General features: G+C 43.2%; 1 protein-coding gene and 1 long non-coding RNA gene across 7 annotated transcripts; one reads left to right on the top strand and one right to left on the bottom strand.

The window, feature by feature from the left end:
• Positions 1 to 12,905: 12,905 nt before the first annotated feature.
• LOC306641609 (toll-like receptor 5) lies at positions 12,906 to 39,439 on the bottom strand. Of its 6 annotated transcripts, XM_079106757.1 has the most exons (4): positions 38,818 to 38,905; positions 30,721 to 30,778; positions 29,824 to 29,856; positions 12,906 to 15,956 (listed from the first exon to the last, which is right to left on the bottom strand). In XM_079106757.1, exons 3-4 carry the CDS (start codon positions 29,829 to 29,831, stop codon positions 13,376 to 13,378), a joined length of 2,589 nt encoding a protein of 862 aa, XP_078962883.1. In that variant the 5' UTR covers positions 29,832 to 29,856; positions 30,721 to 30,778; positions 38,818 to 38,905; the 3' UTR covers positions 12,906 to 13,375. The 6 variants fall into 6 exon arrangements, 5 of the variants coding, with proteins under 5 accessions (XP_078962883.1, XP_078962886.1, XP_078962885.1 ...); XM_079106760.1 differs by lacking the exons at positions 29,824 to 29,856; positions 30,721 to 30,778; positions 38,818 to 38,905 and adding an exon at positions 39,305 to 39,439; XM_079106759.1 differs by lacking the exons at positions 29,824 to 29,856; positions 30,721 to 30,778; positions 38,818 to 38,905 and adding an exon at positions 38,936 to 39,041.
• On the top strand, positions 35,524 to 64,824 carry LOC306641610. The gene is made up of 4 exons (XR_013758212.1): positions 35,524 to 35,719; positions 35,914 to 40,432; positions 41,687 to 41,836; positions 64,412 to 64,824. It is a non-coding gene; the product is annotated as an uncharacterized lncRNA (long non-coding RNA).
• The last annotated feature ends 7,265 nt before the right edge of the window (positions 64,825 to 72,089 follow it).

Genomic DNA, 72,089 nt, shown 5'->3' with positions numbered 1-72,089 from the left:
GGAGGACAAAGGGCCCACAGAGATGGAAGGAAGGTTTGGCAAGATGGGAATCTGGGGCTGGAGCAGGGTCACGTGGTGAGCTGAGGGATGTGGAGGAGAGCTGGGGTCAGCAGGTAGGGCAAGGCACTCAGGGGAACAGTGGAGAGGGGACCTCTTTGAGGCTGTCCTGGGAACCAGGACTTTAGTCTCGGGCTGTGAGAGCAATGGTGCTGCCAGTGGTCCAATAACCAATGACAATGAAGGCTGCTCCTGGCCACATCGGGGCTTGATGCTGCTGAGAGCGATGGCCTCAGAGATCCCATGACTCTGGAGTGCTGGTGAAGAAAAATCACTCTTATTACTTGCTAAAGATGGTAAGAGAGACTCTGTTTAAGGGGGGCTGTTGTGGTAGGTCTTAGAGAGCCCTGCCATGGAGTCTTGCAGTGTGTGTGTGTGGTAGGGGAAAGACTGAAATTAACCACCCCAACAAGAATGAATGGGGATTCATAGCCAAAGAGCAGGGTGAGTATCAGTGGGTGGAAAATTACTAAGAAAAGGGGAGCTTTTGCTAGGCAGATGCAACAGAATTCTTGCTGATGGCGGGCCCGAGTGAGAAGCCATTGAGGATTTGATACCCAGTGGGAGCTTTGGGAAAGATTTTCTCTGAACTAACTTAGCAGGATTGCTCAAACTGGGTTCTACCAGACAAGAGGGAAGCCCAGAGTTAAGCCCACTGAGCAGAGGATTCAGAAGGGCCTAAGAAAAGCCTTACTGACAGGCAAGAGTCTTTGTCAGTGCCCATATTCCAAAATCGTGGTGATGGGGCCCAGCACCTGAAGGGAGAGAACCAGCTGTGCACATTCATGCCATTGGGAATGTAGAAATGCTTATGTAGTGTGTATTTTATGTGTTTTATATAGTGTATATTCATGTAATAATGAAGTGATAATAAAAATAAAAAAATTTTATGGCACTTTTCAATTTACTAACCCTTGTATGTATTTATTAATTGATCCCTAGTCCGATGAGGGGAAGTTCCCCTAACAGCCAGCAGAGAACACATAAAAGAACATGGATGTACTTTAAATAAAGTGGGTATCATCATCATCATCATCATCATCATCATCATCATCAGCCCCATTTTATAGATAAGACAATTGAGGCTTGAAGTTTTGGAGTTTTAAAGAACAAAAATAAATGGAAGAGGCAGACTGTGCAGTTCAGTTGCCTCTACTATCATTACTACTGCATGCAGCTCCTGTTTATTGAACATGTACTTTGGGCCAGGCTCACAACAACCCTGCCAAGAAGAAACAGAGACTTGGTGAGTTAACTTGCTCTGGCAGTGATTACTGGAGCTGGGCTTTGAACCTGGGACCTCTGATTCCAAGCCCCATGCTCGATTGACTTTCTGGCCCTTCCTCTCCTCAGCATATAGGTCACTTCAAACTCTCGCATGTGGGAGATCTTTAATACCATAAATGGGTGGGACAAACATATTCCCTATAGATAAACCAGGTCAAGTCCAACTTTTTCTTGTGAGGTTAGTATCAAAATTTGTCCTTGCCGTTTCCCCCCTATAGGCTTATAGTGAGCCTACAGGTTTCCAAAACCTTTTCTTTTAAGAGGGAGATCAATATTAGCAGTGCCCAGTACAGACAGTATGCAACCCTAGACCAAATAGCCCCTATGAGGATGTTAACAATATTATCATAATAAACAGATGAGTTCAATTATCTTCAGTATAACAAATAGAATTGCAATAAGGTCTGCAGTTTCTAATGGAGGACAAAGAGGATGGGGAGGGGTGTAGGATGTAGCTGTTTATGGGATAAGAGAAGAATCTATAGAAGTTCTAGATCATAGAAAGAGTGAGAGTGTAATCAAAAAAAGTTGGTTGTTAGCATGGAAAAAGGGAGAAAGAGACTCTGAGTGAACAGGTAAACAAAAGGAAAGAGAGCGAGAAAATTAAAGAAATAAAAACTTAAAATTTTTCAATAAGGAGAAAAAAGAAAATCTACACTATAATAGTCATAGAATATTCAAACCTCCCAGTCTTCAGTAGCCTGATGTATGAAAGGTACCTGAAAATGAGCCTCCAGTCTCCAGGAGGTGTTGCAAGATGAGATTTGCCCCACCTAAAGATGGGAGATAAGGCTTCCAGGATTATCCAAGATGGCTGCCCTGGCTTCCAAATGTGTTGGCAAATGGGGAGCTGCAGCACAGGGTGTGGGCGTGGTCGGCTGGAGGTCCTGGAGGTGGGGTGTTGTCGGTCTGGTTGCGGGATCCCAGAGGCAGGGTGCAATCAGACGGTCTGGGGGTCCTGGTGGTGGGGAGCAGTCAGTCGATGTGAGGGCCCCGGAGGCAGGAAGTGATCAGTCAGGCTGAGGGATCCTGGAGATGGGGCTCAGTCAGTTCAGCCAGGGATCCTACAAGTCCTGGCTATTGTCTCAAGATGTTGGCAGCCACGTGTAATCAAACCTGCAGGTACTGTGACAGTGAACTTCCAGACAACAGCTGGTGCTCCACTGGCAGTCTGTGGTCAGTCTGCTGACTGCTGTCAATCGGGAGGTGAACCTTGGGCAGTGGGTGATGGGTAGGGCGAAAGGCAGGCGATGGACCGGCAAGAGGTAGGCAAATGGCAGATGGTATGTGCCAGACAGTGAGCAATCTGCACTCAAAAAGTAGTCGATATTCTGGCAGACTAAAGGTGATTGCAGCCACATCAATGTTCATAGCACTCAATTCACAATAGCTAGATTGTGGAACCAAACCAGATGCCCTCCAATTGACGAATGGATAAAGAAACTGTGGTATATATACACAATGAAATATTACTCAGCCATAAAGAAGAATAAAATTATGGCATTTGCTGGTAAATGGATGAAGTTGGAAAATATCATGCTAAGTGAAATAGGCCAAGCCCAAAAAACCAAAGGCCAAATGTTTTCTCTGATAAGTGCATGACAATATATAATGTGGGGGTGGGGGTGGGGGTGATGAGGGGAAGAGAAAAATGAAGGAACTTTGGATGGTGTAGAGGAAAACAGGGTGGGGATGGAAAAACAGTAGAATGAAACAGTATTACCCTGTATATATGTATGATTACATGAATGGTGTGAATCTACATTGTGTACAACCATAGAAATGAAAAGTTGTACCTCATTTGTGTACAATGAATCAAAATATGTCTGTAAAAATAAAAAAAAATTAATTAAAAAAATTTTGTCCTTGGACACATCTGAGCCATTTGTTAATGAGAGATCTGCTGTGTTTAAATTTTGGGTGCATGTCAGGGAATTGATTCTGCTGGTCTCACTCTTCTCATGGGTTTCCACTGCTCAGGCTTCCAGTGTCTGGGACTCCTTTGTGCCTTCAAATGCAGATTTAAAATACTCACATAGTTCCAGAAAAACTCTTGCAATCAGCTCCAGAATCTGTTAAGGTGTCTATGGGGCTTTGGGTCTTTGAAGTGCAGGCTTAGGAAGCACCCCATCCCCACCCTGCTGCCCGAGGATAAATGTTACTTTGCTTCTTTTTCTTTTTTCCAGAATTGTTTTATAATGAAAAGAAATGGCAGTTGGCAACATCCCTGAAGCTTTTTAATGGGGCTCCTATAATGAGGTTTGCTAAAATTCTGGATAGGAAATGTTTCCCTCCATAGGCTCAGGATGCAGGATTTTAAACTTTTGTGATGTCTGTGGCCTTTTTCTTTCAAGCCAGCTGGGTTTGCCTCTTCAAAGATGTCAGCCCCAGCCGTGCCAAGACTGGAGTTTATAGCTCCACTGTTAGGGACTTACGTGAGTATAAAAATAGGTCAGTGTTTTTTCTTCCTTCTCTCTTAACGAACAGAAAAAGTGATGTGGGTGGGTGTGTGCGTGTGTGCGCGTGTGCATGAGCTCGCTTGAGCTTTCCAACATCCCATCAGTCAAAAACAGTTGAAACAATTTTAGCTCATTTTTTCCCCAGAAGATTCACTCCAAGTCTGACTCAGATGGTGGAACACTTGAAGGAAAAAAAAATTTTTTTTCCATAAAAGTTAAGTGCAATTAATGAGGAGGGAGTTGGTGGGAGAAAGAATTCCTCAGGGTTCGCTGTAATGTCAATTATGCTGCTCCCTGACAAACACGCATAAAACATGTAACAGATCCACTGCGAGCTCCCCTCCACGTCGGATTATTATGAGAAATGAACATTTCTTTCCATTACGAGTCTGCATGGCTCAATTTTCCCAGTTAAAACTTTAAACAAGACGAAATTACACACATGTCCACACACGCATGCACACAGACAACACACTATATCTTTGAAATTACTGATGAAGAAAATTTCCTAAAAAACTAAAAAAACAAGGAGTTAGTTCAGTCATGGATAAATTTGCTGTGTGCCAAAAGGTGGTGGGTTAGAGCCTATATGCAGAACAGTTGAAATGGTTTTTAACTGCAGCAGCTCCAGAAAGACTAGGAGTTTTATCCTATTTGTGTTTGGCCTCTGTTTCTTCCAAGTTCAAAAACGCGCTCATGGCTGTGTTTACAGACAAGGTCATAAGCGTATGCAGAGCTTTGCGAGTTGTCTCCTGCCTCTCCTCCTCCCCTCCCCCACACTCCTTTGCTCCCACAGGTTCCCTGCCAGTTCCCTGGGGAGCTTCCTCATCTTCACCCACTTTCTCACCTGCCCCCAAAGATCTCCTTCTTCATCTGGGTCCTTAGCTATCTCCTTCCACGCACATCTCAACATTCTCAAGACTCCTTCAACTCAGAACAGAGCCTTTTTTCGCCCCATTCCTCCTTCCCAAATTCCCTATGTCTTTTCTGCCCTGCATGGCCAGGTGGCTTGCTAGAGCAGGCTCTACTTGCTGTCTCCTCTCTCTCACTCACTGATCTGTCATTCTCCAAAAACCACATGTTCTGAGTTCATCTGTGACTTCCAACTACCAAAGTCAATGGAGAATTCCTCGGACTTTACCTTATGGGAGTTCCTTGACAACGACCATTTGTTCATCTACCACCTGCCACACAGTTATCTCGATGAATCTTAATCTCAACACCGGGGCTTTCCGGGGTTGCTTTGTCCTCACCTTCTTCTGTTCTTTGCTTCACTTCTCCCACTGTAAGGAGGATTCCCCAAGCTGTCTCTCCAGCTGGGGCCTCTTTACTTAGCTCCAGAAGTCCTCTGGCTTCTCATGGTTGGGGGCCTCTGTGTCCACAGCCCTCCTTCACTCTGCTCAGGAAATGGCTCCAGAATCATGGGGGTCATCCTCAACTCTCCCTCTCCTTTTGGCCAATTCACTCACCCTTTGGGGCAAAAAAAAAAAAACCAAAAACAACAACAACAAAAAAAAACCATGATGCCCTTAATGGTTCTTCCACGCCTTCAGATTAGGAGCCCCATTCTCCCCACCAGAGGTCAAGTTCCTCCAGCCTCATGGACCCCATCCTGCCTGCTCCTGACTGACTCTGACTGTAGCCCCTTCACTTTGAAATAGTAACCACAACTCACTTAATGAGTGTTCCTCTGCACCAGGTGCTAAGATGAGGGCCTCATGTGCGCCATCTCAGTAAACCCTCATGACCCATGAGCTCAGAACTCATATCATCCCAACCTCACAAATGGGGAAACTGAGCCTCAAAGCGGCTTTTGCTGGTCCGTCCTGCAGACGGCTTCTTAGCCTCTCTGGGTTGCTGTGGCACCTTCACAGCTTTTGGCTTCCCTGTGTGCTTCACTCTGCAACCCCAGGACAGCTGCTGCCCATTCCTGTGCTCAGCCTCAGCTCCAGGACCCCTGCCTGGGTCAGAGTCCTGTGGTCCCACTTGATGGAGCCTCAATTTCTCTGTCCTCATTCCTTTCAGGCTGAATTCCTGAGCAGGGGAATCTATAAACCAAAATCCTCTGCTCCTCGGGAGTATCTTTGTAGCCTGTCTCCCTCAGTTGCAGCAGGATTATTTCTTCAAAATGCGAACCGGGTCAAGTCCCTTCAGCTTAAAACCCTTCAATGATATCTCCTTGTTCTAAGGACAAAGCCTAAGAGCTTAGCTTGGAATTGATCATGGCGATGACTCCAACCGCTGCTCAGCCCACTCCTGGCACAGTCCCACGGGCACCTCTGTGCTCCAGCCCAGCCACAGTGCCACCTTCCTGGCTTCCCTCCTTCCTTTACAGTTGTTTGTACATGACAGGCAAGTGCTGGGCTGATCACTGAGAATAGAGATGAAATAGACAAACCAACAAAGAGAAGGATCCCTGCAAACATAGCAGGGGCAACCCCCAGAACAAGGGTGATCAAGCCTGACAAGCAGTACAGTGAAGTCACACCCACCCCTGCTGCTCCGGACTCTGCCTCCAGTGGCCTCCCTCATCTGCCTGCCTCGCTCCTACTCTGCCTTTGCAACTCAGGTGCACTCAGGTGAGCATCTTGCTCTCTGGAACATCTCCCAGGCACCCCCTGCTGAAGGGTGCGCACCACTCAGGACAGTCATAGAAAGCAAGGGACAGATTCAGAATTTTATCCTAAAAGCATTTAGGTCCCATTTAAAGATTTTTTAAGCTGCAGGATGACATGGGTACGTTTGATATTGAATATGTTCTTCTGATTGCTCTGTAGAGGAGGAATTAGAAGACAAGTGTTGTCCTCAAAGAATCCAAGCAAATCCCTGCGACACACTGGAGTCACAAGACAGCTGACAAAACACCCAGGCCTGAGGCACACCCTAGAACCTGGTTGTGGGAGGGCGGGTTGGGTAATGCCTCTAAGGTTTGCACTGACTGACCCTGCAACGTTCCACCCTGCACCTTTCTTATGGGGACACTAACACCATGTCCCAGCTTCCCCAAAGGGACCCTGGATATGCTACTGAGACACAGACACCCCTCCTGGGGCTGGGGTGATTCTTAGAGTGAGTTCTGGGTTGTCTGAGGTCAGCGTGCCTTACCCATCCCCACCCTCAAAGTCTCCTCTGCAGGAAGAAGCAAAACCAGGAGCAAATCCTGGGTCTCCTTCACTCTCTGGCTCCTAGGTAGAGCTGGCACATGAGAAGCACTCCAGGAAGCAGGCAGAGGAAAGGCTGGTATTTTCCAGAGACAGGTGCTGCCAGATGTGGGATTTGATATTTGGGAGGACTCCCTGGAGCACTCCAGAGACATCCCTATGCAGCTTCCTGGCAAGCTCGCAGTGCGCAGCGAACCTCTTGCTACAGAACTGCTTCCAGAGCCTTTGGGGGTGCTGGTTTCCCTGCCCTTTGATTCCCCAGGTCTTACAGCAGGTCAGCTGTAGACCCTTCATCCTCCAAAAGGAAACCTTGGATGCCTGGCTGGACACACAGAGTGTCTTAAAGTCTGCTCTGGGGGCAGGGCCTCTGGTATTTTTTTAGCACAGAGCCACAATGCTTTAGCAGTGAGGAAGGAACCAGGCACATCCCAGCAAGGAGAACAACCTCTCTGGGTGAGTCACAGGAAGAAGGAAGAAAGGGGCACTTCCGTAACTGGGGGTTAGAATGGGAAAGAATCAGAAGAATCAAAGCATCATAAAAATCTCAGATTTGAATCACTTACTAGCTAGGCAAGTTGCTTGACTTTTCTGAGTCTGAGTCTGAGCCTCCTTATCTGCAGGAAGCCTGGCAAACAGAAAGAGCCCAGTAAATGTTAGCCCTTTTCCTTCTTGGCAGAGGCAGCCAGCATGCTTAACAAAGATGCTGTCATCCACCAGCAGGGAGGGTGAGGACGCTTCTCTACTTTCAGGCTAAGACAATGGCTTCTAATTCTTCCCCTTGTTCAGAAGGAGGATGGGCAAGGGAGGAAAACCTGATGGTTTCCTTCAGTGGCACCCAGTCTCGTGCTGGAATAGCTCTTTGTGACCATGAATTGACTCCTCAAACCAGCACAGGGACAACAGGTTTAAATATAAAGGCTGCAACTAGAAAGTCTCTAGAAGAAAGCACAGGAATATCCTCATGATCTTAGGACAGGGGAATATTTCTAGGTAGGACACAAAAAACTAACCATATAATAAACTTATGTATTGGATTTTATCAAAATTAAAAGTTTTTGCTCATTAAAGATATTGTTAATAAAATGGAAGTTCAAGCTACAGATTGTGAGAAAATGACAGTATTACATATATCCAATGAAGATCCGTATCCAATTATATAAAACATGCCAACCTACAAATCAATAATAAAAAGACAACCTAATTAAAGCAGGCAAACCACTTGAACAGACACTTTATGAAAGAAGATATAGAAGTGGCAACTAAGCATGTCAAAAGGTACTAAATGTATTAATCACAAAGGAAATGCAAATGAAAGCCATGATGAGCCATGACTTCAGTTCCAGGAAGATGGCTAAAATTCCAAAGACTGACCACATCAAATGCTGGGGAGGATGTGGAGCAACTGGAACCTCACACATGGTTGATAAAAGTATAAAATGTTACAATCATCTTAGAAAACTGTTTCTTTTGTAAGGAAAACACATGCCCAACAATTTCACTCCTAGATACTGGTCTGCAAAATAATTTGTAAAAGATTGTACATAGTAGCTTTATTGCTAACAGCTAAAAACTGGAAACTAGCCCAATAGGACACTGAATAAATCATGGTACATCCATACCACGTGAAAAAAAGGAAGAGAATCCTGATATATGACAATGAATTGGAAACACCTCAAAAAATTCTTTTAAGTAAAAGAAAACAGATGCAAAAAAAAATTGGCTGAATGGTTCCATTTATGTGAATTTTAAGAACAGGCAAAATTCATCTATGTCGATAGAAATCACAACAGTGGTAGGTGCAGAATTAGCAGGAAAGGGCAAGAAGGAACTTTCTGGAGTGATGAAAATATTCTGTGTCTTGATCAAGGTAGTGATTACATGGTTGTAGACATTGAAGGGTATGTTTAAAATTTGTCCATTTAAGTGGTTTTTTTCTTTAAAAAAACCCAAAAAAAACAGATTATTGATTTCTTTCTTAGATGTCCAGAGGCATTGCTTGAACTCCCACAGAGGTGAGATTTACCCCAGGGACAAAGAAGGGAATGTGAAGACCAGGAGAAACAGAGACAAACCTGTGGCGCCCAGGGAAACCTAGATGGTCCACTTTTCCAGCATGACTTTACCTCTGCAAACCCACGTGTCACTGTGCATTGATTTTATACTAGGAATTATGCTAATTGTTTCTATGGGCCTTTTAATCCTGGGGAAACAAACCACAGTGCAAACCATGCAGCTCCAGGGAGTTACACAATGCAACTGGAACTGCAACGGGGCTCTTCTAATTTCAAGTCCAGAGCACTGTCTAGGGCTGTCTCTGGGGAAGATGCCAGCGAGGGAACCCAAGGCTCATCTTAAGGATGCAGCCTGAGCAAGGAGAGAGGCCATGCCTTCACCAGCCAGTGACTCCCCACAGGTGTCATGCTCCTGCTCCTGTGTTGGGCACCTAAGCCTGAATGTCTTCCTTAGAAGCCAGAGGGAATTCTAATTTCCTCTCCAAAATTCACTTGTTTTAATAGGGACCAGGGCAGCACTGGTGACTTATTTTTGCAAATGCCTCCAGGCCTGGCATGACCAGCAGACTTGGAAGATTGCTGACCCTATAACACAGCTGCAGCTGGAGAAAACCCTGGGATCCAATTAATGGCCCAGGCCATCGGAAAAACCATGGAGGTGGCCTCAAGTGTTAGGCCCTGAGGGCTACCTGTGCAGTGAACCCAGGTCAGTGCAGCAGAAAAGGGCCTCAGCCACCTCTCTTCCACAACACCTGCTTCCTGAAGGGCAGCCAGGCTCCCAAAGAGACATGATGTCATCAATTTTTATCACTTCTCAGAGAGCCGACCTTCCTGGGAAGGAGACAGGGAAACAGGCCTGTGGAGGTGAACGACCTGAGCTGGGAAAAGAAACATGATTTTCAGCCACTTGGATCAGGTCCCCAAGTTTCAGATATAAAGCCACCTTGTCAGACTTGCCTGGACTGTGATGCCTGAGAGGGATCTAGGAGCCTTAGCAAGTTCTTTCCATGGAATTTTCTGTAAAATAAAAAGGTTTGATTTCTTAAAAGTTCAATGTAAATGAAAGCTATTGAGAAATGAAACATTTAATTACTAAGTAAAACAGATTAAAAATTCCTTTAATCTTAAGAAAAATAAAATCAAGCAAAACATTATCTACACACATATATATCTTGTTTGCATGTATACTCATCTGCTGAAGTAATTTTTTTCTTTGTGGTTTAATTTAAAATTTCTGGCTGATACTTTGTATATTCTCTGTCTGCTGCCATGAACAGAAGTCATCATCTCAGTTTTGTGTAAATACATATTTGCTTTTGCCTATTTTAACAGTTGTTAATGAAATGCATGTAAGAGTTAAACATCAACTATTACAAAAGACCCTTAACGAAAGCGTGCAGTCCTCTGCCCCTCGTTGGGTAAGCACGGAAAAACTCATTTTGCAAAAATAAGGCATAAAGGAGAGCAAGTCCCATCAGTTCTATGTGAATCAGTCTACTACATGTCTTCTATTCCTTTAACAACAATGAAAAAAAATCTTCCTTCTTCTTAAAACTTTTATTTTTAAATCGAAGAATAAGACCTTACAGATAAGCGAACAAATTAATGGGTGCAGATATTATGCAACACCACTAAGTGCAGACACCCGATTACCATCACCCGGGTCAAGAAATGGAAAATAACCAGTATCTCACCAGTCCCCACCAGTGCATTTCAAAGGTGACCATTATCTTCATTATCAAAGATGGATTTTGCCTTATGCTTCATTATGACTTAACATTTTTTTGAGGTTCACTTATGTTTTTACTTGTCACCGTAACTGGTTTTCATTTGTCTAGTTTCAATCACACAATTTGTCCATTGTATGGATAATGAACACGTGGGTCGTTTCCAATGCTGGGTATTACATATAATGATTCTGAGATGTTTTTCATGTCTTTTGGTGCACATGTGAATGGTGGTATATACCTGGTGAGCAATATTTACCTATGAGTAAAACTGCAGCATGACAGGGCGTGTGTGGATTCAACTTCCATAGAGAACAGCAAACTTTTTAAAATTATACCAATTCCTGATAACATAGGAGAGTTTCAATTGTTCTTCGTCTTTTCCTCTATTGGATATTGTCAGCTCTCTTAATTTTAGCCAGTCTGGTGGTTTCATAGTGGTATGACAATATGTCATTTTATTTTATCTCGATTACTAGGAATTGAACTCAGGGATGGTCTACTGCTGAGCTACATTTCCAGCTTGTTTTATTTTTATTTTTAAGTCACCCAGGCTGTCCTTTAACGTGCAGTCCTTCCTCAGCCTCCTGAGTTGCTGGGATTGGAGGCCTGGTTACAATGTGATTTCAATTTGCATTTCTCTGATGACTGAAGGAACTTGAATATCTTTTCATTTACATATTGGACATTGGATATCCTTCTGTAAATTCTTCAATCTCTTCCCCATTTTTCTTTTCTGTTGTCTTTTTCTTATTGATCTATAAACATGTTTTCATATTTGCATTGTGAGTCCTTTACAAATAAATGAATTACAAATATATTCTTCCGCGCTATGGTTTGCCCTTTCACTCATTGATGCTCTCTTCTAATTAATGGAGCCATGGCTCTTGATTTCCTTCTCTGGTTCTTGGCCCTAGTTACTATTTTGTAGCTCTCCAATGCCTTTAAATAGATTATAAAAAATAATTTCTCCAGCCTTTCTAAATATTCTGGTGAAGACCTGAAAATACTTGAGATCTGTGATGGCCAGTGAGGGTGAGACATAGACAGTGGTTCATGAGGTCTACAATTCAGAGGGGCAGGTGGCCAGATAGGCTCACCACTCTCAAGAAGGCGGGAAATAGAAAGTACTAGTTTAAATAGAACAGATAACATGCCAAGAGTATTCACAAGACAGAGGACTTTGGGTTGCAGGGATCCCCAGGGGTTTCATGACTTTGATTTTGAAGAACATGTATGGAAAGACCTGGGAAAATAGTCCAGAAAGGAAGAACAGAGTAGGGTGTTCATGGCTTTCATGAGGACAAGTCCATCACTGGGTGTGGGGTGAGCTCAGCCTCATGGATGAGTTGGCCCAAAGAAGCCAGGACGAGAATAGCCTGAGAGTGTGTGTGTGTGTGTGTGTGTGTGTGTGTGTGTGTGTGTGTGTGTGTTAGAGAAGTGAGGGCTGGGGTGCACCATGGGGGGAAGGGAGTGACATTGTGGAGTACTGAGCCCCAGGCCCAGGAATACCCCTTGAGCTGTAGTCATTGACCTGACTACAGTATGTTGGATGTGGGCGAGGTTGAATGTGAAGCGATCAGGTAATTATGACACAAGTTCTTTGGCTAAAAATTTTATTAATGTTTTTGCAGAAACACGCTTATATTAAGAAACACAAAAAATAATTCAAAAGCAAAATATATGTAGATTCTTTTTTGGGTCAAAAAATTACACATTCAAAGAAGTTGTAACTGCCCCCAGAGGGCATACAGTTTATGTAGTCTCTTGTGGCCATTAGGGAAACTAAGGAAAAGATCTGAGAAGTCCTGACATTCTTGACTAATTTAATTTTCCCAGTAACTTTATGAAGGTGATATTATGATGTCCACAGGTGAGAAAACAGGCCCAGCAAAGGTGTAACATACTCAAAGTTACACAACTAACAAGCAGCAGAATCAAAATTTGATCCAGGATCTGTGCATAAATTCCAAGTTCTTCCTATAAGAGCTTGTTGATTTGATAAATGAGGTGGTACTGGTAGATGAAAAGTTCAAGAGGTAGGTTGGTGCTAACGTGGAAGGTCCTGAGTGCCAGGCTGAAAGAAGGGTCACATGCAAAATGGTCATGGCCCACAAGGGTTAGACCCAGAGGAGTCTAACCGGGGCCACCTGTTATTCCCAAGTCTCCTCAGGGCCACCTGTTATCCCCAAGAGAGTGTGACCCGCATCCAGCACTGGCATTGTTCCTAAAGCCAAAGAAGGAAAAAGATCTCCTCTATTTGTTTTCTACTCAGTATTGTTTTGCAGAACACAGAGACCTCAGAATCACAGACCAGCCCATTCTTGAACTGAATGCTGAGAAAGCGTGAAGCCACCTGTAACTTCTTCCAAGGTGTCTTTTCCATGAGGAGGAGACATTCCATAGTCCACACAACAGGAGAGAACATTATTATTGGATCTGAAGGGAAATTAATGGTGAGTGGGAATCTCTTGGGGCAGTTGCAATTTTCTAGATATTATTTTCCACTTGGAGGTCAGTGAGACAAAACGTTGTGTTGACAGGAAAGCCAAGAGATTGATGTTTTCATAATAAGGAAAAGACCTCTGGAAAGAGCCCCCTTGGTAACTTTGTGCAAATACAAAGTTAAGAGGTATTTGTGGCTGGGGATAAATTGCATGCTGCTCTTTTTACTAGGTGATAGTTGCTATCGTTTGCAATTGAATGCGATTGTTTTCTTTCTTTTCTTTTTCTTTCTTTAGGATGTGCTGAGAGAGTTTTTTGAGAAACCAGCCAACATCTTGGACATCCTCAGGCCACCTCAAGTACTGCTGCTTCTGTACAAATCCTCTGATTGACTGGTGTTTCATCAGCTGGTACTGGGACAGTGACCCAATCACCACCATGATGAGGACACTACTGAGGTCAGAGAGGCACCTGCTTTGGGCATAACTGAAGGCTTCCAGGCACCACCCATCCCTAAGGAAGTGTCTGCTCACAAGACAGATGATCTTTCTGCTGTTCCAGATGGCAGCCTGGATGTTGGTGATGTGGTTTTCCCCTGGGAGGAAGTCTCTTTCTTCAAAGCACAGGTGAAATCTATTTTGGTCACTGTACTGAGTGTCCAGGTGTTTTAGCAAAGCATTCTGTACCCACTCAAAGTCTTTGCTACTGAAGCAAAAGTAGGCATCATATCTGTACCTGTCAGGTTCTATTCCCTGTGGATGGTCATTGCACAGCAGTCTCTGGGCTGCCTTATAACAGATGAAACAAAATCCCCGGAACTTTGTGACTATGAGAATGGTCATGAGGAACATAGTCAAAGTGACAGTGAATAAGATAAAAAGGGAAAACTTTAGGGACTTTAAGACTTCCTCTTCATCACAGTCCTCCATGGAAATGGAGTAGAGGGAAACCCCCAAGAGTGAGTTAGGATACATGCAGTTTATATCTGCAGGAGATCCCAGTAGAGTGACATTGGTTTGATTGAGCCATCTTATAAAAGTGCTGAGTTCACACTCACAAATGAATTCATTATGGGTTATGTCCAAGAAGTTAAGTGATGCAAATACGCCAGGATCAGGAGATAGGAGATGGTTTCTGGATATATCCAGGACCTCTAAACTAGCAGGCAAACTACCAGGAGAAAGAACCGTGAGCCTGTTGGAGTTGAGGCTCAGTCCCCTCAATGCAGTCAGATCGCTAAATAATCCAGGGGGAAGGAAATTAAGATAGTTATTATTCAGATACAGAACCTGGAGATGGGAGAGCCCCTTAAAAACATCCCAGCAGAACCCAGTTTCCCAGGCAAGTTGCAACATGTTTTCTCCAAGGAGAAGGTGTTTTAAGTTGTGATTACCCGGAGGGGTGTGATTTGGGTTACAAGAGGAAAGACGATTTTGATTTAAAATGAGAGTTTGAAGCTGAGATACCTGGAGAAGGCGGTAGAGGTCAGCCAGATTTTCGAGCCTATTCTCTGATAAGTGAATGTAGTTGGCTTTAAAGTTAACATTTGGCAAAGTCACCAGTTTATTGCCACCTAAGAAGATAGTAAGTAAGTTTGGAATAAAAGAAATGGTTTTAAGAGCATTATCCCGGAGATCTAAGGTATGTAATTCTTTCAGGAATCTGAATGTCTGGTCCTGAATTATTCCAATGTGATTCTTTTGGAGATCAATGTAGGCTACACTACGTAGCCCATCGAAATTGGAATTATAAAGTTCCCCAAGAAGGTTACATGATATATTGAGTATTTGGAGGCTCTCAAGTCCATAAAATGCTTTGTCTGCAATCCTGTTTATCTTGTTGTAGGCAAGGTTCAGAAGTTTCAACTCCTTGAGTGTCTTAAAGAGTCGGGGGTTCAAGGAGAAGATATACCCATGTGAAAGATCCAGGCGTACCACTGAGCTTCTGTCCAGGCCAGAGAATGTGTTCTCGTCAGGATCTTTGATGTTTTGGAAGCCAAACCCAGAACCCATAATATGGTAGGTGAGAATCAAAGAGGAAGTCTGGCTTCCCCTGATGGCATTGCTGAAGTTTCCTGTGATAGCCACGGTCCAGCCGTTTTCAGAAACATCAAGGGTTTCCAGCCACATATTTCTGAATGGATTCATGCATTTCTCCCAGTCCACCGAGACTCCCTTGTACAGGTTAGTAGCTTTAAGTCTGAAAAGAGAGAGCATTTTTCCTTGAAGTGGCTTGAGCTCACCTTCACATAAGATGGATATTTGGTTGAAGGAAAAATCTAGGGACTTCAAGGAATTCAGTTCCTGAAATGAAGAATGAAGGTAAAGGCTACCAATTTGATTGTAGGATAGGTCTAAGTGAATTAAAGAAATCAAATTTCTGAAATAACCATCTCTTAATACAGCATCAGAGAGCCCACAGGCAAACAGTCTCAGTTCAAGCAGATGGAACAGTCCCTGGAAAGCATCCGGATGCAAGAAGTCTATCTGATTTTTACCCAGATCCAAGATCCTAAGATTGGGCAGGTTTCTGAAGGCCTCTTTGTCCACTGTCAAGGGAGTAAACTGGCCCCCGATCTCTAGCAGTTGGAGCTGCTCCAGGCGGGGGAATGAGGTGGTCGTGATGGCTCTGATGTAGTTGAAGCTTAGCAGGAGCTTCTCTGTGGTGTTGAGGACCTGGGGAATCTTGGTGAGATTGCAGAAATGAAAAAAGCCCATGTGACCATCAAAGGAGCAGGAAGAAATTCCAAACACAGGACCGGCCATGAGCACCACTCCTAAGAGAAGGTCAAGGCGATCTGCCATGGTCCTGTGGGGGAAAGGGAATGAAAACACAGCATCTCAGCTTGAGGCACTGTACATGATCCTCAGAACTTGGGGGTCTCCTCCAGGATGTCCCTGCTCTGGTGGACCCCCTTTGCTCACGTGACTCCAGAATGTGGCTGTGGTTGGTACTGCCTGCTGTGGATGAAGCTGTTCTGTCTGTCTTTCTGTCAGACACTTTGTACTGCATTTTCTCCATACGAGGCAGTGTTCTAGGTATTGACCTGGGCTGGGATGTAGCTGAGAGGTGCTGCACTTGCCTAGGAGATGCAAAGCCCTGAGTAAGATCCTCAACGTTACAAAACAAATGAACAGAAACAAATTTCACCTGGTCTTTTTAATAACTGTCTGTTCATTCATGTGTCCATTCATTCACTCATTCATTCAAGATTTGCTGAGGGAAGTTGGAAAAAAGTTGTTTCACTTCAGCCAGAGAGCAGTCCATTTCTACCCCACAAAAGGTTCAGCTGATGGGTGGAAAATAAATCCTTTTACCTTTCCACCCTCACCTGTCTTGTCTTCTAGCGCATCTCATGATCCGAGCTGATTCCATACACAGCACATCTCATCATACAGACATTGGGTATTTATGATTTGGATATGAGGTGTCCTCCCAAAGCTCCTGGATTCATATTCAGAGGTGAAATGATTAGATTTTGAGAACTATGATGAAATAGGTCCATCCTAATGTGAATGGGCTGATTGGGTAGCAGCTGTAGGCAGGTGGGGTGTGGCTGGAGGAGGTGGGTTACTGGTGGCATGCCCTGGAAGGGTTCATCTCTTCTGTGGCCCAGTCCTCTTTTTCTCTTCTCCTCTCTCTGCTTCCCAGTCACCATATTCTGAGCAGCTTCCCTCCATCACACCCTTCTGCCATGATGTGCTTGGACCCAGAGCAATGGAGTCGGTTCACCATGGATGAAACCTCTGAAACCATGAACCACAATAAGACTTTCCCTCCTCTAAGTTGCTCTTGTCAGGTGTTTTGATCACAGAGATGAAAAGCTGACTAACAGAGTTACTTTACATCATCTCCACAAAGAGTCAGATCTGGTCAGTTTAATAAAGATTATAAAGCATCTACTGCATGCTTAGCATTTGTGTGACTCTGTGAGCATCCAACAATAAATAAAACCCAGTTACAGTTGCTGAAGTCCACGGGGTGAGTTCTACATCTGTCTGGGTTGAGTGTTTGCTTAGCCCATGCAGCAACGGCAAAAGGTGCTCAGTCATGTCTGGCTTAAGTTCCCTCTATCATGCTGGGTGCTATGAGAAGCACAGAGAAACTTCATAAGGCTCCTCCATCTTTGGTGCCTGAAACACATTCAATTCACTTCAGTGTAACAAAAGCCCTGTGATGGAGGCTACTATGGTTTGGAAGTGTTAAAAGCTTGGTTATCAGCCTGCGGTGCAACTGGGAGGTAGTGGAACCTTTAAGAGGTGGAGTCTAGCAGGAGGAAGTTAGGTCAGGGGGGCATGCCCTTGAAAGGGAAATTGGGACCCTGGCCCCTTCTTCTGCCTCCCTTTTGCTTCCTGATCACCAGGAGGTGAGTAGCCTTCTCTGCCATGTGTTCCCTACCATTTCGTACTGTGCTACCACATGCCCGAGAGACAGGGCCAAGAGATCATGGACTAAATTCTCTGAAACTGAGTCAAAACAAACCTTTCCTCTCTGTAAGTTGTTTACTCAGGTGTTTTGTCATCATGATGAAAAGTTGACTAATACATCAGCAAAGAGTTATGCCTTCAGAGGGCACGAGAATGAAGGGGAATGAAAATAAAGAAATAGAAAGGAAGGAAAGTTTGTAAAGAGCAGAAATTCCACAAAATACCATCAAGGGCAATAGTTTTGACTGTAGAATAGATTAAACCCAGAACAGTCATGGAGCTGGAGTTGGGCACTGGACCCAGCTCTGATGAGGTTTTGCTTCCTGTTGAGGATGATTTCAAAGCATCTGTGAAGCTGTGGCACAAAAAATACAGTAGAGCAGAATTAGGTCTTTGAGGCATTTAATGGTTATTAGGAGAAATTTGGTGAGAATGTTTATCATCACTCTTAATTTTTCTGCCATCTCAGTAAGTAGCTAGATTATTTTCACCCAGAGGCTCAAGATGACAACAGAGAATCACCCTCATTCTCTTGAATATCACCCCACATTCAATTCATCTGCAAATTCTGTGGGTTCCTCCTCCTAAGCCTATCCACTGCTCTATTCCAAGCCACTGCCATCTCTCGTCTGGGCCATGCTGGTGACTAAAACCAGGAATTTGTTGAAACCTTTGAAACCTACTTATTCTTTCCACCTACACAGTTTGTGATTTTTTCTTTTGCAGGTGATCAGATTGGGTAATAGAAATAAACTAGTCCTTCCTTCCTTCCTTCCTTCCTTCCTTCCTTCCTTCCTTCCTTCCTTCCTTCCTTCCTTCCTTCCTCCCTCCCTCCCTCCCTCCCTCCCTCCCTCCTTATCTCCCTCCCCCCTCTCTGTTTTTCTTTCTTTTTGCCAGGGATTGAACCCTGAAGAGTTTAACCACTGAGGTTCCAGCTCTTTTTATTTTTTATTCTGAGATAGGGTCTTGCTAAGTTGCATAGGGCCTTGCTAAGTTGCTAAGGCTGCATTTGAACTTGTGATCCTCCTGTCTCAGCCTCCCAAGCTACTGGGATTAAAGGGGTGAGCCACCATGCCTGACTACCTTAGTCATTTCTCAAAGAGTTTCCTGTGGCTTTGAGTGGGAGCTAATGATCTTGTATTTTATAGATAATCACAAAATGGAAAATGGAATAAAATTTCCAAGTGATATTAATAGTCAATATGATGAATTAATGCAAGAAAATAGAAAGCTATCAGAGCAGATAATGGTGCAGCAGAACCTCCAAAGGCAGACACCATCCTGTCTCCCTTAATGGTTTGGGACCATTCTTCTCAGGCATAATGGGAGGTTCCATTGTCTTTCTACTGTACCTGACATCTTCAATTATATACTTATCATTTATATCCTATATATTTTCCAAAAGCATCAATAATATCAAATATAAATCATGATTATTAAAGCATGACTAAAAAGTGCAGACCAGCATCTACAGAAAAAGAGATGGGTGTGCCAAGGGACAAGATGAAAGGCAGGTACTTCAAGGGACCCCAAATCCAGCTCCAAGTGTCCTGGTGTGCACTTGTTGGGGCTCTGATTCTAGAAGCTGATAGAATCTTAGAAGGCAGATAAAGGCATGTGGTAGGAAGCATGATCCCTTATGCAGTGGTACCCAGGGTGAAGATTCTGATGATGCATTTCAGAGGAGACAAAAATAAGGGGAAATCAGGCTTCATGACCCAAGGACAAAAATAAATGATCATGGAAAAATCATATTTAGGTGGAGTTTTATGTAAGCTTTTTCACATCCTCTGGTATGAAGTGGATTCTAGCAGGACCTTCAAGACACATAAGATTGTCAGTCTCATTGCCCACATCTAGATGCTGTGGTCAGCTACGGCACTCAGGCACACTGTCCAGCAGGAGACGATAGGTCGTAATTCTCAATGTTTTGAGGTCACGGACCCCTCTGTGAATCTTCTGACAGCTTTGAGTCTTTAGCCTCCAAACTTGCGCATTTGCATCACAAACCAAATTTTGCACCCAGGTTTAGATAATTCACCGATCTCCAAGGCCTGACCATTCCAATGTTACACTGATAACCTTTAGTATATATACAAATAACCACCATGGATTATTTTCCAGAACAGGTTGGGAAAAGTTTCCTGGAAAGGGACAGATGGTAAATATTTTAGGCTTTGCAGTCCAAACACAGACCACGGTTTGCTGACCTCTCTTCCAGAAGAAAAGAGGACAGAACCTTTGATTTCACAAATGAGGATTTTAAGTGACTTCAGATAAACATGTTCTGATGTTGAACTACCGGTATTTGCAGACATGAACCAGAATAGTCCCCAAGTTGCTGAAAGTTTTTAGCTGCTGCTTTATCCAAACATCAGAATGAATTCTCATCTTATGTCACCAGACAAGAAATCCCTGCAGAGACACAGCAATGGGAACACCAGCTCAGGATGAGAGAGTCAAACTTTTAGTTTTTCTTTATGGATGACTCAATACATATAAACATATGAACCAAACTAGGTGAATGACCTTGAATCTGTGGTGATAATGAGTGAAAGAAAACATATATTTCAAGACACCAAATTTTCAAAGCCATACTAGGACAGCTAAAAATTAAAGTTATTAAGTAAGGTTGATAAAACCAGCCAAACAAGTATTTTAAAGAAAATTGTTTGAGCTTATGTTGTATTGTAAAAATTTCATGCATTCTTATGTCCTTATGAAGTACAGAAAGGCATGAAATAACTACATATTTGCCTCTGAAGCAGATCTCTCTGGGTCCAATGGCCAAACAGTGGCAGAAGAGTCAGGTGAACTGAACTGAGGTGTCTGGAGAGGTAGTTTGTGCAGACAAAAGTAGGAAGAAAGGTCACACAGCAGATGTCCTGGAATGGGAGCCAGAAGCTAAAATGTGTGGAAGCAAATTTCAACTGAGCACTGATACAGGGCAGTTGTAATCTGAAGTGAGAACAAGACAGTGAAGTTGGTTAAGATCCAGTCAGACTTCAGATGAGAGTTCAAGAATAGAATCCACACAGCAAGAGAGAGAGAGCCAGGGTGGGGGACTGACTCAGCCAGAGAGGCTTGACCAATGTGGACATAACAGAATCCAAAAGGTACCAAGAAACCTGAAACCCAAAACTCTAAGTGAGTTGAATCTGGAAGGGAGCAAGATGGGTGGGAGCAGGTGGAGCAGGGCCCAGAAGAAGCCTGGGAGCTGTGGCCACTTGCTTCTCCCCAGTTCATGTGGTGGGTACCATAGAGCAGGAAGAGCTTTCTACCCATCAGAGTAGTGTGCCATCTAGTGGTTCTCCTGAGTAGAGGGAGGAAAAGGAGGGAGGGGGACTAACATTCTGGAGGACACAGGGTGCCTCCTACATCATTATTAGTAGGCTGATCAAAAGCAGCTGTAGAAATCAGTATGGAGGTTCCTCAAAAGACTAGGAATGGAAGCACCAGATAATCCAGCTATCTCACTCCTCAATATTTATCTGAAAGTATGAAAGTCATCATACATTTAGAGATATGTATTTATAGCTGCACAATTCACAATAACCAAATTGTGGAACAGCCTAGGTGTCTATCAACAGATGAATGGATAAAGAAAATGTGGTACATGTACGCAAAGGAGTATTACTCAGCCATAAAAGGAATGACTTTATGACATTTGCAAATAAATGGATGGATCTGGAGACTGTCATGCTAAGTGAAATAAGCCAACTCCCCCTAAACCAAAGGTTGAATGTTTTCTCTGATATATGGAAGCTAACCCCCAATGGAGCAGGGAGGGAGAATAGAACTTCTGTAGAGTAGAAAAGTGGGAATGAAGGGAAGGGAGGGGAATGGGAAAAGGAAAGACAGTGGATTGAATCTGACATAACTTTCCTATATTCATATATGAATATACCATAGAGAATCTCACCATTGTGTACCTTCACAAGAAATCAATTTAAAAAAATAACCATGGGTAAATGGCAGAAAGATCAATAGAGGGAAGAAAGCAGGGGTGGGGGGAAGGGAGGAGAAGGAGAAGTACTGGGGACTGAATTAAAACAAGATATATTCCATGCTTTTATAATTCTGTAAAATGAATTCTACTATCATGTATAGCTAAAAAGAACTAATAAAGAAGAAAATGTGGTGTACACACACACACACACACACACACACAGATGCAATGGTGTTTTACTCAGCCATAAAGAAGAACAAAATTATATCATTTTTAGGAAAATGTATGGTACTGGAGAGCATCATGTCAAATGAAATAAGCCAGACTCAAAGTGAAGGGTTGTATATTTCCTCTTATAGGTGGAAGCTGAAGGGAAAAAGTGATTGTATGAAAACAGAAGGGAAACCATTAGGGCATAGAAAGGGGGCCAGGAGAGGGAGGAATGGAGGTATGGGAGGTACCGGGGAATGAAATTGAACAAATTATGGTTGTGCATTTATGAAGATGCCACAACGAATCCCACTACCATGTATAACTATTATGCATCAATACATTTTTTTTAAAGCAACATGTAAAATTTACTTCTGTGGTTACTTCTATCAAGTAGCAGATACTTTTCTTCTTAGAAGTCACTGTGCTATGTAAAATCACACAATAAAAACCACAAGGCTTAAGGGGGAAATGGGACTATGGCACAACACTGAAATCTTCATTAGTGGCACATTAAAAAAAAAAAAAGAGGAACCAAACAAAACAGTAACACCATGTTAGCTAAGTTAAATGTTTAAGAAATACATCAAAACTAGAGTAGACATGGCACTTGACTTTGAAAAAGCTCTAAGTTTGCTTGTGGAAGTGGGTGTCAGAAGGATTGTGATTTATTTTGTTATTACGAGGTGGTGGAAAGAAGAGGGATATTTGGTATCAGAGGGAAACACTGGATATGGACGCCAGCGACACAAAACACACATGAAGAACTCACGTAACTGACAGACCGTGGAGTGTACTTTGTGTATTCTTAGGTGGCTTGGATGGGCTGGGTTGTTTTCTGCTGTAACGTGTGAAATGAGCAAATGCGAAATTCACATTCCTTAGTAACAGGTGGCTTTTACTGTTTTTCGTTTTGGTGCGGGGGATAGAACCTAGGACCTTGTGCATGCTAGGCAAGTGCTCTATCATAGATTATTGATACATTAGGGACCAAGTACAGTAGGGTACTGCTCCCTCAGGTACCAAAGATCTTCTCTAACACTTCAGTATTATTCCTCAACATCAGTTGTGTCAGGAACAAATTCATATTTCAATACAAGCTTTACAGCAGATCTGACTTTACTCTCATTCAAGGCTGACCATTCAATGAAGAGCAGGAAAGATGCAGATCCTGTAAGTAATCCCACCCCTGCACTGGGTGGTAGAGTTGGGGGAATGCATGGGATTGGTTTGGGGATTAGCCCAGGAACCAGTGCAGACTTAGCCCTTCAGGGCTCAGGGGCTTAGACAGAGCGTGTCCTTTCTTGCAGCCTGAAAATTCTCACGTTTCACTGACACTGAACAAGATTAGTGGTTCTCAGCCCCAGCTACATATTAGAATTACTTGCAGAGTCTTGAGACCTGTGAAGCTGTAAAGTACTGGTGTAAAGCAATGATTCTTCAATGTGTCTATGCCATGGAATCACCAGGGGACTTTAAAAAAATACAGGCGCCTGAATCCCATCCGAGGAAGGCTGGTTTCCTGGGTCTGGGTTGGGGTGTGGGCATCTGGAGCTGTGCAATTTCCCCAGGTAACTCTCATTTTAGGAAGTCTGATCACCCTGTCCTCTGGCTGTGACCCCACAACTGTGTTTCAAAACCCTACCAGTTCAAAAAGTAAACAGAATTTCCACATGACTCAGCAATTCCACTCCTGGGTAAAGACCCAAAGGAATTGAAAGCTGAAACCCAAACAGATATTTATACATCATGTTCAAGCAGTATGACTCACAATCGCCCTGAGGTGGAAACAATGCAGAGGTCCATCCCAGATAAACCAACAAAATTTGGGGTTTATACAAGCAAATATGATACAGCCTCAAGAAGGACTAAAACTCTGACAAATGCTATAACATGGACGAACTTTGGAAGATGTTATGCTAAGTATAATGAATCAGAACAAGAAAAAAAATTTTGTACAATTACAGTTGGAATTCTCTTTTTTTCCCTTTCATTAAAAAAATTTTTTTTTGAAGCTACTCAATTCACAATAGCTAGATTGTAGAACCAACCTAGATGCCCTTCAACAGATGAATGGATAAGGAAACTGTGGTATATATATACAGTGGAATATTATTCAGCCATAAAGAAGAATAATATTATGGCATTTGCAGATAAATGGATGGAATTAGAGAATATCATGCTAAGTGAAATAAGCCAATCTCAAAAACCAAAGGCTGAATGTTTTCCCTGATAAGTGGATGGTGATATATAATGGGGTTAGGGGGTGAGAGAAGAATAGAGGAACTTTAGATTACATAGAGGGGAATGAGAGGGAGTGGGTATTAAAAATAGTGGAATGAGACAGACATCATTATCCTATGTACATATATGATTACACGAATGGTATGAATCTATATTGTGCATATTGTGCACAATCATAGAAATGAAAAGATGAACCCTATTTATTACAATGAATCAAAATGCAGTCTTTAAAAATAAAAAAATTATTTAAAAAATTTTTTTGAACCTGGGGATCAAATTTGGAGTTTAAGCATGTTAAACATGTGCTGTACCACAGAGCTACACCACTTAACCTGTAGGAGGTTTCTAGAATGGACAAATTCAGACATACAGAAAGTGGAGTAGGTTTCCAGGGGCTGGCAGGAGGGGAGAATGGGCTGTGATTGTTTAATAGGCACAGAGTTTTAATTTGGGACCATGAACAAGTTGAAAGATGGTGGTGGGTGTACTTAGTGCCACTGAACACTTCAAAATGATTAAAATGATAACGTCTAGGTTATACATATTTCCCACAATTAAAAAAAATTAAGCCAAACCCACTACTGATGCCAAGCCTGATGCCAAGCCTGCCTCCTGGGTATTTAGGTTCCTTGGGCCTGGTGAGGCCTGAAAGTTGCACTTCACAGCCATATCCCAGGTACTCAGAGCCAAGCAGTTCTCAGGCCACACATTGAGAAGGCACTATCTGAAGGGTCCCCTTCATCTCAGAAACCCCATGATTCTTGAGAGAAAGAAGGGCTGATAGGAAATTCAGAGGGTTGTTGTGCATTGGATTTAGATGACTAAGGGTGGGTTAATGCATATCTAGGGCTTTGAGGGGAGAAAACAGGAACAGCACAATCAATGCAGGTCTCAAGGTTCCTGCAAGCCACTGTTAGTTAAGATGATAAGACCAGGGAAGGGTCAGTATCTCTTTCAATTGAAGCCAGTCCATTTCTCTTTCATCCCAGCCATTGGTGGAGCAGGTTCCCTTTCTTGACTTCATTGCCTGAACAACAGAGCTGCTCGCCTAAGCTTCCTGAGTTATGGCCCATGGTGCACAAGCAGCAAATACACAAGCCTACATTTTGGGGGTGCCCTGCTCTCTGGACACCACAGTTGGCCTGAGGATGCCTTGGTCCGAGCCAGAGCCGTTCCTATGCTCATTTAATCCTCGATCCCTAACAAGTAATACCAGGAATAGGATCCCTGGCAGGGCCCGTGTTCTGAATGGATTCCAGGCTGGCCGCAATCATGTGGCAAGCTGCAGAGAAATGTTTCTCCTGGCAGGTGCCAGGTCAACCTGGGGCCCCATTGGAGCACCAAGCCTGGTGGACTCACTATCTGAGAAAGACACTTCATGGTGGATTTCCAAATGGGGACCTGAGAGAGTTTCTGCAAAGTTCGCAGAGTAATAAAAATACTGGACTAATTCCTAAGGTGGGTATGGAATGTAGGTTTAGCCTTGAGAAACCTGAAGGGCAGGGGACCAGGGGAAGTCTCCCAGGACAAATACATTCTCTAGATGCATCCTAATAAAGCATCCCACTGAACAACAGCAGATAGGTTGGAACAAGTCCAAAACCTCATTAGGGTCGCAGTCCCTCCAGCTCAGCATTCTGCCTCTGACCATAGTTCCATTAAAACAGATGGGGACTGCGTGCTCTCAGCCTCAGAATTTGCTCCCCAGGTACAATGCTAGCTCCTGTCACCATGGTTTTAAGGCTACGGAAGTGATTTCATTTTCATTCAGCTCCACCTCTGTTTATTCCACAGGGACTCTTCCGAGGCTGAGTTATGTCAGTCACTGGATACTGAGGATCCTTGCCCACTGGGAGCTTGTAGGCTCTACACACTGTAGGATACTGATGCCCACAGTGTGGTCCCCCCACCAGCAGCAAGAGCATCTAGAGAGCAGCATGAACTCTTGGGGTCCACCTGAATCAGAAGCCTTGGGATTGGGGCCTGGCAGTGTGTTTTATGGAACCCTTCTTGTGATTTTGATGCATGCTCATGTCTGTGAACCACTGGGCTAGAGTCTGGAGGGAAGACAGAATTGTCAGTCATCGCTCTGTATCCTCCAGCTTCACGTCAGTGGATTCCACCAACTGTAGACCAAAAATATTTGGGAAAAAAATGGCACCTGTGCTGAACACATACAGATGTTTTTCTTAATGTCATCTCCTAAGTAATACAGTAAAGCAACAATTTACACAGCACTTGCAATACATTAGGCATGATAATTAATCTGAGATTATTTAAAGTGTATGGGAGGTGTGAGTAGGTTATACAAATACTACACCATTTTGTATAAGACACTTGGATCTGATATGTTTGGCATCTGTGGTGGTCCTGGAACCAATTTCCTGGGGATACTGAGTGAAGACTGAATGCTAATCACTGTAATATCATACAGTGGGATACTGTAGATTCCTCCACTATTGTAGACAACATTTTACAAATAAGGAAATTGAGGCCCTGAGAAATTAAGTAACTTACTTAAGACCACACAGCTCTGTCTGCTGTGCATCCCCTTCTATGTCAAACACCTTCCTTGTGGCAGTGCAAGCTGTTTTGTGCAGTGGTCCTGCTTCAGCCCACCTCACAGTCATCATCTGCTAATCTTATGGTCACTTCCCTTTAATCACAAAACACTCTGGCCCTGGCTCCCAGCAGGTCACCCTCTCTGGTCCTCTTCAATGTCCATATGAAGGTCCATTTTATCTCTGTGTAATTTATTGCTGGCATGGTTCCCACTTTGAAATATCGAGTTCTCTCAACACAAGTTTCTCCTCTCAGCTCTCTCATGCCCTTATCTGAACCATGGCACCTTCCTGATGGCCTCAGAACTTCCCTGCATCTGGGTTCGATAGTGCATGCCTGTAATCCCAGCAACTCAGGAGGCTGAGGCAGGAGGATCATGAGTTCAAGCCAGCCTCAGCAATTTAGTGAGGCCCTAAGCAACTCAGTGAGACCCTGTCTCAAAAAATAAAAAGGGTTGGGAATGTGGCTCAGTGGTTAAGCCTGGGTCCAATCCTGAGTACAAAAACAAGAACAACAATAAAAAAATAACTGCCCTGGAACCTACACCTGGAGGCTGAGCTCTGCCAGTCCATGTCATGTGCGTTGGTGCCCTTACAGAAACGCAGCACTCAAGTGTGCCCTCAACACAACTTCACCAGTCTCTTCTTCCTCTTACTCCTTCAGGAGCACTTCCACCGGTTGCCCCTCCCAGAAGCAGCTGGCCTTTCTTCCTGCTTCTAGCGGCCTAGGAAGGCCCAGCTCCTGCTCCTGATTGGGAGCGTACTGCTGCCCTCTAGTGGCCACCCGAGTGGGTGACTGTGTTGGGACAGCAACGCCCGCTAGAGGGCTCTGTACCCGTGCTGGGGCAGCACCCTGCTGCGCCACTGGGAGGGAAACTCAGTCAAGCAGGGGAGGCTGGGCCTCGGCACTTTACATTAAGGTTAATGTGGTGAGAGAGGGCAGCTCACTCGTGCAAACAACATTCCATGGCTGGGGACAGGCGACTTCACACAAGCAAAATGCAAGCATGCTCCACATCGTCACTTAGACACATCACACGCCTGAGCAGAGGCAGTCCTCAGCATCTTCTGTGAACACCAAGGACGAACACAGCAGGGTGAAAGTCTGCGAATGCCTACAGTTCTATAAACAGGACTCTGAGATCAGCACATTAGGTTTCTGGGCACTGGTGCACGCTCAGGAGAAGGGCTGATTTATTTACTGACGCTCGCTGGTCTCATTAGGCTCTGTTTGCATCTCTAAGTGTTTACGATGATTCTATAACACCAAGCATGACTATTAGGTCTAGCCCAGTGAGAAATGCCCCTTTCATGTTCAGTCTTTGTTCCATGCACACTGGGTGGGGTTGGGAGATATGGTGAGAATCTCTGTCCATGCCGAATTCCCGGAGTTGCAGAAACTGAAAACCCTGTCAGGACGGACGTGACCATGCTGCAGGGAACGTATGCAGTGCAGGGGTTCCCTGAGCTGCAGACCATTCACTACATTTCTTCTAGAAATTCATCTACAACTGCCGTCAAGCTCCTCGGCTGGTATTTAAAGTCCCACCTGCGTCCCTGTTTGTAAAGTAGAATTCCATTGCTTGTTCTGTTTGGTTTACTGCTGTCACTAGCACCCAGAAGGAACCCTGTTGGCAAACATCTGCTGAATGAATGAATTTGCTTATGTCCTGCCCTGGGGCCTCCCTTCCTCTTCCTGGACCTGCAGAAATGGCGCCCAGGAGCTGAGAGCTGTGTGCTGGTTCTCTGGGTCCCCTGGATGGACTGATCTGGGGTCATGCACAGCAGCCCCATCTCGCTTGCTCTCTTCTCTCCTTTCTGGGCCATCACTCCCGTCCGACCAGTGAGTATTACATGTTAGTACTATATTATCTGCTTTGGAGAGTGAGCTCCTTCCTTCCTTCCTCCCCTGAACACACCCTGAAATGTCCTTTTCTGCATCTGTAGCATTTCCCCTAATGGATAGCATGTAGACTCCGATGTTTCCGAATCCCTTTGCACTGGTCAAAATCATCATTGGTCACAGACCCTTGCTTCTGTCTTCAGTACATATATCCTCAAAATCTAATAAGGTGGCTTCCCTAAGTCCCCACAGGAAGAAGCTTCAAGGATGGCATCAATGCAGTTGGCAACTCATTCTATGAATTTCACCTCTGAGTATCTCCAGCAGTGATTCCCCTGCCTTCCTATTCTGCTGCCTCTTCCTTGCTTCAAGGCTCCACTGTCTCCTCCTGGATTCCTAAAGCAACCACCTCCCAGAGTGGGCAATAGGGTTTGGATCTCGAATGTTCCCCAAAGGCCCATATGGTGAAGGGTTGGCTCCCAGCCTGTGGCACTGTTGGGAGGCGGTGGAATCTTTAGCAGATGGGGCCTAATAGGAAAAAGTTAGGTTACTGAAGGGGATATTGAGATCCCAGTCACTTCCTCTTTCTCTCTTTGCTTCCCAGGCACTGAGTTGAAAACTTCTCCATTACCATGCACTCTTGCAATGATATGCTGCCTTACCACAAGCCCAAAGCATTTAGACCAATCAATCATGGACTGGACTCTCTAAAACTGTATGCCAAAGGAATCTTTTCCTTTATTAAGTTGATTGTCTCAGGTGTTTTGTCACCGTAATAGAACTAACAGTGTGCGTAACTCTGACAAATGCATCCCTCACTCTGCTACCTGAGGGAGCTTCCCAGAGCACAACTCCTACCAGAAAAGTCTCCCTGGCTCCTTATGCCCACAACATCAGAACTCTTCAGAATTACTCTGGGGCCCTCCACCTGGGACCATATCCTAATTCTGGAATGGCCCCTTAGGACCTGCACTCTCACTTTACAAAGGGGAAACAACCCAGCCAACCTTCCTTGCTGTGTCTAGACTTACTTCCTCTTGCTTCTTTGTTTCCCAGATATAATCAGCCATTCTCAGAATTTGGCCTCCACCCTGATTTCTCTGCTTGGGCTACTTCCTGGGCTTGGGATGCATATGCACATCTCCTCAGCTCATCCCATTCCACGCCCCTTGCCAGGGCTGCTCTGAGGCCGGCTCTTCCATGAAACGGTCCTCGCATCTCTCCAGGCATGCTTTGCCTCTCTCCCTTGATATTCTGGGGATGGCTCCAGGACAGCATTTTTATTACATTATGCCTCTCTCACTAGATTGTAAATCTAGAGGGCAAGAACTCAATTTTATTCATGTGGGAGCCCCTGAAGTACTTGGCACAACTTAAGCACCCCAGCAATTTTTCCCCATTAATATTTTGAAGAAGATATATATTCATCAGAAGCACTTACCTCCTCATCCTAGCATGAGGGACTTCTAAGTTATTTTCATTCTAGGGGCAGAGGGTGTGTGTGTGTGTGTGTGTGTGAGAGAGAGAGAGAGAGAGAGAGAGAGAGAGAGAGAATACATTAGGAGGTAGAGCTTTTGCTTTCTTAAGAGAGAATAGGAAGCTAACTAAGAGAAAGAAATAGAAAACATTACATAGGTGGATAGGTGGTTTTCTGTGCCATATGGTAATTTTCTTTTTAGGTGTGTTTCTATTAAATGGAATTTTAATCAGAAAAGATCAAGACCATTTTGTAAGTTGAGGCACATAGAACATCAGGGTTGAAGAGATTTTGAACCATCTCTGGCCCAACCTCTGGTTCAGAAGGTGGCTGTCTAAGTCATTCAGCTTGATGGGCAACTTTCTTTCTTATAACTCCAGGGAGAGGAAAAAATTCACTGTGGTGGTGAGGAAGTTGCCCCCCAGGACTCAGAAGTCTCTTTCATGACATTTCCATGGTCATTTGGTTTCTGAGGCTCAAACACAAGGACAAGACAAGTCCACTGTCTCTACTCTCCAGTGAGCAGAGAACGAGCTGACTCAAGGATCTTGTGAGTTTCTGGGGGAAAATAGAGCTAAGGTCACCACCAGAGTTTGACATTTCTAAGCAGTAGGACTAGGTAAATCATGGTGATGTTAGGAGACACCAAGCAATTATTGGGTCTCAGATTTAGGATGAGAGTGTCCTGAGAGTTGAAGATTTGAACAGTTTTGCTTTTCATCATTTTATAGATGATTTAATGGATGCTCACCAAGGTTAAGCTCTTGCCTAAGGTCTTACACCTATTAAATCGTGGAGTTAGGATTTGAATCCAGTTGAAAACTTGTCGTTGTGATTTTTAAACAAAATCAATATTGAATACACTGCAAAACACATACAGAGCTTCAGTGGGTGCTTTGCACTAGAATCACTTAGAGATCTTGTTGGAAAAAAGAGAGAGAGAGAGAGAGAGAGAGAGAGAGAGAGAGAGAGAGAGAGAGAAAGAAATGTCCATCCGTCAGCTCTGGGTGGGGTCATAGAACCTGCATTTCTAACGAACTCCCAGGAGGTACTCATGCTGCTGCTCCACTGAACACACCCAGTGGACAGGGCCTAGAGATGTGCTCTTTGCCTGGCTGCTCACTGATCCTCTGCTCATCTGGGCTGCCTCATGCTGCACGATCAGTTCTGAGAGGAACTGAATTCACTCCCCAGTTCTTCTTAGCCCTGAAACATCAGGTAGTACCTCAGAGAGGACTCATTTGTGGTTTCAGAAGATGGGGAGCTAGAAGGGACCCACCGTTTTACTAGGAGCTAAGAAAACAGGAGGGCTTGGGGTCATTTCCTCTGGTTCAGAAGCACTTCTCCTGGAGATCAGCAGGGGGCGCACAGAGGGCAGAATTGGGGTGGGAGAGGCTGTGCTGGGCTCCACTGGGAGGCTTGTATTGCTTGCATAATGGGGTGAGGTTAGAGATGGAAATGACAACTAAGCTGCTCATAGTTGGATTCAAATCCTAGCTCCCCAATGTAACAGATGTGTGAGATTGGGCAGTGCTGAAGCCCTCCGTGCATAAGTCTAAATCATCTGTAAAACAGCAACAATTATAGTTTCTACTTCCTCCAGCAACACAAAGAGCAGCTACTGAGGACCCTCCAGTGTCCAAACTGGAGAACCAGTTAGCCACATAATCCTCTCATATTTCTTGCTTGCTTAAGTAGAAAGCCATCATTTATGCAACTATGCCTCACCAGAAAGGCATTCCTTTTAAAACCACTGAAGGGGGACAGTGAGAGAAGGAAGTGGGTTTCTTGACACGCTGGGGTGATTTGGTGTTTCTCTTTAAGTACTCATGGGAAATTATGTACTAGCTTCCTCTGTTTTCTTTAATATTGTCTGGTGGTAGTCCCCAGCATCATAAAACAACAAAAACAGCAGCAACCAAGGGAGTGATAATCTGAAAACAGTATGTTGAGAACTGAAATGGGTTAGGCACAGAGTGGCTTCTCTTTTGTCTGCTTATTATAAACTCATTAGCACAGTGTTAAAGCATCTGATTAAAATAAATAATTTCATCTGAGTGATTATGAAAGGTGAACAACTAGCATAACACATTCACAATCCTCAGGGAAAGATAGTTCACCTTAGAATTGAACATCTCTACCTGTCTTCAGGTTCAGTCTGTGCTCGTCTTCTCAATTAGAAAATTAACATTGCAGGCTCTGACAGCTTCCCAAATGCACCTCAGCTAAACCTGGTGTGTTGATGGGCAAAGTGAATTCAGGAGAGCTGGGCAACTGCAAGGTCAGGGAGCTGGGAAGTCCAGTGTAGCACCCCTGAAAGTAACGACACAGACAATCTGCTAGGAGCAGCAGAAATAATCTGGACTGTGCTGTAAATGGAAAGAGGTTGGGGCAGGGTGGGGAGTGTGAACAGAGAATAGAATCTCTTTTCAACTGTGCTCAGTGATATGCAGAGAATGGAAGTGGGAAGGGAAATTATAAAGCACTTGAGAAGCGTCCTGGGAAGGATCTGCAGTCTGTGTTTCTCTTAAGCTCCTTAGGCACATGAAATCATGTTGGCTTTGCAGCTGACGCAGATGCCTCAGTTGCAAGGTGAGCCTCAAAGAGGTTAAGGAGGAAGAGGATCTCTGAGAGCCTCCAGGTGCAGAAGAGGAAAGATGATTTCAGAGTTTGTGCCTGAGTGACTGTGAGCAGGAGCAGGCGAAGGCCCCTGAGGAAGCACAGGTCCCTATCATGTGCCCAGGGCACTGTTCTCCCTAGCAGGTTTATCATGTGTGAAACCTGCCTGGGCAGGTTGTCCTGCGGCTGTGCTGCACTCTGACTGAGGGTAGGGAGTCAGCGAGTGACTTGGCTGCAACTTGCTGGTGGTGTTTACTCCCAAGATACACATGATCCTGGCAGAAGCGCCTGGCTGGGTAATAGTAAATCCAGGTCCTCCTCTGGGCACCGTCAGGGCCTCTCAGACAAATTTAACTTTTCTTATCCTCAGGTTCTGCATATGTATAATGGCAAATCTGAATTGGCAGCATTTTCACATCCTTGTGAACTCTAAAATTACCTAAGGAGACTTGCTACGTATCATGACAGAAATCATAGACCAGTCAATCCTCCCTGGAGCACAACATTCATCTCCATGTTGGCAAATTTGCAAGCCTGTTACCAAGGATCTTGAAAAATATAGTGGAAAATAGCATTATCAATGTACCTATAACATATACCCTAGCCTTAAATAGCAACTTCTTCCTTCCTTAAGAATTTACTTGAAAGGGGACTACATCTGTGGCTAGAAAATATTTTGAGATTAGAAAACTTGTTTTTCCTCTTCTTGTATTTTCACCTTCAGGCAAGTGGCAGCACCGTACCCAGAAATACCTTGCAGATTCTTCTGGCTTGATTTCCTAAACAAAGCTGTAGGGAGAGGACACACAGCCCTTGCCAGGAGGTACAGGAAGAAGGGAAGTTGTTGGACAGAAGCAGAGAGACAAGGGAGAAACAGGAGGACACAGTAGGTCTATAGGTACCAGGAGGATAGGACTGTGGCTTGATCTCAGAAAGTTAGACTTGTGGTCTTGGAGCAACAGACCTGCTGGAACTGAAGGGGCGAGGGCAAGAGCGCCCTCTTGTGTGGACTGGGGAACAGGGCAGGAAACACCTCCCAGCCCTGCCCCTGAGATCTTGGCAATATGTGAGAACCAGCAATTGTGATACAAACTGAGGTAGTTCTATGGATCCCAGTCCAGTGAGATGAAGACTCCAAACAAATATTAAGTTAGTATCTAGGATCAGTTTTTGTTTTTTTTGCACATCTGAGCATGTTCATGTTAGAGATGAATACTCACCATCTATTGGTCTAACATGTTGGCAATGGAAGTAAAAGGTAGCCTTGAAACTACGTGGACTCACCTCTGAGCAAGATGAGGAGGAATCTCAGATCACAAAACACTCAGGGATGAAAGTGGCATTAGATTTGGCCTTGATTTGTGGCTGTTTGAGTTCAAATCCTGGCAGGGTTTTCCTGTCTCCAAATTGGAGTGATTAGGAAGAGCAAATGAGATGGAGGACACAGCTCAGATTCCCAGGTCTCTCGCAATACCTTGCACCTGATAGATTACTAGTTAGTTGTTAAATTACTTATTGACTACTAAAGCTGGTCCAACCATGAAAATGGGTCTGGAGAGTTAATGGTTTGGCAACTCTGGACAAGTCGTGTTGTCGGTAGCGTTGGGATTATGAATCTTGTAGAAGTGTCAGGAGCATGAATGTGAATTTACAGTAAAATACCAGCTTACTTATTTTGAATTTATAGTAGTGATTTAAGTGCATGGGCCTGAAGACAGACATGTTCATTCTGAAGAACACTGATTTACCATTGGATCCCCACAGGTACTTGGGACAGTGTCCAGCTGAGAGTAAATGCTATGTGTGTATTTGCTGCTATTACTGGTGTTATTAATTTGTGTACAGTAAAGGAAAAAATGACCACCACAAGGATGAGAGAAAGCCAAGCATGGGACATCTGAGAGAAGTTTAACACAGGTCAGGAATATTTTCATTTTGGCATCACAACATCCAATGGTTAGATTTAGTGATACCATGACTTTGGAAATATACCAGAAAGTTCTATGGGATACTTGCAAGGGAAACAAAAGAAATTAACTGAAATATAATCGATATGAAAAGGAGAATTTACCCACATTCCTTCAGAATAAACATGCATGCAAACTTAGACATTCCTTCGGCATGCAAACTTAGACATCAGTCCCTGATAAAATGAACAGAAAGTCTTCTCTTGACCCAGCTACTTCCCCTCCGTTCTGAGAAATAATCTATCCTTTCTTTCATGGCCAGATTCCTCAGATATGAAGCCCAAAACCTCTTCTCAGTGTCTCCACTTCCTACTAACTAGCCTCTTTTTAACCCCTGAGCTCTGGCTTCTTACAGGGGTGCTCTCTTGAAATTTGTTTCTGTCTTTTCTTTTGTTCATTCCCTTTCTTTCTTTCTTTCTTTCTTTCTTTCTTTCTTTCTTTCTTTCTTTCTTTCTTTCTTTCTTTCTTTCTTCCTTTCTTTCTTTCTTCCTTTCTTTCCTTCTTTCTTTCTTTCTTCCTTTCTTTCCTTCTTTCTTCCTATATTTCTTTCTTTCTTTCTTTTTTTTTTTTTTTTTAGCATCAGACAGCTTTGGCCAACTATTCTCAGAATATCTTCTCTTGGCTTCCATGATTTCCCTTTTATCGTTCCACCATTCTATTTCTCACGAGTTATTTTCCCATCTCCTGCTCCCTCTAGCCTGGGCATTTTTCATCTCCAAGGGTTTCTCAGCTGTAGGCTTCTTCCCTCAGTCACCACATATGCTCTCCAAGTTGGACCATGCCCACTCCTTCCCCAAGATCTCTCTCAGCCTTTACCTCTCCTGGTCTCAAAGGACATCCCTTTGGATGTCTTGTTGTACAGTCAAACTCACTATGTCTCAAAGTGATAAGACATTTTGCATTCTGAAAATCCTACAGGAAATAAAAACTTTTTTTGCATGGAACTCAGAGACAGATAAGTGGATTTCTCCCAGACCAGGGATCTGATCCCTGTGGGATTCGGCCTCTACCTGCCATGTCCTTTAACCTTTTTAGAATTAATTAATTAATTAATTAATCACCAAATCCTACTCCCCTGCCCTGCCCCTTTCATATGTCTCTACACTTGTCCTTCCTTTAGTATTTTGTCACCCCAGGGTGATACATGTTTATTGGAAACCATCTCTTGGGACTGAAGCTAGCTTATGGTGCAACACCCAGGATAAACCCTTAGCTGCCTTCAAGGAGCCCACAGTCACCAGCAGGGAGACAGCATGTCACTGCAGCACAAGAGGGTGTGATAATTACTGTTGGAAGATGTGCCTGGGGTACTCTGGAGCACAGAGGATGCACAAGCCCTCTACACACAGGGGATGTAGACCAGGAGTTCCAAGGATCCAGTGTTGGGTAGGAAGAGCAGTGTGCAGTCCTGGCAAAGACTTCTAAGCAGCATGGTCTGGTCAAAGGGGAAGAGCGAATCCAGGTTCAGGTGTTGCTTGGTGCTGGGGTAGCTCAGAAGGCCAATGTGTGTGTTCAAGGTGGGAGTTGAGGCTGGACAGGATATGCTGAGGCCAGATCAAAAACAGTCTAGAATTCCATTCTGAGGGTGGTAGGGGGTTTGAGTACTGCTACTGCATTAAACTCACACTCCTCAAGGGCTCTGGGAATGGGCTCCACCTAATTTATCCAGTCTTAGCTCTTCAATAACACATCTCACACCTTCTGCTCCAAGGAAGTGGGAGCTTTGATCTTCCCTTTATGTGGCTGGAGTTCAATCAAGGCTCATTTACCAAATGCCTCCTATGTGTCAGACACTACCTTAGGCTCAGGGGTTCCCCAGATGTGACACAGCCCTGCCTTATAAAAGGGACTTGCAGAGGCTGATTTTGCTAAAAGCAGTGGCTTTTTACTTCCTTCAGATACTCTATGGGTAACTAAAAACAGGATAAAGCTTGGCATCCCTGGCTTCATTTTGTATCTGTCTCCTTTATTACCTTCAACTTTATGATCTGCTCAGGTCTGCGCACTGGCAAAATAATCATTTAAGGAGTGTTCATCTTAAAAAAAAAAAAAAAAAAAAACAGTAATATAAGGTTTATTGACCCTAAATTTACCTAACTCATTCTCCTTCAAGACTGGGGCAAGATTTGCAGCATCCTGTTTCAGACCCCTGGTGTAGTGCCTACGAGTCTTCAGGAGTTGCCTTACATCTTCCAGCTCACCCCAGAATGAGGCTGTCCTCTCCCCAAGCAGAGACAATCAGCTCATGGAAACTGAATTCCTCCTTCCAAGATCACAGGACTATAGACATCCTGAGCGGCAAGTGGCAATTGCCCTATCACGCGATAACGACTTCTCTGGAGCCACTTCACAGACTAAGAACCGACAGAATAATCAACCAGACCACAATTTGGCCAAGACTGCTTATTTCTGCATACCTCTCACCCACGGCCCCAGTTCATCTGTTTAAACCTAAAGCTCCTGTCAATACACCAAAGTCAGGGCTGAGATGCTGAATCTCACTTTGCCTTCTGAATATGGTCATATTGGTTAGAGATCTCCCCCAGTTTTTCATTATTACCTTTTCTGTTTATTTTTTGGGGCAAGTGTCTGGATCTGTTTGTTGTTGGGACCCTCAAAGTCAGACCTCTAGCCTAGACTCCGGTAACAGCCTGAGTGGGGCAAAGACCCCTCAACTCTGATGGGCAGTACAGGGTGACAAGAAATTCAACAGGATGATAAGAATGCAAGGAGCAATGAAGGACGAGGGAGACACTGTCCAGCTCTGCATGAAATCCGGAGTAGGGGCCAGCCAGGGAAGTCTTCACTACGGAAGTTAGTATCTGACGTGCTTTAAAACTCTAGAGGCTCCCGCAGCACAGCATCCTGAACACAGGAGAGCAAGCATAAACGAAAAAAAAGGGGGGCAGGAAAATGGTGTCATCAGAATCCTACAGGAAGGTCAGTACAGCAGGATGGATACCTGAAAAGAGTGACCGGAGATGGAGTTGGAAAGGGAGCCATGGAGAGTTTCGAATGTATCTTGTGGACAGCAAGTGACTTTGCTTTTCCCGAGTTTCCTGTTACTCTGGGGTTTCCATGCTTCTCTGTGGACCAGTCTTTGGCTGTGGTTTCTACACTGAGCTCAAGACCAACTAACTCCTAGAAGTCTTCTCTGCATTTTCTAGCCTACACCGACTTTATCTTTGAACTAGAAGATGATACCACATAATTTTGTACTTAATTGCTCTCTAATTGTCTCGTGGGTGCTGGTTTTACCTGCCCACCTACACCTGGAGGATTCAGAACAATAGGAACCATAATTCAAACTTGTGTTTGCCCACAGAGCTGAGCACATTATAGATTGTGGTTTACACATTAGGGGACTATAAAACCAGAACTTCAAATCGCCAAATATTCAGAGACCTGACTGAAGAGTCAGAGATTCAGGCGGATTCAGAGATCTGCTTTCTGCATTCTTTTCCACAATTAAGTATGAAACAAACACATCTGGAATCAGTTACTAGACATTCCAGGGTATCTTGCTATCCAAGTACGTGAGCAAACAGAACTACTCTGATTTAACACTGAGCACATTCACATTTCCAGATGTGTGGAAATCAATGAAGAAGGCTCTGTGCTGCACATGCCTTCCCTGGGAGGTGTCTTCCCTCCTCAAACAAAACTCAAGACCTGACAGGATTGGTTTTGCATTCAGAAAATGGAATCAGAAAGCTTGCTTTGCTCAAAGATTAAATGTCTCAAGGGGTGATCCTGGCCATTGTTTAGGATGGAAGTAAGTGCCTATCAGGATGATAATTAAGCCTGTGGGCATGATCACTGCATTGTTTAAAATATGAACTGGTTTCGTACTGCTTGGTAATTAGCATTGGCCTGGGCCCTTCCTCTGGGACCCCCCCTGGATCCTCTCCAAAATGTGGCAAGTGAAAGATTAGCATCTAGCCCCACAGAACTTTTTCCAGGGCTCTGCTCCAGGGCTTTCCTTCTGACTGGCTGTGCATGGTGCTCTGGGAAATTCCTGGTCATTGTTTTCTTTCCCAGAGAATAAGGTGAAGTGAGTCAAAGAGTTCAGGAGATCTTGGATGGGCTGTTCAGATCCTGAGTAAATGCAGAGAAAAGTGATCAAACTAAATGCATCTTGCAAGAGCCCGACTGTGCCTGCCCAGCAGGTAATCAACACCCTCTTCCAGGCACTGAGCAGGAGGACAGTGTTACAGACTACAGATGCACTCTATGACCAAACAAGGCATTGCATTGATTGGGTCATTGCTCAGCAACAGTATCTGAAGGTCACTGGGGTTAAGCTGTTTATAGTTAACTATACTGGGCTGATGTGTCTCAAATACTAGGTAACCATAAAGCTAATCCACACCTGGGAGAAAGCCACCGTCATGGATTTCCACTCAACGTGGCCTCAAGCAGTCTTCTTTGGAAGTACCTCACCCACAGGACAGTCAATCAACCAAACCATAATGTGGTCCCAAACCCACCTCAGAAAATGTCTTCTCAATTGTGGTTTTACAGACGCAGAGCCACTGGGCCATTATCTTCACAGGCTGACATTTTTCTTTCTTGCAACATAAAGGCCAACAATTTTTACTGTGGAGTCTTTGCCAGGCTGCTCCACCTGGCACCTTGGGGCTGGGTGTTTAAGGCCTTTTGTTGAACCTCTCAGTGACTTTCTGGGATTTCCATGGCCCTGTTAGCAGTGGCTGTGTGTCTTTCTCTTCCAAGAGGACAGGGAGAAAGCTGCCTCTGGACAAGTCTTTGGGCCCCTTCCACAGGGTGGGGACTAAGGTGAAAATGTGAAAGCTTGCCAAGGAAGAATGGCTCTGTTCCAAGGCAAGCATGGGAATTACCTGCTTGTACTGCCGAGGTTTCTTCGTGTCCTGCCTCTTGGGCACAGGGTATCCACGTGTCACTTTCCCCTCTCCACTTTGGGTCAAGGGACCCCCACTTCCCTCAGTATCGCGGTGCAGAGAGTGACATTCAGGGATGGACGTTCGGCGGAGGGAACAGAGTTGGAAACAGCCAAGGCCAGCTCCAGGAGGAGGCCGGAGGAGGGGCAGAGGCGCCCGACCGCCAAAGGCATCCGTGTCCCAACCCCGCGCGACTCGGCCTCCCGGGTCTCCTGCAGCTGCCGACGCTCACCTCCCTGGACAATCCCTGCGCGAGTCGACCTCGGCTCGCTCCTCCCCGCAGCAAAGACAGGCCACCTCTCAGGGCTCCCGAAGGCCTCGCAGGTCCCGGGAGGCTCCGCCCACCACCAAAGCCACGCCCAGCGACCCAGCCCGCCCTCTGGCCTGGCCTCGCCCCCTCTGCCGGGTACCCTCTGAGCTTTCTCCTTAAATGGGAGACCTCGGCTTTTGCCGCAGTGACCCTTTGGGGACGGGGCAAGGGTCCACGTGTCGAGGGAGAACGCAGAAAGCTCGGAAGTTTGTGGCGCGGGGAGCTGGCGCCCTGCATCCAGGGGAAGGGCCGCGGGAAGCAGGCGGAGGTCCTGCGGCGGCCCCTGTAGACCCCAGATATGCCCACCGAGATCCTCCAGACCAGCACTGCCCCTTTCCTTCCTCTTCCTGTCGTACAGAGGAGCAACCCAACACTTCAGCAGACCCCGAAGTGTTGTCCGAAGACCTGAAGTGTCCAAAGGCACAGCCAAGTGGAGGAGGAACTCCGTCCGTGCTGACTCCCAGGGCAGTGCTCCTTCCACTGCGCCACTTCAGGGTAAAATGTGAAGATCTTCAGAACAGATTCCGTTCAGCAGATGCTACTGTTTGGGAGCTGGGGTGGTTTGAGGAAGGAAGTTCTCATTTTGTTTGCAGAATGCAAGAGAGGACAGACCCTTTGTGTCCTATGAGCCTGGGGTTCCTTCTGTCCTAACTTTTCTTTTCCTACCCTCCCTCTGATGCTGGGATTTGCCTCACTTTCAGGAAAAGGGGCATGTCAAAGGAAAGAAACGACTCCCTGGAGGCTGGTACAACCCAAAGGTTAGAAAGAGGAGATTAATCAGAAAGGGATGGAATGACTTTCTGGGGCACAGTTCAGTTCAAGGGCAGAAATGGTACTGTCTTGAGTAAGACTGGGAAAGCCGGGAAGCCGGGTGGGACACAGATAGGACCCTTCCCTCTACCTGCCTTTAGGAGCTGGGGTGCAATCACAGAGTGACTCCCACTCCCCATTTACTGCCTGGGGGATCTTGGTGATATGATCAGCACGGTGGGAAAGACAGGTGTAAAACAAAGCCTGGCACTTAATTACAGCGCACGGATCTCATTATAGAGTCTTCTCAGCTCCCCTCCTTGGCTGGCAACTTGAAGCTGAGTGACAAATTGCCTCAAGTAGCTCTCAAAGGTCTGTATGCAGAGAGGATGAAACTATCTCCTGCCTCCCCCCAACGGCGTGTGGGGAGCTGTGGGATGAAGAGGGTGCTTACATTCTGGTGTTATGCAGGGTAGAGGGGTGAGGTCTCTAAGGGCACCAGGGGATAGTGAAAGCTGGGAGTCACAGGCTGCCAGGACATGACCTAATGACACCTTGCTGGGCAATCCCAATGTTCCTGTTTTTGTCAGTAGAACCAAAGGTAAGATGGGAGAGAGTTTCATGCAGGCCACCGTTTGCTCCCTTCATAGGAGGACACTGCCAGATCAGCACGGCCAGGCTTATCATAGGAGTGCTGTGGCCTCCCAGGACCACCCAAAGCCCTTGCCAAGTGTGGTTCCTGGCTTTGGATACTGATTCCAGTTACTGGGCTTCCTAGATTCATGTTAGAATTGAAAGGACCCTTAGAGCCTGTCTACCTGGCATGTCTCATGTCATGATGGATGAGATATCAACCCAGGGAGATGACAACTTCCACCTGAATAGCCAGGACAGCTTAAGGTCTTCTCATGTGTGACCCTGGAAGTGAGCTTCCATTATCTTTCTCCTGTGGGTTCAGGGGTAGGAGCTGATGACCAAAGCTTTGCTGATCAGGGATAGAGAAGTTCTTGCTTTTTTTCACCACTAAAATCCAGAGTTGCTCCCACATCTGCAGTGCACAACATGGTGCTCCCAGGAATATCCTTCCCAGAGGTTCATGTCAGTCTCCTGGCTTAAACATTCAGTGGCTTCCTTATACATTGATAAAATCCAGATTCCAGATGAAAGCCCTGAAGTCTGTCCCCTGACAGTTTCTCAATTTTTGTGTCCCCTCCATACCCACCTCCCAGGCTAACCTCACCAGCTGCCTTTCGCTTGCTTAGGGTCTTCCCACATGCTGCTCCCATGGGCTGGAATGCTCTTTCCCCATGATATTGCATGGCTCACGCCTATGCAGTCTTTCACAGCATCTCTAACATCATGTCTTCAAGAGAAGTTCCCTAAAACTTTCTACAGATGGTCCCTGATTTGTGGTAGGTATCCTTGTGTGTTTTTTTCTTTTTTCTTCTTTGCATTCAGAATGGTCTGAAAGTGATTTGCATTCAGTAGAAGCCATACTTTGAGAATTGAGTTTGTATATTTTCCTGGATTATCCATATTTGGTACAATGTTCTTTTGCAATGTTGGTCCATGGCAGGAAGCCACAGCTCCCAGTCAGCCATGTGATCACAAGGGCAGACAACCAATAACCTACAGTGTTCTGTGTTCCTAAGTTCTGATGTTCATTACATTGGATGTATCAAGTGCATTTCCACTCATGATATTTCAGTGAGTGATGGTTTATTGGGACACAACTCCTTTGTAAGTCAGGGAGCATTCATATATAAATTAGATCTCTTCTTGTAACCTGTTCTCTTTACAACTCTCTTTTCTATTTATAACTTTGTATTGATACATTTATGGCTCAAGGTCAGCCTCTTCTTCAAAGTATAGATTTAATAGACTGTAAGCCTTATAAGGGAAGGAGCCATACCTGATTTACCCACCTTAAATCTAGAATCTGATAAGTGTTTCCCAATACATATTTGTTGGGGAATGAATGATACTACCAATCTTCATTTTAAAGGATACAAGTAAAACTCAATGAGTTTGTGACATAAGCATCAATGACTATTTCTATTAAAAAGTGACAAGCAAAACAAGATTCAGGAAAATACAAATATCAAGGTTTATTAGATACTTCCCAGAGCCAATCATTCGTTCAATAATCATATATTAAGCTTCCACTATATACCTTGTGCTTCTTGCCAGGAATACAAATCTGATTAAGATCTGACTTTTGCTATCAAGGAGACTGCAGCCCAGTGGAGGAGTTGACATATAAACAAATGGTTATTCAACAAATGCTACAATACATAGAGATCTACCTCTGCCTGGAAACCCCCACGTTTGGGAGCAGATGCTGCAGATGTTGTAGGCAAAAGATGATGATATGACTCAGGAGGCTGAGGCAGGAAGATTACAAGTTCAAGATCAGCCTCAGCAAATAAACCAGGCCTTCAGTTGTTTTAGGGAGACCCTGTTGCAAAATAAAAAATAAAAAGGGCTGGGGATGTAACTCAGAGATAAGATGCTCCTGGGCTTAATCTCTAGCATCAGAAAAAAAAAAAAAAAAAAAAAAAAAGATGATGACAGTCTCCTCAGCTGGACAGGGCAGAGGAGGGCATTCTGGGCTGGGAAAGAGTAAGAATTGTGACTTGTTCTGGGAACTGCTAGTGGTTTGGAAAATGCATGTAGGTTGTGTAAAGGACTGGAATGGTTCAAGAAGTAGGTAGGCACATGCATTAACTGATTTAATCCTCACCATAACCCTATGAATCAGTATTATTATCACTCTTGTTTTACAAATGTGGAAACTAAAGGAGAAGAGGTTATAGAACCGACACAGACTTATGTGGCTAGTAAATGACAAGGCAGGATTTGAGCTCAAGTACTTAGACTCAAGAATCCATGATCTAAACCACTATCTTATTGTGATATTGTGATAAGGACAAACTGACAAAGTCCCTAGTCTCATGGCACTTGCATTTTGGCATTGGAGATGTAGAGAAGACAGATTTCCATTGTAGAATCAGAAAAAGTCAATCCCTGCAAAGAGCAAGAGATGGTAGGGTGATTTCACAAGATCCTGGGCTTTGTGATTGGGGGACGGTTGTGCCAGTCATGGTGTTAGGAAATACAGGGTGGAGTGGACTTGGATGGATGAGTTCTGTTTGGGGAGACAAGAAGATCACTGTATGAATTTCAAGGTAGTAGTGAGAATCAGTGTCAACAGTTCTAGAAGTCAAGTATGAAAAGAAGTGAAATTTTCTCATTGGATATGATAAATTGCAGATGTGTAGTCAGAATTTTGAGTTGATCCCCAAGATCACATGTTCTGGTTCTGGATACCCTGTACCCTACCCTTCCCTCAACTATCATGGGCTAATTACTCCCTCAGTCAGGCAATGTTCTAGAAGATCTCAGCTCAGCAGACTGTCTAGAAATTCACCTTCAGACTTTAGAGAAGCAGTCATGCTTTGGATGGCACACAGAGGGGCCCAGGTGGGTAGGAGCTTAGGGCAGTCCTAGGTCACCACTTAGCAGGAAAACAGGGACATCAGTTCTACAATTAACAAGGAAAAGCATTTGGTCTTTGTTTTTGTAGGACTGGCTTATTTCACTTAGCATTATATTCTCTAGTTCTATCCATTTACCTTAATGCCATAATTTCATTTCTGCAAATGCCAAAATTTCATTTCTGCAAATGCCATAAATGGATGGAATTGGAGAATATCATGCTAAGTGCAATAAGCCGATCCCAAAAAAACAGAGACCGAATGTTTTCCCTGATAAGTGGATGATGATATATAATGGGGTGGGGGGGGAGAGGGGGTGAGAGAAGAATGGAGGAACTTTAGAGTACATAGAGTACATAGAGGGAAATGAGAGAGAAAGGGGATATGAAAAATGGTGGAATGAGACAGACATCATTGCCCTATGTACGTGTATGATTACACGAATGATATGAATCTACATCATGAACAACCATAGAAACGAAATGATGTACCCCATTTGTGTACGATGAATCAAATTGCAGTCTGTAAAAAATTTTTAAAAAGCAAGGAACTGAATTCTTCCATCTGCAGACTCTGAAAAGAATGAAGCCCAGCTGAAACCTGATTTCTGCCTTATAAGACCCTGAGCAGAGAACCCAGATACCCAAGCCTGGACTTTAGACCCACAGAAATTGTTATGTAAGAGATGGCTATTGTTTTAAGACATTAAATTTCTGGTGTTTGCTGTGCAACAGTGTAAAATAAATACAGTAGGTGGCCAATGACCTAACAGTAGAGAGAGCTGGTCCTTGAGAGAAGCTTGTGCAGGATTAGAACACACTCTCCAGGTCCCTGTGGTCCCTCTGCCTGGACTCTCTCCCTCATGTTGCTGCTTGACAGATTTGGTCAACTCAGTCATTATGTCCACCCTGTGCTGCCCATAGCATGTTATTTCTGCCATTGGTCACACTTTCCACCTGGAGTCCAATTTGATCTTGTGCATTGCACCTGCCAGGCCGTGAGCTCCGAGAAAACAGGACTCTTTCCACAGTTTCCTTGTCTCCACCTTTATGCCCTCAGCCCTTGACTCTGGTGATGACACATGGTGAACACTCAAGAATGTTGGCTGAAGGCGTGAACCAAACAATGGTGAAGCCTCCTGTCCCTTCTTTATGCCCGCTAGAGCCAAGCTTTGTGGGTATAGGGAGTGAACTTCCTCTGTGGCATCTTTGGGCTTACGGAGTTCTGTGCTGCCACTGTCCTTTAAGGTAATTAGAAAGTCCTAGAAGTCCCCATGGGTTTTCCCTTCTCCAGGGCCAGTTGGCTACATACCATTGAAAAGGAGCCTATGAGGAGGGCAGCTGAGATGGCTCTGTCTAGGGACAGTCTCAGAGATCTCAGGAGTAAATGTTTTCAGTAGTCTCTTGGTCTGGGTGTTTTATAGCTCTTCAGAATTGTTGATTCTTTGAGGGCATGAAACAGTTGGAGGACTCAGGGATATGATAAAACCTGTGTAATTCCAGTTTTATTACTGAACTGCAGAGGAAGTTCACCTTCGGCCAACACTTTAGGTTAAGAAGGACAATCACTGCTTGCTCACACTCTGCAAAGGTGAATCAAATTGATCCATTTCATTCAGTGCTAGATTTCAGCTTTCTGTCCTTTTGGAAATGCCTTTCATTGGATCTTAATTGTCTTTTCCTTCTCTCCTCCTCCTCTTCCTCCTCTCCTGCTCCTCCTTCTCGTCCTTTTCTTTTTCTGTTTCTCCACTTCCTTTCTCTTTCTACTGAAACAAAGTTTTTTATTTCCAGGAGATTGGTGCAGGCACACCTGAGTTACCAGAGGCATTCTTTGATCTATGTCCTTCCCTTTGGTTCTAGATACACTCTGGCTGTTTCTTCCTGGACACTTCTGTTTCCATTCTCCCTACCCCACCCGCTCCAAAGTCCCAGTCAACGTGGACCACCTTCTCCTTGTCAAAGAATGCCTAGCAGTTGGAGTAATGGAAGTTCACCCCCAGGGTCCTCCTAGCTGAAGTCAGTTTTGGGCACAGCTGCAAGACTGCTAAGATGGCACTGTAGGGCTGTGCATTCTTTAGACTTCTCAGCTGGCCAAGGTTGTGGACCAGAGGGAGGCACGCGTTAGCAGGGAGTGCAGGCACGCGTTAGCAGGGAGTGCAGGCACTTTTCTTCCAGCAAGGTTTAATTGTGCTTCCTGGTAACTCCAATGAGAAACCGAGATGTTCTCCTTTTCCTTCCTCTTCTGTTCATGCCACGAACATGAATGGTTCTTTTCTTTATCTTGATCTTCAGTAAACTTGCTGCTTTTGTGTCAGACAACGTGCCTCTGAAAATCCGGCGGAAGTCCTGGAGAGATCCTTGAAACACATACCACCAACCGTCATGTTCCCCTCAAGGAGTGGTAATAAGGTTAAAGTATGGCTCCCTGCAGGGCAAAGGCAGAGTTTGGAAAACATGATTGGACTGCAGGTGGGCTCTGGCAGGGTGTTGGAAGGAGCCTCTTCTTTAGATGGGCTATTATCAGACTCAGGGGCCTTGGGTTGTCTGGGTCTTGGGGGTAATCTGCCTCATGGCTGTGCACCATCTCCTTTACTGTGGCTGATGGGGATGTGGTGGGAGAAGGGGGTGGACAGACTTAATGATCCTCACTTCACTCACACTACACTCTCAATAATCAAATTGCAAAATAACCTTAGGAGGTATTGCAATTTGGGTTCCTCAAAGACCACACTGTGGGAATTGCTTTTGTTTGTTTGTTTGTTTTAATCCATTTGGCCTAGAAACAGTCTAACTCTATTGCTGGCCATCTCCACCAAGTCATCTCCTCTCCTGGTTTCTGTGACACAATGGTCACTCCTGACCTTTTCATCACAGCTCCTCATGAGCCCCAGAAATCTTATTTTCTCTCTTCAGGTTTGTGTCGGGGGTGGGTTGGGAATTGAACCCAGCACACTTTGCCACTGAACTACACCCCCCAGCTGTTTTTATTTTTTATTTTGAGACAGGGTCTTGCTAAGTTGCTGGCCTTGAACTTGAAATCCTCCTGACTCAGCCTCCTGAGTCTCTGGGATTCTAGATGTGTGACACTGTGACTGGCTCTCTGGGTCTTAAGCCTCCCTCCCCACCGCCATGACCAGGTGGTCCCTGAGTGCTGCAGTCTTGCAGTTGGGCCTTGTTGAGGCCTCCTGGAGTGAGTGCTGCACCTCCTGCAGGGAGCAGGTGCAGGGGTTGATCTCGCCTTCCTCTGAGATTTCTCTCAGGCCAGTTCTTTATCTCTTGTCTCATCAATGCTGCCCTGTCCAGGTCCTCCTCTCAGGTCCTCCTTTCTTTGCTCAGTCTTTTATCATCTATTTGTTGAATCTCCACTCACTGGCAATGTGAGTTGGAGAGCTTACTAGATCTGCATTCCAAGCCCAGATTCTCTTATTTCTTAGCCTTGTGACCTTAGGAGCCCATCTGCAGTCCAATTGTGTTTTCCAAACTCTGCCTTTGCCCGCAGGGAGCCACATTTTAACCTTATTACCACTGCTTGAGGGGAACATGCGGGTTGGTGGTGTGTGTTTCAAGGGTCTCACCAGGCCTTCCTCAGGATTTTCAGAGACATGTTGTCCGACACAAAAGCAGCAAGTTTACTGAAGATCAAGATAAAGAAAAGAATAATTCATTTAGAGTGATTTTCTATCACTCTAAACCTTATTTTCAGATCTATAAAATGGAATGAATAATGTCTACTTTCTCAGGCTGTCAACAGATTAAACAAAAACAACACGTGTATTAGAGTTCTCCAGAGGAACAGGATAGATGATAGATAGATAGATAGATAGATAGATAGATAGATAGATAGATAGATAGATAGGCAGATAGATAGATAAGAGGGGGCTTATTAGGGAAATAGGCTCATGTGATTACAAATGCTGGTAAATGCCACAATGCAACATATGTAGTCTGCAAAACAGGGAAACTGATAGCATGATTTAGCTCAAGGTCAAATGCCTAGAAACCAGGAGCAGATGGTGTAACTCTCAGTCTGAGGCCAAAGGCCTGAGAACCTAAGGGGCCACTGGTGCAAGTACTGGAGTTCAAGGTGCCGAGAACCTGGAGTTCTGAAATCCAAGGAGAGGAGAAGATGGGTGTCCCAGGCTGCAGGAGAGAGGGAGAAGTGGGGTGGGAGCGTGGAGAGAGACAGAGAGGCGTGGGGAGAATAGAAAGAGAATTTGCCTTTCTTTTTAAATTTTTGTTCTGAGTCTTCAGCCAGTTGGATGGAGCCCATCTATATTAGGCGAAGATGGATTTTCCTAATTCAGTCCACTAATTTAAATGTCATTCTCTTCCAGATATACCCTTCCAGATATACCCAGAAATAATGCTTTGCCAGTTATATGGGTGTCCCTTAGTCCAGTCAAACTGACTCCTGAGATTAACCATCTCTGTCCCTCACCTAGCAGAGGTCTGCACTGAAGGCCTAGCTGTTGCTGTTGCCAAGGGCCAGCTGCTGGTTAGGAGTGCAAGGAGTCTGACCATAAGAATGAGACGGACACACACAGAAGCAAGTAGGATTAAGTGCTGTAGCTGCAGCAGGAGTCATGTGCAGGGGATACCTGGAGCCCCCAACACCCACCTGGGAAGAGTCAGGAAAAGCCTCATATAGGAGCAGCAGTTGTGTTGCTTCTTGAAAGATAGCAGGTTGAGCCACATTTTCCTGACTCCACCACAGCCAAGTCCCATCTTTCCCCACTGGAGAGTGCGCAGACCTCCTAATTGGTCTCCATGTTGTTTCTCCTGCTCCTCTTAAACTCATTCTTCATGAGCAGTCCGGGTGACCTTTTAAAGCATAATTCAATTCACATCATGTTATCCTAGTATTTAAAGCCTTCCAATGGCTTCTACTAGCATGTGGGATACAATAAAAACACCTTTGCATAGCACACAGAGCCCTATGCAAATGGCCCCTGCTTTCTCCAAGCTCCTGCTTCTCCCCACCCACAACCACAGTGTGCTGCAGCCACACTGGAGTCCTCTCTGTTCCTCTTCACAGCCTTTGCTCTGCAGTATCCTCTGCCCAGATGCCTTCCCCAGGGCAGCTCCTTCTCACCCTCGGGCCCCAGCTCAAACCTTAACTCCTCTTGGAGTCCTGTCCTGCCCACTTCCCTAAAGCAGAGTCCTTCACCTTTTTCCCCTTGCCTTATTTTCTAGTCAGTACCTTATTTATTCCCCTTTCCTGTCACTTATTACTATCTGAAATTAACTGTGTATTCCTGGGTTTACTTGTTTGGTGCATATTTTTCCCACTCAGTCTTTAAACTCCTTGTCCATTGTGTCTGGTCTTTGGTTGATGTTCAATAAACACTTGTTGAGTACATTGATATTCAACAAGGTTGGAGTCATGGGACCTTTCACACCTCAATCATTGGCCTCTTACCTTGCTCTGGTCCAACTCTGAAACAATCAAACTTTCTTAAGATCCCCTGTCTTCACATCACTTCTCTTGGATAATGTCTGTTGTGTCTAAAATTATTCTTTTTTATTTTATTTAAAATAACTTGTTCTCCATTTCAAAGATGACATCTGTTTATTGTAGAGAGATTGCAAAATTTAGAAAAGGAAGAAAGGGAAAGAAATCACCCATAGTTCTTCCATCTAGTTATAAGCATTGCTAACTTTTCTCTGAGATTCTTTCCAAGCTACTTGCTATGAATATTTTAAATGTAATCATCACATTAAGAAATGATTCTTTTCTGATTATAAAAGTGTACATTCAACTGTAGAACATTACAGGAAATGAAAATGTAAAGAAAAAAATTTACCCAGATTCTTCTACATTCTTGCTTTCTGTTTCTCTGACATTGGTTCTGATACAGCCCATCCATGGCATCCTATCCATCAGAAATGTACCCAAGTCTATTTCACTCTGTCTGCCCTACCTCTCTTTCTGGACAGCAGACTATGGTGGGCACTACAGTGTTGGCTCTTAAAACAGATTCTGGTGCCAGAATTGCTTGATTTGATTGCCAAGTTATGCTACTTACTAGCTGTAGGACTTTGGATGAGTTACTTAGCCTCTCAGGGCTTCAGTTTCCTTGTCTGTTAAGTGGGGGGTTATAGTACTTACCTCACAGAGTTGTCAGCAGTCCTCATGTGCAGTGTCCAGCACTTAAGAAGTGTCAGCTATTATTACTCTCCAGTTTCATTTCATGCCTTGGAGCAATTCCACTGCCACCTCATTTTGTATCCCCCACTCAGTAAACTAAAGCCAGACATTTGAAAAAATTACCATTTGTATTCTCACCATCACTCTAAGGCTCATCAAGGTAACTGTCTATTATACAGAGATGTTTCCTCATGACAACAGGATTCTGTTGCTTGGAAAATAAAATTCATTTTTGTCTCACTTTCTCCTGCTCTCTCAAGTTCTCTTTACATGGCATAGAGGCACTTTGTGTGTGTATGTATAAATTACACTTTCAATATCACACTATATACACTAATTACTATATACATTACTTTTAAAGAATAGTTAACATAAGAATATTCACTCATCTTGGCTGATAATATGAATAGAGGTTGATAATATATTTCCTTTTTGGTATTTTATTACTTTAAAAAAATGGAGCTAGAGGTGTAACTCAGGAGAGTATGCACAAGGACCTAGGTTTGATCTTCAGTACTTAAAAAAAATTCAAAACCAAAAATTTTATGCCACTGAAGACGTAGAAGAATCATGATTCAATTTCATTATTTTTATTATTATGTGGCCATATTTAACATCTTTTTAAAAATGGAAAGCAGGAAGAAAAGATTGTTAGTTTAGTAATTCTGGCATAGCCTTCTCCCTTCTACCATGTTGATTGTGTGCTATTGTTTGTAATGCTGAAACAGAACAACAGCAGTTATTGTTTTCCTTGTCTGTCAAGCATGGCAAGAGATACCACTGCAATTATGGAGTGATGCATATGGCTCAAAGCCACACCTCCTGGTGCTGGGAAAGATGCTTTAGCAGAAGAGGACATAGTGAGGTGACTGCATGGCTAAGCTTTGCTCCGGGGAGACACATAATTAGATTGGATTACTAAGATTGGGATGTAAATCCAGCAAGAAAGGATCTGCAAATACTTTTAGATGTGATTTCACCAGTCTTGTGTTTTAAATTTATCTCTTGGTTGAATGAAACATATGTTCATGTAATTTTTTCTATAAGTTATTTTTTTCCATGCCCATATATAAGAACATTTTTATGCTACATCTACATATCACAAACAATTTGGCTGGGAATAAAGTTATTGAATCCTTACTTTCTTCACTCAATACTGTCTCCATATGACCTTTTTTGCCACTAATATTTAGAAAAGTATGCAACGTAAAATCAGTTCCTTCATTTATAATGAAAATAAAATTTTCTTTATGTAGATCCTCCTGGGACTTTCTTGCAGTTCTTTATAATTAAAAACTAATTTAGAAAATGTTTCTGGAAATGAATCAACTCATTGATTTTTTTTTTTCTTGAAATCTGGACCATGCTTTTATTCTTCTTACTCAGGTTTATTATCAGTTATATAACATGTTCTTTAATTATATCTTTGATTATTTCTTCTATTTGTTGTATGGCCTTCTTTAGGAACACCAGTAATTCCTATGTCGGATCACATGGGAATGTTGTACCATTCTCTTTAATCTCTGCTGCTTGGAAAATCGCTATGGGCTGATTTAAATGTTGAACTAAGCTAACTCCATTTTGTTCAGATATTTCACCTTGTGTAAAAATCAGCCCCCTTTTCTTTTTTGTGAGTACACTTGCATAGCAGCTAACACCTCTGCCTTTCCCCACTCACACCCTGAACTTGTAGAATGTAAGTTTGCTCCTCTGAACATGCACTGAGAATCCTGAGCAAGTTGTTTATGTAACCTGTGGTTGTAACTGCCACCCTCTCTCCCCCTTTCCTTGTAGTTTTCCAGCTTTTAAGCAGCAGTCAACCCCCAGGGGGTGTGGGAGACTGCAGAACTGTTTGCTTTCTGCTTCCCCAGCCATGGCCAGAATAAATCCTTTGTCTTTTGCTTCAGAAGGACCTGGAGTTCTTATTTGGGATATTGGAATAGTGCCTTAACAAAATAAAATTCATTTTTGCCTTACTTTCTCACTCACACTGTCTCAAGCTCTCTTGACCTCTGCCTGCATATTTGCTATTGTCTTTCTCATAGTATTTGTTCTTTTACTTTCTAGAGTGTGTCTCAAATTTGTCCTCTCCATTAATGGTTTAGTAGAGGATGGTTAATTCTGCTTTGTACATTCCCAACATATCACTACAAAATATTATTAAGTAAAAAATGTGAAAGAATAATACATATGCTGGGCATGGTGTACATACCTGGTATCCCAGCAGCTCAGGAGGCTGAGGTGGGAGGTTTACAAATTCAAAGCCAACCTCAGCAACTATCAAGGCCGTAAGCAGCTTAGCAACACCCTGTCTCAAAATAAAAAATAAAAAGGGCTGGGGATGTGACTCAGTGGTTAAGCACTCTTAGGATCAATCACTGGTGCCAAGAAAAAAAAAAATCTCTTAAAAGTACAGACCCTCTTCTTTATAACCTCAATATCATGATCACATCAAAGATTTAATAATTCCTTAATATCTGAATTCAGTCCACATTCAGACTTCCTCAGTGGTTGCCAAAGTGTCTTTTTTTCCTCCAAACCAGATACAATGAAGGTTTCCAAGTTACCTATTGTTGTTTTGCCCCCAGTGTCTTCATGCAGAGTGCCTGCCCCTGCCACCACCGCACCCTGTCTGTGTTAATTCTAGACTGTCCCACCTCCTGGAATAGTCTGATTATTTCCTCTTGGTGCGCTTACCTTGTTCCTCCTTCCCTGCATTTGCTACAAAGCGGAAGCCAGATATAAATGGAATCACGTGGAATAGGATCTTCTGAATCTGCCTGGCTTCTTTCACTTACCATAATGACTTTAATTCATGTCACTACACGGATCAGTGGTTCATTATTTTAATCAATGAATCATATTTCAGTGTGTGGATGCACCATTTGTTTATCCATTCTCCAGCTGAGGGACATTTGGATTATTTGCGGTTGTTAGTGCTTAGGGATAAAGCTGCTAAAACATTCACCTACAGGTTTTTATGTAAACATAGGTTTTTATTTCACTTAGCTAATAAATGCCTATGAGTGGGCTGTTGGGTTGTAATATAGTGAATGTTTAACTTTATAAATAACTACCAAATTGTTTTTCCAAAGTTACTAGTAGTATTCTCCCCAACCATGTGCAAGAGCTCTGGTTGCCCTCACCTCCCTGTGCACATGACTGGGCAGTCTGATTTTAGCCTCTCTAATCTATGAGTAGTGTTTCCAAATGGCAGTTTTAATTTGCCTGTTCCTAATGATCAGTGATGCTGAATGTATTTTCATGTGCTTATTTGCTATCTGTGTATCTTCTTTACTAAACTGTCCAAATCTTTTCCCTGGTTTTTAAGTATATTTTTTCTTATTTTTAAATTTTGAGAGTTTCTTTTTATTTATTTATTTATTTATTTTTTATTGTAAACAAATGGGATACATGTTGTTTCTCTGTACATGGCGTAAAGGCATACCATTTGTGTAATCATAAATTTACATAGAGTAATGTTGTTTGATTCATTCTGTTATTTTTTCCCTTCCCCCCACCCCTCCCACCCCTCTTTACCCTCTATACAGTGCTTCCTTCCTCCATACTTGCCCCCCTCCCTAACCCTAACTCTAACCCTAAAACTAACCCTTCCCTCCCCCCCGAGAGTTTCTTATATATTGTGAATTGAAGTTCTTTGTCAGAAAGGATATTTCAAAATATTGTCTCCAAGTCTATGTATGACTTGTAATTTCATTTTATTAACAGTATCATTTGCACAGTGAAAATGTTTAATAATGATAAAGTCCATTTTGTAAATATTTTTCTTTTACAGATTATTACTTTTTGTGTTGTAGCTAAGCATGTTGTCCTAACAAGTTCACAAAGATTTTCTTCATTATTTTCCTTCAAAATTTTTATAGTTTTACATCTAGGCCCACATTTTGAGGTTAAATTAATATAAGATGTGAGGAATAGGCAAAGTTTGCATGTAGTCATTACAGCAAAATTTGTTGAAAAGATCATGCTTTTTGTCTTTACACCTTTGAAAAAAATAATCAGTTTTTCGATATCGCATGTGCCTATTTTGGGACTCCGTTACACTGATCTATGCACCTGTTCACAAATGCTACACCTTTTTGATCACTGCAGCCTTAAAGTAAGCCTTGAAATCAGGTAGTGTTAGTCCACCAACATCATTTTTGTTTTTCATAATTGTTTGGCTATTTTATTCCTTTACCTTTCCATAAACATTTTAGACTCAATTTGCCAATATCTACAAAATATACTGTTAGGATTTAGATGAAATTGTATTGAATCTTTAAATCAGTTTGAGAAGAATTGATATCTTAATAATATTGGATTTTATAGTTCATAAATATGGTATATATCTTCATTTATTTAGGTCTTTTAAAAAGTCTTTCACAATAACATGAGATTTTTCAGCATGCATGTTTACATATATTTTGCTAGATGTATAGCCCATTGGGGATAGAATCCAAAGCTACTCTACCATTGAGCTACATCTCCATCCATTATTACAATTTATTTTAAGCCAGGGTCTCAATAAGTGGCCAGAGCTGACCTCAAACTTGCCATTTTCCTGCCTCAGCCTCCAGAGTTGCTAGGATTACAGGTGTGTGCCACCACACCCAGCTCTCTCTTCCTTTCTTCCTTCTTCCCTCCCTTCCTTTCATTCTTTTCTTGATGCTATTGTAAATGGTAGTTTTTTTTTTTTTAAATTTCCGATTGTTCACTGATAATATATGGAAATAAAATTGATTTTTGTGTATTTACCTTATAGTCTTTATCCTGCCAACTTGGTAAACTTGTTTAAGAAGATTATGTATCTTTAAAAAAAAGTAGAAAGTAGAAGCAGATTCAAAGGTGTGATTAGATTCTGCTCAAATATTTTTGACAAGAATATTTATATTTGTCAGCTTATCGTTACTGTGACCAAAAGACCAAGAGACCCAACATGAACAACTTTGAGGAGGAAAAGTTTATTTTGGCTCAGTTTCAGAGGTTCAGTCCATGGCTGGCCAACTCCGAGCTCTGGTCCTGCAGTGAGTGAGACAGAGCATCATGGTGGAAGGGCATGGAAGAGCGTAGGAGGAAAGCTGCTCAGTTCGTGGCAGCCTGGAGTAGGGGGTGGGGAGGGAGGGGGAGAGAGAGAGAGAGAAAAATGCCAGGGACACAATATAAACCCCAAAGGCATGACCCCAGTGATCTACTTCTCCCAGCTACATCCTACCTGCCTGTAGTTACTACCCAATTAATCCATTTAGTGGATTAATCCACTGATTAGGTTACAGTCTCAATCTAATGTTTTCACCTCTGAACATTCTTGCATTGTCTCACATTAGATTTTAGTGTACAACTCATATCCAAACTGTGGCAATACTTCTTACTGATGCTATATTCTTTGTATATTTGTATATTCCTGTTCCAAAATCAATGATACTAAGTTTGATCATGTGGAGGTATTGACAATTGGACTTTCTATTGTAAAGCTCTATTTTCTCCTTGAGATTTGCAGATGATCTTTGGGGAGATATTTGCTACTAATGTGATTTTTAAATCTGCTACTACATGCTTGATTTCCCTGTACTTTGTCTTACCTTCCTTAGTGTCCAGTATATCTGCTATCTTTTCATCACAGATCATTTCCCCTTTCACTCTGCATTATGCAGGCCTCTCTTTTTGGCTCCTTTGGAGAATGCCAAGTCCTGTTCCCAATTTTCCCTTTGGTTTTTGTAGAAAATCACTTCCAGAGATCTGAGTGCTAAGTCTTTCACATGATGGCTCCTTAATAACATAACAGCCTGTGTTCACTGGTCCTGTCTTGAGCTCTGGTTTACTCTCAGAGCCCCAGGGATCCACCCACACCTGGTGTATGTCCACAGATGGGTGTACAGTTCACTGTGACAACCCTCTATTTGTTCCTTTAACTACCTGCAAATTTTCTTTCCAGATCTGTCTTTGGGCAACAAATCGAGGAGCAGAGCCCCCAGCCCAGTCCCCACATCTAGCAGTGGCACTCTCCTCCATCCCGTGGGCTGATGCAATCTCTTCTTCAGCCCCTCCTGCCTGCTTCTCTGATATTCCAAAATGAGAGTCCTTCTGTCTGTGTCCAGGCAGATATTCTCCCATCTGCCTCTGACTGGTCTTCTCCATCCAGTTCTACAAACTCTGTTCTAGTGAGTGCCCACTCTCCTCATCTTCATCAATATTGCAGTGGGGAGTGGGAACGTCATGTCAGCAACTGACATCCAGGCTAACCTGGATTACTTCTGTATGACTGCGAAGGCCCTTGCGAGCCCAGTTCCATTTCATGTCCATTTATTTCCACCATTCCTGGGCCCTTTCCAGGATAACATCTTTGTTGTGTTCCAAACACCAGGTTTATCCTTACTTTCATTCAGTTGGTCTCTTTTCCCTGGAGCTCCTTTCTTCTACCAATCTAAATCCTCCAAGTGTCCTTCACCTCCTCCATGAGTGTTGGGTTCATTACAGGCCCCTCTTTCTTCAGAACAATAAATAGTGTCTGAACCATACCTTTCTTTTATTGCAGGGGGGCCGCCACCGGGGATTCAACCCAGGGGCACTGGACCACTGAAATACATCCCTAGCCCTATTTTGTCTTGATGAGTTGCTTAGTGCCCCGCTTTTGCTGAGGCTGGCTTTGAACTCTAGATCCTCCTGCCTCAGTCTCCCCAGGTGCTGGGATTGTAGGCATGCACCACAGCGCCTGGCTGAACCATATCTTTCGGTCCCCTGTTTTAGGTCCACTTTGTCTCTGCTTTATGATGTCAGTTTTGTCTGCTGAGCCATCCTAAAGCTCTCTAGGGATGAGGATCTTCTCTTCAAGGTCTCCTAGCACTTCCAGAGCATGCAGGAGGGTTTAACTCCGAGGGATTGAGTGTATGTGCATGTGACTTCTGGAGGTGTCACCTAGGAGGGAAAGCAGTAAGTGACTCACTGAATTTGAGACAGGATGGGGTTCCTGAACTCCAGTGATGCTCATTCTATGGCCAGCCAGCTGTGTCCCCTGCAGCCACCACTTGCATTAGGTTCATTTGCCCTGAAACACCTTCTTAGGCTCATGACTCTTAGGTCAGGCAAGTCTTGATTTCTTAAAGCTTTTGATTTGGTTATTTGTAAAAAGACTAATGCCCTTCTCCCAAGAATAATGTATTAAATGTGTTGCTATGTGTGAACCCGTTTTGACACATATGAAGCACTTGGAAATACTTGAATCTAAATCTGCAGTATTGCCTGTTAGTTTATCCTGCAATTACCTACATTAACAGCTCATTGAGTTCCCCATTTTTTATTTTTATGTTTTTAATTTTTTAATTATTTAATTTTTGATTCATTATACACAAATGGAGTACAACTATCATTTCTCTGTTGTACAGGGAGTAGAGTCATACCATTTGCATAATCATACATGTACATAGGTCATGATGCTTATCTCATTCTTTTATTTTTCCTTTCCCTGCCCCCTCCCCACCTTTCATTTCCATCTACACAATCCATCCTTCTTCCATTTTTCCCTTACCTCCCCCTGCCTTATGTATCATAAACCACCTATCAGAGAGATCATTCAACCTTTGGTTTTTAGGGATTGGCTTATTTCACTTAGCATGATATTCTCCAACTCCATCCATTTACCTGCAAATGCCATAATTTTATTCTTCTTTGTGGATGAATAATTTTTAAAAAAATTTTTGTAGTGGTAGATGGACAGAATGCCTTATTTTATTTGTTTATTTTTATGTGGTGCTAAGGATCAAACCAAGTGCTTCACACATGCCAGGCTAGTGCTCTGCCACTGAGCTATAGCCCCAGCCCTGCCCACTTTTTAAATCCTCTTTTCCTTTTTTCCATCTTTGTGCTCTCCCTATTCTTTTATTTTCTTACTTTTTTTGGATTATATCAGATACTCCATACTGCTGAATTGAAATGGCATATTTTTCTGGCTCCCACGTTTCCTTGATGTTCTGAACAGTTGGGGTATATTAAGAATTCTAGTCTTTTGGTATTTTCTGTTACTGAGTGTCTTCCTGTCAACAGTCCTCCCCTTTGTCCTCATTCATTCATTCCTTTGGTCTTTCACTGACTCATCCATTCATCCATCCATCCATCCAAACACTCATTGATTCATTTTTGGTAACTTTGTAATTGAAAACAAATAGCTTAGAGTGAGTTAGTGTGTCTTATGAGCTTGCCTGTGTGTACATCCATGTAATTAAATCCACCTACTGGTCAAAGTCCAGCGTGAAGATGGTAGAAAGAAGATAAGGGAGGGTGAGCAGAGTTTTAGTTGGCACTCTTATGTGGCAGTAAAACACAAGATTACCATTATAGAAGTACATTTTTATTATATGAAACTGTATTCATGGTTCCTACTCATTATATTAAGGGAATTTCCATTCAATTTCTCGAATCTTTGGGAAACCCACCATAGTTCCTAGACCACTCATATATATCCCTTGGTTCCATTGGGTTCACTGAGAGAGAACACAGGTGCTGGGGTTGGTGGGTCACAGTCAGGTGGAAGCAGATGAGAAATCATTGGCTTCTCAAGTAGCAACACCAGAGATCTACTAAATGTGGAGAATAACCATTTGAGTTGTGATGCAAATGAGAAAGAGTTCAGTGGAGAAAAGGGGCTAGAAAGAGAAGAAATTCCTCGCTGTGATGGTTTAGGCACAGAGGATGAGACTGACAGGACACACTATAAAACACCATGAAACTGTCCTTGGAGGGATGGCGAGCCCATGCTGGATGAAGAAGGCACCCAAAGATTTTTCATTCACCGCCCACAGATTCAGACCAGTTCAGCTGCTGATTGGACACATTGATTGAGCTCAGCTGCTGATAGAAGGTAGGAAGAGGAAGGTGGTGACTCAGCCTAGGTGTCAGGGCTTCAGGACACAGTTGCAAATAAAAGAGACAATTTCATTATGCATCCCTCAGGGAATATGTGAACAGAGAAAATTTCCCTCTGCATGTAAACTCAACGAGTTCTTCCTTATCACATCCTGTTCTAGGAGATGGCTTGTCCTCACAACCATTTCAGATCATCAGCTCTGGATTCACAAGCTCACCTAGGTCTCCTCGGGTCGCTTATCTGGATGGACACAGGACCTGTGTCCTCATTTCTAATGCTCAGAGGCAGGCCATGAGAAGATAACTCCAAATGAATTGAAAGTTCCCATATTGAAACCTAATAATAAAGGCAATTGTATTAACAGCTGGAACCTTCAGAAGGTAAATAGGTCATAGGGGCAGAGAATGGGATTAGGACCTGTTAACAGCAGTTTGGGGGAGCCCTTTTGCCCTTCTGCCACATTACGATGCAGAAAGAAGCCACCATTTATGAAGAATGGGTCCTCACTAAACAATCTGTTGGCACCTTGATCTTGGATTTCCCATCCTTCAGAACTGTGAGCAATAAATTTCTGTTGTTCATAAATTATCCAGTCTTAGCTATTTTGTCACAGTAGTCTAAATAGATTAGAACAGAGTCTCTTTTCCCTTAGTGGAGAAAGAGGACCATGTAAATAAAAATTTAGAGTTACCTGTAGTGTGTCCAGTCATTTTCCTGTGGGTGGTCCTTACCATGGGCCACTTGAGTCTTGGGCTTTCTTTCTTGGGAGCCCCTTGCTGACCCTGAGGACAAAAGTCTTCCTTGGACTATTGGTTTCTGTGGCAGGAGGAGCTCTGCTACCCTGGAGGCCAGGGGATGCCACCTGGGAGCCTCTTGGGCCATGGGGCTAAACCAAGTGGAATTCTAGAAAGCTGAGCTGTTCAGGAACAGCTGGGGAGTGGGAAGCTGGCAGTCCACCAGCTCTGTCTTCTCCTCCCACATCCTCCCTCTTCTCCAGTCTGGTCCTCAAAACTAGAGACTTTCACTTCCCTTCCTTGGAGTATGGCCCAGGCAGCTTAGCACACACACATCCCAGAATTCTTGCTACTACCAGCAAAGGAATTATTAAGATACAAAATCCATAACCCTCAAAGAAGAGAATTAATAAAGGATCTGACTACATTAAAACAGAAAACTTCCATTTTCATATTCTTCTATTTCATCATAAATAAGAAAAAACACAGCTCAAAGACTAGGAGACTGTATTAGTAATGTGTATTGCTGACAAATTTTGGTATTCAGAGTACATAAATTATGTCTGTAAAGATAGAGTCAAACAACACGATAGAAAAATGGGCAAAGAATATGAATATGCAATTCCCAGGAGAGAAAGCTTCAATGGCCAATAAACTCATGAAAATTTGCACAACTCAGTAGTAATCAGAGAAATGCACATGCACAAAAAAATGAAATGACAAATGTTCCTTCCTTATTCCTGTTTTCTTTAGGAAGGGAGATTTTTTTCCTAAATATTTATGACTTCATGTCTCCTGCCCTGTTTCTCCAATGGAGATAGAATGACTTATCTGGCTGAGGGGCTTTTGGCTCACATGTTTCTATGGGATGAAACACAACTAAAAACAAACTTGCAAGTTTCATCTTTTTCTCTCTTCCTCTTTCTCTTTTTGTTAAGTCCTTTGTCTTATTCCCAAGTTGGCCAGAACTTGAAAAGAAGTAGCTCTATTGGTTGGGCTCCCCCTGAGCCTACCCATCAACTGGCAAAATGGAAAAAAGAATCCAATGATGCCAAATGTTGTCAAGAAAGGGAGCAACAGGACCTCTACTATGTTACTGATGAAAGAATCAATTGATTCACTATTTTGGACAGTAATGGAGTACCATTAAACTTGAAGATATGGATTCCCTGGGTATCTTTTAGGAAGATTCTGTTGTCCACATGAACATGTGTGTTCATTCAGCACTGTTTATAAAAAAAAATGGAAACATTCACAATGCCTACCAATAGACAAAATGAATAAATAATTTGTGCAATTTTGATATAATAGAGTGGTATGTATATAGTATTATGCAGGCACAATTCCCATCCTAAATCTTTGGGGGCCAGGCATGTTTTGATATTCTGAGTTGTTCTGAATTCAGAAACATCACATGAAGTTGTAGGGGAAAAATACCATGTTCAAATATATTAATATTTCTAAGTGAAATATCTGAATAGAACTTAAAATGAGATATAGGTAGTCCGTAAAGAACTTGAGGTCAGTTTAGGTTTTGGTTCCAAATGAGTTTGTCACAAGTTTGCCTATAAAAGTTCTGTTTCTCAGAACTTTTTGGATTTTGGAATGTAGATGAGAATAAGCCCCTGAGTGTGAGAACATGCATCAGGTGGAGGGTGTAGCTCTCTGGTAGAGTGCTTGCCTTGCAGGCAGAAGTGCATATGGTCCTGGGATGGATCCTCAGCAACACACACACACACACACACACACACACACACACACACACACGTATAGGAATAAAATCCAGCAAATCAGCAAATTCAGATTATGATGGCCTCCTTTAGGGAGGAAAATAAGGAGTATGGTACAAATTATATTTGTAATTTATTTTATTTTTAAGAAGCAAATATGGTGAGATGCTGAGTTTTAATAAAGCTTATTGGTGCATACATGAGTATATATTATTCTCTACAAAAGGCTGTTTGTTTTAAAATGGGCCGTGATAAGAACCTTCATATTGAACCTTCATATCTTCCATGTTGGAGAGGAAATGAATTTTCCAGTCACACAGCTTGTTGGTAGTAGAGCTGGAATCTGAGTTCTATTGTATCACTTGACTCTTTTCACAAAATGGATAAGATACTAACGTCTCAGAAATGAATGACTCAATGAATCAATAAATTAAAGATCAGTTATTTTCTCAGAAAAAATTTGCAGTATAAATAACACAATAAGAAGCCAGCACAGATTCAGACAATAGCAGAGTAAGATTCAGACTGCATAGAGTAAGGGAAGGGTGAACTGCCCCCAAATTCCCAGTGGCAGAGAAATCTCAGTCTGCGTCTGCATTTGTTTCTCTATAAAATCATCTCACTTGACTTCTCTGAGCTTCAGTTATGCTCACTCTTCACTCCTATCTCCTGGTGTGGGCTGCCCTTTCCAATCTGCGTGTTCCCTGAAGCTTTTTCTTCTACCCATCAGAGTTGTTTGTAGGAGCACAAAGCTGGGAGAAAAAGACATGCTATCAGGCAACCACCTTCCCCGTGCCCAAACATTTTGGTCCAGTTGATAAAAGGATAAAATTAGCATTCGGGAGCCCTAAGGTGGAAGAAATACATTGCATACACATTATATGGAAGGCTCTTGTGCCAGGCGCTCTACATACATCACTATCTTCAGACCACTAAAGATGTGAATAGGGCTTAATGTGGGAAGAAACTAGGGGATGCATGGCTAGTAATGAGCAGAAGAGAACTCGGGTCTATGCAGCCCAAGAACGAGCCTTCTATCAGACTTCAGATGGGCAGCTGGAGGAGGTGAGAAGATGGCTCAAGAGAAGTCATTTGAGTCTGAGTTTTCCGAAAGGCTGGAGACCCCAGGTTTTGTTCTTAGCTCCAGTGGGATGAGCTCTTTCTCCCTCCTGGCACTCAGCATGTTCTCCATCCTTCAGACTCTGAACTGAAGACTGCCTTTGGAGCATGGTAAGATAGCATTAGAAGACACAGCCACCCTTTCCTAAGAGGCAAAATATTGACAGGAAGTAAAACTCATAAAGGACTGAGAGATACTGAAAGATTTCCCCCAGCATTGGATACATATTAATGAAGAACTGCAACCAGGTATAACAGAAACTTGAAAAGCAGTGGTTTCAATGAATTAGGTGTTTTATTATGTTTTTCTCTCTTGATGCGAGAATCTCAGAAATAGCCATGTGAGGGTATGGTTCAAAGACTCAAGGATGTCAGAGCCAACTCTCAACTGGCTCTTAGCATTTATTTCTCCAGAAGCAGAAGTTGAGATGGGGACTGTAGCCCCTTCTAGGAAGGACTAAGGAGAAATGTCAAGGTCAAAATGAAGCTCACAGCTAAATCCATCAGCTTGTAAGTATTTTTCTATCTTTGAAGTCCATTCAGTGATTTCTACTTAGGTCTCATTGGCCAAAGTGGGCACTTGTCTACCCACCCCATCTTTAAAGGGGCCCTGGGAAATATATTGGTGGTAGTTGTGGATTTCAATTGGGCTTTCCAGTAAAATCTGGCTTCTGTTACTAAAGAAGAAAGAGAATGTCAATATTGGATATCTCCAAAGTACTGAGATCCTCCTGATAGGGAAGGAGAAAGAACTTTTTCACTTGAATTTCTTGAGTAAATTCCCAAGTAGTCCATAAAACATCAACTTTAAATTTTTAATATTCATTTGAATTTTACATTCAATTCTGTATTGGCTTGTAAAATAAAACCAATGCTTCACGTTATTTACTATCTAAAGGGCTTAACACTTTACCCCCAAAACTCTCAAGTGAAATTCATGCTCTATGAAGACATCTCATATTGACCCTCTTATTTCTTTCCTTCCCAACAAATCCTGGTTGTGGGGTATAGCACATTTAAGAAGCTCAGCCTAGAGTGATAGGGTAGGTATGAAGCAGGAGATGAGGTAGGGATTTCAATTTACTCCTTACTTGGGAAGGGATATTGATGTATCTTCTTCTGTGGATATTGAACACAATCCTGGCAGGCCCCACCCCAGCTCATGCACATTGAGACAATTTTTTTTCTCTCCTGATCATCCTCCATTCTCTGGATGCTGGTTTAAGCCAATGCAAGAGGCAAGAACTTTTTTTTTTTTAAACTTTACATCTTGGGAACACAGTGCCTTAGGTTGGGTTCTCCAGGAGCAGATGCAGAGATGGGAACATATATATTTATATGTAAGTGGTTTATTTATGAAGTTTATCCTGAGAGAAGAGGAAGAGGTTGGAAAACTGCTGGGAAGGAGAAAATGACAAGCAAGAGTAACTTTAGGCAAAGCCACAGGCTGATCTTATAGGAAAGTTCTGGGGTATAAATCATACCTCTGCAATTGTCCTCACCAAAAGAGGGCTAGGTAGAATCTGCTAGAAACAAAGGCACTCTGGAACCAGGGAGAAGCCTGCAGATTGGAAAGAGATCCTAAGGGATCCATAGGAATCCCAGCTGACCCTCACAGCATCTGTGACGCACCATCTTTGTCCTTGTCAGCCTTGTCACTCACAGGCCATGAGGAGAGGCTGTCTCTGCTACTAATTGTGACCAGGATCCTTTGGTACAGTTCACCCTGCAGTCTGGTTTAAACTCAGATCTCTCCTCACCAATATCTGACTCCAGAGAAAACTTGAAATGTACCCCTTTATTCCATGTACTGTTAAGTAGAGAATGTTGCAAAATGTTGCCTGAAGGAAAAAGAAAATAGAACTCTGAAATCTGATGTAACTCTGATTTCTCTTTGCAGAGACAAATTCAGCCTTTTTCTGACCAGTATCTTGGTGAGTTGCTGATCTGCCTGGGAGACCACAAATGAATCACTGCAGGACAAGAAGAGGCAAAATATCAGCTTGGTCCTCCACTCAGTGTGGACCTGCTGCTGCTGCAGTGTTCCTTCCTCTACAGCCGTGTGCACCAGCATGTGGCCTTTCTGTTTGTGATAGATTTCTATCATGATAACAAATACCTAAGATAATTAAATTATAAAGAGAAAAGCTTTATTTTTCTCATAGTTTTAGAGGTTCCAGTCTATGATCAGTTGGTCCTGTTTGGGGCCTGTGGCAGCACATCATGGTGGGAGATTGTGATGGAATAAGACTGCTCACTGCATGGCTGGGAAGTGAAAGAGAAGAGGAAGGGAGCAGGGCCCCACAATCCCCTTCAAGGGCCTTCCCCAAGGCTGACTTCTCTCCATGCTCGACCTCTTAAAGGTCCTACTGTCTTCGAATACTGCCGTGCTGGGGACCAAACCTTTAGAACATGGGTTTGGGGACAGTCAACATCCCACCCATAGCACTGTTCTTAAGGAAGCCACCACCTAAACTGTGACCATGTCCCCTAAACTCCCTCCCATGAACTTTTAAATGCTAGTCTTTTTCTGACAAATTTCTGACTAATTTTAGCTAGTGCTTAAAATTAAATCACACTGTTTATGCATGTATAGATTTATGGCAGAATTATTCATAATTCTGAAAGAATGGGGGAGGTGAGTTATCTAACAGGGGAATTGGCTAAATCAATTACGATACATCTGTATCATGGAATAGATGCGCCCACTAAAGATCATGTTCTTGAAGAATAATTAAGATACACACGTGCACACACACTTCATCTTTTACCCTTTAGGGCTTTCTTTAAAGAAATGTAACCATTCTAAAGACATAGCCAAAGGTACTTGTGAAGAATGTTTTTCCTGCAAGTTTTGGATCTTCAGTGTCAGTATGTCAAGGAAAAGACCGTCCTCAACTGCAGCGAGGGGACCTTGTGCAGTATTACCATCTGCAGGAAAGTGGTGTGGCATCGACATCTCAGAACACTCTAAAGCCATCTCCTCCCTTGCCCTGAAAGTTCAACCAACCTTAACTCAATGAACTCAGTGAGGAAATATTAACTCATGAAATATTATTTTAAGAAAAAAAATCATGTTATAAAGAATTTGTACAAAGAACCCAATTTTCTTTTGAATAACAATATACCTGTGCATGAAGTTCCATGTATATTATGAAAAGTTTGAAAAAATTACCAAATTAGCAATTACCAAAGTTTGGGAAGTGTATGGGGGAGGGAGGGATGGAGAGAGGATGTTTAATAGGCACAGGGGTGCAGATGGACAAAAAGAATAACTTCTGATGTTCTACAGCACAGTGGAATGACTGGTTGACAATAGTTAATTAACTATTTTAAAATAGCAAATAGAGGGGCATTTGAAATCAAATGGCATATGTTTTTGTGTATTCCCAACACAAAGAAATGATGTATATCCGAGGTAATAGACATGCTAGTTATCCCATTACATATAGTACATATGTATTGAAATGCCACTAGCCAGATGTGGTGGCACATACCTGTAATCCCAGTGATTCCGGAGGCTGCAACAGGAGGATCACAAGTTTGAAATCAACCTAAGCCATGTAGTGAGGCCCTAAGCAACTTAGTGATACCCTGTCTCAAAAAATAAATAGAGGAGGTTTCAAGATGGCGGCCTAGAGGGTGGCTGCATTTCATGTTGCTCCAGGACTCAGGATTCAAAAGAGGAGATATTGAGACGCTTGGGACCAACTCAAAGCAGCCGGGTGACTCTCACCCCCTGGGGAGGCATACCGGATGGGACGGTGGTCCCGGAACGCAGGAAACTTTGTGAAGTAGAGCTGCCGGCAAGACGCCCCTCCCCCCGCTGGAGCAGTGAACTCGGACAGCTGGGAGCGCCGTAAAGGAGGCCGCTCAGCACAGCGCTGGGACTCGGAGCAACCACTGGGGCTCCGGCGACTGCCCAGGGGAAGAGTGGCGAGGAGAGCTGTGTGGACTCAGGACAACGGGGCCTGCCCTGAGGAGGAGGAAGAGGAGCGTGGCCACTTGGATTCGGAGTGATTGCACCAGAGCTACAGGCGGTTGCCAGAGGAGAAGCCGCGCGGCGAGCTGTTTGGACTCAGAACGACGCTTCTGAACCCCGGGGCCTGCCCGGAGGATGAGAAGGAGGAAGAGGAGCGCGGCCGCTTGGATTCGGGTGACTACACCAGAGCTACAGGCGGTTGCCAGAGAAGGGGCTGCGTGGCGAGCTGTTTGGACTCTGACCACTTCTGAACCCCGGGGCCTGCCCGGAGGAGTAGGAGGAGGAGGAGGAGGAGCGCGGCGGGTCCTTTGGACTCGCAGTGACTGCATTAGCACTCCAGGCGGCTGCTCAGAGGAGAAGGCGAGTGGTGAGTTGTTTGGTCTTAAAGTGACAGCTCCTGAACACAGGGGGGCTGCCTGGAGGAGAACCGTGGTGGGACGCTTGGTCTTGAGTGGCTACACCAGAGCTCTGGGCGATTGCCCAGAGGACCCGTGCAGCGGGTCACGTGGATTCAGAGCCACTCAGAGGGACTGCTCCTGAACACCCGGGGGGTTATCTGGAGAAGGAGGAGGAACGGGGAAGGTCACTTCGACTCGGAGCGATTGATTGCCCCAGTCTACGGGTGGTTGGTGGGAGGAGGAGGCACGAAGTGAGTTTCTTGGACTCCTAGTGACCGCACCGGAATACTGGGCAGCTGTCTGGAGGAAGAGGCCTGTGGCGGGTCTCTGGGACTCAGAGCGATTGTTCGGGGCCACAGGTGGCTGCTCAGAGGAGGGGCCACACAGCCAGGCGATTAGGTGCAGAGCAGGGTCCCAGGATCTAGGAGGCTTCTGGGTGGAAGAGCTTCACAGAGACAGCCTTAGGGCGGAGCGAAGGTTCCAGGCCTGTGGGCAAATTCTCTGAGGAGGGGCAACCTAAGGAGATTCATCTGCGAAGGGTGAGGCTCCCAGGCAAAGGAGGTAGGGCCGGAACCCTGGGAACTTTGCAGAGGAAGGCAGCCCAGCCCAGGCGGTAGCTGTAAATTGAGGGGAACCTCTAGGAGGGAACTGACCAGCGAGACCTCCCCACCGGGTGAGTCTTCCCTGCTGGGTGAGGTTTCCCCACAAGGACGGTAAAACCAGAGACTCAGGCCCAAACAGGCCTTGTCTCAGCCCGCAGCCTAGGTCCCCTTTGGATGACCATTGGTTAACAAGTGGAGGCACCTCTGCCCACTAGCAGGGATTATACCCCACCTGAAGGCCACCACTCCTAGAGAGGCAGCTTCCTTGTGGAGCACCGCATTCTCAACTTCCTCCATGACTTCAGCCTACTGAAGGCTAAGGGGGGATATATAGAGAAATCTTCAGGGACATTGTAAGTCAATAGAGGAAATCTGCAATATCTCAGCGGTCCACTGATACCTGAACAATATGAGAAAACAAGGAAAGAAAATGCTGCAAACAAATCTAGATGTTACATCAATAAAACCCAATGATAGCATGGCAGAAGAAATGACAGAAAAGGAGTTCAGAATGTACATAATTAAAATGATCAGAGAAGCAAACGATGAGATGAAAGAGCAAATGCAAGCATTGAATGATCGCACCAATCGACAGTTAAAAGAGCAAATACAGGAAGCAAAAGATCATTTCAATAAAGAGTTAGAGATATTGAAAAAAAACCAAACAGAAATCCTTGACATGAAGGAAACAATAAACCAAATTAAGAACTCCATAGAAAGCATATCCAATAGGATAGAACACCTGGAAGACAGAACTTCAGACATTGGAGACAAAATATTTAACCTTGAAAACAAAGTTGAACAAACAGAGAAGATGGTAAGAAATCATGAACAGAATCTACAAGAACTATGGGATATCATGAAAAGGCCAAATTTAAGAATTATTGGGATTGAGGAAGGCCTAGAGAAACAAGCCAAAAGAATGAACAATTTATTCAATGAAATAATATCAGAAAATTTCCCAAATCTGAAGAATGAAATGGAAAATCAAGTTCAAGAGGCTTATAGGACTCCAAATACACAAAATTACAACAGACCCACACCAAGGCACATTATAATGAAAATACCTAACATACAAAATAAAGACAGAATTTTAAAGGCTGTGAGAGAAAAGAACCAAATTACATTCAGGGGGAAACCAATACGCATATCAGCAGATTTTTCAATCCAGACCCTAAAAGCTAGAAGGGCCTGGAACAACATTTTTCAAGCCCTGAAAGAAAATGGATGCCAACCAAGAATCTTATACCCAGCAAAACTTACCTTCAAATTTGACGATGAAATAAAATCCTTCCATGATAAACAAAAGCTAAAAGAATTTACAAAAAGAAAGCCAGCATTACAGAACATTCTCAACAAAATATTCCATGAGGAAGAGATGAAAAACAAAGAAGCAAATCAGCAAAGGGAGGAATTATCCTAAAGGAATTGTCAAATAAAGGAGGAAACAAGTTGTGTCAAACAAATAAATAAACAAAATTTTAAAAATGAACCAAATGACCGGGAAACCAAATCATTTCTCTATAATAACCCTGAATGTTAATGGCCTGAATTCATCAATCAAAAGACATAGACTGGCAGACTGGATTAAAAAGAAAGATCCAACAATATGTTGCCTGCAAGAGACTCACCTCATAGAAAAAGATACCCATAGACTAAAGGTGAAAGGATGGGGAAAAACATACCATGCACATGGACTCAGCAAAAAAGCTGGAGTATCCATCCTCATTTCCGATAATGTGGACTTCAAGCCAAAGTTAGTCAGAAGGGATAAAGAAGGTCATTTCATACTGCTTAAGGGAAGCATAAATCAGCAAGATATAACAATCATAAACATCTATGCCCCAAACAGTGGCTCATCTATGTATGTCAAACAAATCCTTCTCAATTTCAGAAACCAAATAGACCACAACACAATAATACTAGGTGATTTTAACACACCTCTCTCACCACTGGACAGATCTTCCAGACAAAAATTGAACAAAGAAACCATAGATCTCAATAACACAATCAATAATTTAGACTTAACGGACATTTATAGAATATTCCATCCAACCAAGAGTGAATACACTTTCATCTCAGCAGCACATGGATCCTTCTCTAAAATAGACCATATATTATGCCACAAAGCTAATGTTAGCAAATACAAGAAGATAGAGACACTAGCATGTATTCTATCAGATCATAATGGATTGAAGTTAGAAATAAATGAAAGAGTAAAACACAGAAACTATTCCAACATCTGGAGATTAAACAATATGCTATTATATGATGAATGGATAACAGAAGATATTAGGAAGGAAATTAAAAAGTTCTTAGAGGTAAATGAGAACAAAGAAACATCATATCAAAATCTCTGGGACACTATGAAAGCAGTACTTAGAGGGAAATTTATTTCATGGAGCGCATTTAATAAAAGAAGTAAAACTCAACAAATAAACAACCTAACACTACAGCTCAAAGCCCTAGAAAAAGAAGAACAGAACAGCACGAAAAGTAGTAGAAGACAGGAAATAGTTAAACTCAGAGCTGAAATCAATGAAATTGAAACAAAAGAAACAATACAAAAAATTGACAAAATAAATAGTTGGTTCTTCGAAAAAATAAACAAAATTGATAAACCTTTAGCCACACTAACAAAGAGAAGACGAGAGAAAACCCAAATACTAAAATTCGGAATGAACAAGGAAATATCACAACAGACAGGATCGAAATACAAAACATAATTAGAAGCTATTTTGAAAATCTATACTCCAACAAAATAGAAAATTTCGAAGACATCAACAGGTTTCTAGAGACATATGAATTGCCTAAACTGAACGAGGAGGACATAAACAATTTAAATAGACCAATTTCAAGTACTGAAATAGAAGAAGTCATCAAAAGCCTACCAACAAAGAAAAGTCCGGGACCAGATGGGTTCTCAGCCGAGTTCTACAAAACCTTTAAAGAAGAGCTCATTCCAATACTTCTCAAAGTATTCCATAAAATAGAAGAGGAGGGAACCCTCCCAAACTCATTCTATGAAGCCAATATCACCCTGATACCTAAACCAGACAGAGACTCATCAAGGAAAGAAAATTTCAGACCAATATCCTTAATGAACATCGACGCAAAAATTCTCAACAAAATTTTAGCAAATCGCATACAAAAACATATTAAAAAGATAGTGTACCATGATCAAGTGGGTTTCATCCCAGGGATGCAAGGTTGGTTCAACATCAGGAAATCAATAAACGTAATTCACCACATTAATAGACTTAAAGTCAAGAATCACATGATTATTTCAATAGATGCATAAAAAGCATTTGATAAAATACAGCACCCCTTCATGCTCAAAACACTAGAAAAAATAGGGATAGTGGGAACATTCCTTAACATTGTAAAGGCCATTTATGCTAAGCCCATGGCTAATATCATTCTAAATGGTGAAAAACTGAAAGCATTCCCCCTAAAAACTGGAACAAGGCAGGGATGCCCTCTTTCACCACTTCTATTCAACATCGTTCTTGAGACTCTGGCCAGAGCAATTAGACAAACCAAAGAAATTAAAGGGATACGAATTGGAAAAGAAGAACTCAAACTATCCCTGTTCGCTGATGACATGATTATATATTTAGAGGAACCTGGAAATTCCACCAGAAAACTCTTAGAACTCATAAGTGAATTCAGTAAAGTAGCAGGTTACAAGATCAATGCCCATAAATCCAACGCATTTTTATACATAAGTGATGAATCTTCAGAAAGAGAAATTAGGAAAACTACCTCATTCACAATAGCCTCGAAAAAAATAAAATACTTGGGAATCAATCTCACAAAAGAGGTGAAAGACCTCTACAATGAGAACTACAGAACACTAAAGAAAGAAATTAAAGAACACCTTAGAAGATGGAAAGATCTTCCATGTTCTTGGATAGGAAGAATTAATACTGTCAAAATGGCCATACTACCTAAAGTGCTACACACATTCAATGCAATTCCAATTAAAATCCCAATGACGTACCTTACAGAAATAGAGCAAGCAATCATGAAATTCATCTGGAAGAATAAGAAACCCAGAATAGCTAAAGCAATCCTTAGCAGGAAGAGTGAAACAGGGGGTATTGCAATACCAGATCTTCAACTCTACTACAAAGCAATAGTAACAAAAACGACATGGTATTGGTACCAAAATAGAAAGGTAGATCAATGGTACGGAATAGAGGACACAGACACAAACCCAAATAAATACAATTTTCTCATACTAGACAAAGGGGCCAAAAATATGCAATGGAGAAAAGATAGCGTCTTCAACAAATGGTGCTGGGAGAATTGGAAATCCATATGCAACAGAATGAAACTAAACCCATATCTCTCACCATGCAGGAAACTAAACACAAAATGGATTAAGGACCTCGGAATCAGACCAGAGACCCTGCAGATTATAGAAGAAGAAGTAGTTCCAAATCTTCACCTTGTTGGTCTAGGATCAGACTTCCTTAACAGGACTCCCATAGCACAAGAAATAAAAGCTAGAATCAACCACTGGGATAGATTCAAACTAAAACGCTTTCTCTCAGCAAAGGAAACTATCAGCAATGCAAAGAAAGAGCCTAC

Source organism: Sciurus vulgaris, assembly GCF_902686455.1.
Source record: "Sciurus vulgaris genome assembly, chromosome: 12".
NCBI lineage: Eukaryota > Metazoa > Chordata > Mammalia > Rodentia > Sciuridae > Sciurus > Sciurus vulgaris.
The sequence above is the reverse complement of the archived record's forward strand: the minus strand, read 5'-3'. Positions and strand labels throughout refer to the sequence as shown.